Below are 72,089 nucleotides of genomic sequence, written 5' to 3' on the forward strand. Positions count from 1 at the left end.
GAATTGAATTTTGAAGAATTTCAACAATTAATGTCTTAGGAGAAGATGTACATACAAAGATAACAGACAATGAGTTGCCACAGAGATTAGAGGAAAAGAAGAGTTTTGGGTCAAAGGAAATCGAGTTTCAAAGATGGAATCAAATCCTACTTATGGGTCAAAGTAATGAAAAGAATATTTTTCCATTGCATCTATAAATTTGGGAACAACATAAAGTAATTTTTATTGGAGTCATAAAGGATGGATTCTATTTAAACAGCTTCATTGAGGTATAACTGATACACAGAAAACATTACATATTTAATGTATATAATTTGATGAATTTGAACATATGTATACACCCACAAAACCATCAAAACAATCAAAGCAGTAGCTATATCTACCAATTATAAGAGCTTTCTTGTGTTCCTTTCCTCGTATATGTTAAACACTTAATGTGAAATCTACCCTCCTAACTAATTTCTAACTGGACAATACAATATTAACTATAGGCACTCTGTTGTATAGCAGATCCCTAGAACTTCTTTATCATGCATACCTGTTGAACAATAGTTCCCTATTTCTTCATTCCCCTAGCCCCTGGCAACCATCATTCTATTTTCTGCTTCTATAAATCTGATTGTTTTAGAAATGTCATATGAGTGGTATGATGTAGTATCTATCCTTCTGTGCCTGGTTTATTTCACTTAATATGTTTTTCTTCCAGTTTCATTCATGATGCCACAAATAGCAGAATTTCCTTTTTTTAAAGGATGATTAATATTTCTGTAAATATATACATTTTTTAATCCATTCATTTGTCAATGGACATTTGGGGAAATGCTTCTTGACATTAATCTTGGCAATAAGTTCTTAATAAGACACCAAAAGCACAAGATACAAAATCAAAAATAAACAAATAGAACTATATCAAACTAAAAGGATTCTGCACAACAAAGGAAATAACCAACAGAATGGAAAATCAACCACTGGAATGGCAAAAAATATTTGCAGATCATATATCTTATAAAAGAATAATATGTAGAAAGAAACTCATGCAACTTGATAGCAAAAAAATTAGTAACTCAATCAAAAAATGGGCAAAGGACTTGAATAGACACTTCTCCAAAGATACAAAAATGGACAAGTCGGTGCTTTTTTTTATATAAAAGGTATATAAAATGGTGCTCAAAATCACTGATCGCCAGTGAAATACAAATCATGATCACAACAAGGTATCACCTCACACCTGTTAAAATGGCTAGCAGGGGAAAAAAAAAAGAAAGAAAAAAAAAGTAACCCATGTTGGTGAGAATATGGAGAAATGGGAACTCTTGTATACTATTGGTGGGAATGTAAGATGGTATAATCGGTACAGGAAGCAGTATGGAAGTTCCTCAAAAACATTAAAAATAGATTATGAATGATCCAGCCATCAGCCATCCCACTTCCAGGTATATATATCCAAAATAAATTAAAATCAGGATATCAAAGAGATTGTATTCCCATGTTCACTGAAGCATTATTCACAACTGCCAAGAGACAGAAAAACATTTTTAAGAATTATTTTATTTTTTTAAAGATTTTATTTATTTATTTGACAGAGATCACAAGTAGGCAGAGAGGCAGTCAGAAGAAAAGAGAGGGAAGCAGGCTCCCTGCTGAGCAGAGAGCCTGACACTGGGCTTAATCCCAGGACCCTGGGATTATGACCTGAACCAAAGGCAGAGGTTTCAACCCACCGAGCCACCCAGGTGCCCCGAGAATTATTTTAAAGAGTTGGGGGAAATTGGAAGGGGAGGTGAACCATGAGAAACTATGGACTCTGAAAAACAATCTGAGGGGTTTGAAGTGGCGGGGGGAGGGGAGGTTGGTACCAGGTGGTGGGTATTATAGAGGGTACGGATTGCATGGAGCACTGGGTGTGGTGAAAAAATAATGAATACTGTTATGCTGAAAATAAATAAAAAATAAATTTAAAAAAAAGTAAAAAATAAAAAAATAAAAAGTGTGGTTTTGAAGAAGAAAATGGATAGAGTGGTAATTAGTGAAAAAAGGTTGAGGAATGGGTAGAGCAATATTGAGTTTGGTTTTGCTTTTCTTTTTGGTTTTCCTTGTCTTCATTATTTTTTTCCCAGTGTGGTCAATGCTAAAATGTTTAAAATCTAATGGAAAAGACCCAGATAAGAGAAGATATTGATCAATATAAGAATACTGAGGTTTGAAGGTGATGCGATCCAAATCAGTAGTAAGGAAATTGTCCTTAGTAGGAATAGAGCTTCTGTTCTGTTAAATTACCAAAGGAGATAAAGATGGGAGCAGAAGTAGTAATTGTATTACATTCATTAACAGGAAAGTTCCCCTCTCATGTCTTTTATTTTCTTTCCTGTGAATTAGAATATACTAACTCCCAATATTGCAGCAAACAATAGGGACATGACAATTTAAGGATAGTAGAGAAGAACAGAAAAACACATTGTAGAGAGTGGGAGAATGATTGGTCCAGATTAATGTAGCAGAATTACAGGACAATATTTAAGGAACTTTTAGGTTAGTAATCATCAATTCATAAAGGAAACAGTCTGAACTATTATGTACTTTTCTTGGGGAGACTTTGAAAGTTGGAGATCAACTAGAATTTAAATAAAAACTCGAAACAACAACAACAAAAAGACAGATGGAGATCAAGAAAAGAGAAAGCAGTCATCCAGTACTAGGTATAATTAAAAGACACTGAGCTGGGGGTGCCTCGGTGGCACAGTCGGTTGAGCATCCAACTCTTGGTTTTGGCTCACGTAATGACGTTAGGGTCCTGGGATCAAACCCCATGTTGGGCTCTGCACTCAGCATGGAGCTCACCTTCTCCCTTTGCCTTCCCCCTGCACGCTCTCTCTCTCAAAAAAATAAATAAATCATTTTAAAAGAAGATAATGGAGCAAAGGAACTTGGGGTATGGACAAGTACAATATTAGACACTGGACACTGGAATCTAAGAGAATAAGGAGGGATGCAAAAGCAGTATTAGAAAAAAAGCAAAGGAGTAAATAGATCTGTTTCAAAGTACAATCATGGTGAGGGAGTATTTGAACAATTACATTAGAATGTATTTTAGAGGGTTAGCATCATTTTTAATAATTTGAGAAGTGGAACATATGCTATCAGGATTTTTTGACGTTTATAAATGTCTGAGTTTATTTTTTTATTTAAATGCAGTTAGCCAACATATAGCACATCATTAGTTTTTGATGTAGTGTTCAATTATTCATTAGTTGTGTTAACACCCTGTAATGGTCCCTCAGAATAATATACTAGCTTAAAATATAACTAATGAGGAGTTGTACTGATCACGCAAGCATGCTTAAAGATGACCTTGAGAAAAACATGTACTAGCTGCTGGCCTCCGGTGGAGAGGATGATATATGTCCTTGAAGCTGAGCAGCTGGGAAAACCCAGCCGCTCAGGGTGGAACACCGCCTGCTTCCAGTTTTCATGGTCTCCGCTGCCTCAGAGAAAGCCTGCTGCTAGAATAATCCCTTTAAGTGCACTTGCTCAACTATAAATTCTATGAAGCTTGACCACGCACACCCTACTCTTCTTGTTGTTTACCTGTAAGACCTATGACTAACGTATAACCTACTTCTCCTTTGCTGGTTGTTTACCTTGTATCTAATAAATACAAGACTGAGGAGTTGTTCAGGGCAGGAGCCTTCCAGCTGTTGTCCCCAGTTCCCTCTCTCCTACAGCTAAGTTGTTTCTGACTCATTCTTCTCCCCTGCGCCCTTAGGAAGTGGCAACACCCAGTGCTCATCACATCACATGCCCTCCTTAAAGCCCATCACTCAGTTACCCCATCCCCCACCCTCCTCCCTATCCACAATCCTCAGTTTGTTTCCCATCGTCCAGAGTCTCTCATGGTTTGTCTCCCTCTCTGATTTCTTCCCATTCAATTTTCTCTCCCTTTCTCTATGATCCTCTGCACTATTTTTTTATATTCCATATATGAGTGAAACCATATGATAATTGTCTTTCTCTGACTGACTTATTTCACTTAGCATAATCCCCTCCAGTTCCACCCATGTCAATATAAATGGTAAGTATTAATCCTTTCTGGTGGCTGAGTTTGGGGGTTCCTCAAAAACATTAAAAATAGAGCTACCCTATAATCCTGCAATTGGACTATTGGGTATTTAACCCAAAGATACAGATGCAGTGAAAACAAGGGGCACCTGCACCCCAATGTTCCTAGCAGCAATGTCCACAATAGCCAAACTGTGGAACCAGCTGAGATGTCCTTCAACAGATTAATGGATAAAGAGGATGTGGTTCATATAGAGTATGCTGCCAGTTTTTATTTGTTTTTTTTTAACGATTTTATTTATTTTATTTGACAGACAGAGACTACAAGTAGGCAGAGAGGCAGGCAGAGAGAGAGAGGAGGAAGCAGGCTCCCTGCTGAGCAGAGAGCCCGACTCGGGGCTCGATCCCAGGACCCTGGGATCATGACCCAAGCCGAAGGCAGAGACTTTCACCCACTGAGCCACCAAGGCGCCCCCGCTGCCAGTTTTTAAAGACCATTTCTATGTCTTTCTCCTGCTCTGATTTTTACTGTAGAGGACTGACTCCTAAAAACTCTGCTTCCCAGTGTCCACTGATAACTAGCTTCCCAGTAATTCTCAGCAAAGGAAGGACTGGTGAGATATTGGAGGAAGGGAACAGGGGAGAACAGAATGCCCTCTTTGAGTGGTATATATAATTAAGGCTTTGTCTCCTTCATGGGTCCAATTTCTGCTCAAGATTTTCTCTTTCCATGTTCCCAGGATCCTCCGGCAGACTCTACATTCATTCCAGTTCTGCTTAGGAGATTTTCTCTTGCCAAACTGGATCCCTGCCCTATCCTGCTTGACTCTAGCTTTTCTAATTTTTGAAACAAGATCTTTATATTAAAATCTACTTTCTAAACTTCCTGAAGCAGATTTTCTGTTCTCTCCAAACTCTGATTGAATAGTCCCAGGAAGGAAATCTTCAAGATGGAACTCTGGAATTAGGTTTCTCATCTGTTTGAGCTTGAATGTAGTAGGGACTTCATTGCCAATGTAAAAAAGAGAAATGTTTCTTCCAAGAAGTGGCAACATAATTATTTAAATTACCACCAGGGTTTGCCTTGGATAAATTGCTAATTGAAGATAATACTTTATAAGTCAAGTGGCTGCTGCTTTTATCTATTATGGTAGCAATAACTACTAAGCACTATGGAGACCATTAGCTGCTTCTGATAGCACCAGAGAGTTTACAAAATGAAAATGATGTCAGGAGTTTAAAGTCTCAGATTAAGGCATAAGATAAGGAAAGTCACTCCAAGGGCCTTAAAAGTTTCTCATGTTATATGGCCACAAAGCAGCCATGGCTAAGGATCAGCTTCAAATCTAAAGAGGTGGATTGCAGAATTAAAATTCAAGTTCAGTGCACATCTGTGCTGAGTCTTACAAATTAATATCAGGGCACTGATGAAGAAGAATTTGATATTTAAGATTAGAATAAACTGAGTATTTAAGATAAATACAGGTAGGCAGACTCAAATATAAAAACCTTTTTGTTTTGTTTTGGAGTTTTTATTTAAATTCTAGTTAGTTAACATACAGTGTAATAGCAATTTCAATTATATAATATAGTGATTCAACACTTCCATACATCACCCAGTGCTCAGCACAAGTGCCCTCCTTAATCACCGTCACCTATTTCACCCATCTCCTCACCTACCTCCCCTCTGGTAACCATAATTTTTTTCTCTATAGTTTAGAGTCTGTTTCCTGGTTTGCCTCTCTCTCGCTCTATTTTTTCCCCTTACTCATTTGTTTTGTTTCTTATTTCCACATATGAGTGAAAGCATATGCTATTTGTCTTTTTCTGACTTATTTCTCTTAGTATTATACTCTCTCATTCCATCTGTGTCTATGTTACCTGCCCAACTTAAGTAATCTGTTTGGCTTGTGAAAAAGGCAAATGAATCATGAACAATGACCACTGAATATCATAAAATAATGAGGTGGTAACTCTAGTCAAATCTGCTGGGTTTTATGTTTTACTTTTTTCCCTGGTGCAAACCAAAACATCTCTAACTCCTGACAGACAGCTGCGGATCCAGAAAATACCTTTTTGGCTCCACATTAAATAGCAAGGATGATGAGGCAGTTCACTTTTATCCAACAGAGATAGAAGTACACTTAAATTTTGTTTCACTTGAGTGCTATGCCAAATCTCCTGATGTCTGTAACATTATATTCCATAGTCTAGATATAATAAAAACATTATGATAGTCCATTTTATAGATGAGATTATGGTGATTGGATGTGATGAGAAAAAGGTAGGAAAAGCTCAAGTTACATCAATAAGATACACAGAAGTCAAAAAAAAAAAAGATACACAGAAGTCAGAGTAGGAAATAAATTCCATAAAAATTTAGAGTGTCAAACATATCACAGTCTCAGTATGATAACATTAACAAACTGAAACTAGTCTTCAAAAAGCACTGAACATCATGTTGAGTTGCCTTAAAGGTAGGGGAATCACATAGCACACAGCTAGGCTTCCAAAAGATTTTTTACACATTTCCTTTCCTAAATCCTATTCATGATAGTTACTGCTTTTTCCTTTGAACTCTTCTCTCATGTCCTCACACTTTCTTTGTGGTTCCCCATCCTTCTTATTCATCTGCCCTCCCTCATCCTTTATCAGCCTCTCTCTCCTACCTAACCCACTCTCCAATAAAGGTTTTATGCGAGTTAAGAAAACAAATATCTCTACTTCTCAATACGCTGAAAAGGGAAATGTTGTAAGTAAATAGAAAATCTTGACAATTTAAATATTGGAGAATATATGTATCACATATTAAATATTAGAGAATATAGGTACCATATAAATATATATTATAATGAATTCATACATGCAGTAATAGTACAAACTGAAAATATTCACTAGCTACCAGAGTGCCAAATTCAACATGACAAGCCAAATCACATATCCACACTACCTGGCTTTTCCATTTATAATTAAAATAGTTTCTTACCACAGGGTTTTAAAATAGAATTTGGGTAACTATTAAAAAATGATGAACTGCATCAAAATTTAAAATTTTTGCACGTTTATTTTTTTAAAGATTTTTATTTATTTATTTGACAGAGAGAGCACACAAGCAGGCAGAGAGTCAGGCAGAGAGAGAGGTGGAAGCAGGCTCCCTGATGAGCAGAGAGCTTGATGCGGGGCCTAACATGACCCTGGGATCATGACCCGAGCTGAAGGCAGAGGCTTTAACCCACTGAGCTTCCCAGGCACCCCAAAAAGTTTTGCACTTTTAAAGTCACAATTAAAAAACAAAAAGGCAAGTCAAAGACTGAAGAAAATATTCATGAAACATGTATCTGAAAAGACTGGTACCCAGAATATATAAGATACTCTTAGAACTTAATACTTAAATGATATTTGGGAGAAAGTGTATTGATATCAGTAAACAACTTTGAAATATATTAAAAACACAAGAGAGATTGATGGAAGGGGAGAGAGTTGTACAGATGAGTAAATATATGACAAAGACAAGTTAGAAAAATGTTAACTGCAGAATGTAAATAATGAATATAGAGGTGTTCACTATAAAATTATTTCAACAATTGTTTCAAATTTCTCATAATCAATTAGAAAAGTAGCTTTTCATCAAATGCACATGATTAGTTTACAAGCTATACTTCTATGAAGAGAATACTGTCATTGTATTCTTTTTAAAAAATGGGAAAATGGGGGTGCCTGGGTGGCTCAGTCGGTTAACCATGTGCCTTTAGCTCAGCTCATGGTCCTGGATGGAGCTCTACATCCTTAGCAGGGATCCTACTTCTCCCTCTCTCTCTGCCCCTTCCCCTACTCGGGTTCTCTCTTACTCACTCTGCTCCTTCTCTCTCTCTCTCTCTCTCTCTCCCTCTCTCTCAAATAAACAAACAAACAAACAAATAAATAAATAATCCTTTTTAAAAATGGGCAAATGGCTTGTAGAATTTCCGAAACATATAATAAGCACTCTGTGGTATCTGCAGATACAGCAGATGCTAACCTGACCTCTGCTTGGTATAGTCTATCTGACAGTTTGTTACACATTTTCTCATCCTTGAATTAACTCTGGAAGAGATTTTGACTAACAGTTCACCTTTACATCAATCATCTTAAAGCATATTAAAAGGAAATCATCTACCTGTTCTCCTTAGGAAGAGCTCCAAGTAAGTGTCAGACACGGAAATGATATTCCTACAAAGTCTATATCTTCTTCCTTGTAAGGCACAATAAGATAAATTTTTAAAAGAGAGAAATATATGAGTACATCCTTGTTTCCAAAGAAATTAACGTTTTCTTCCTACCTTTTGCAACCCAGATCTACAAAAGTGGGGCTTTAAAAGAATAAATGTTTTTCTTATCAAACTTTCCCTCTTCAGAAATGAAAAAAAGAAAAAGTAGCAAGATTGGATCTGTGAGTAATGTGTTTTTATGTTTGCATTGAAACTCAGTATTTTCAAAGTTTACTGAATGCTGTAGTTCAACCAAATTCTCATGAAAGGAAATAAGAGAAAGAACCAGTGTAAAGTAGAACCAGGGGAAAATATAAATGGAAGAGATGAATTAAATGAACAAAAGGGATAAATAATAGATTTTTAGAATGAGACTGCATATGGCCAGAGTCAGATCAGTGCCCCCTATAAGAGAATAAAAGACAGTTGTTTTGATTCTTCATCCATAGTTGAGGCTGTTTGACAGAAAACTAATCTACCATGACCTTTAAAACCTTTCTATTATATGTTAGTGATGCTGCTTCTAACCCATTGCAAGAAGAGTGGTATTTCCAACAGAGCTGCAAATCAGTAGTTTAGAGAGCACCATGGAAAAAGAAATACATTTCCTGATGTGAGATCATTGTGGTTATGTATAGGGCCAGTGCCTGGTGCTTATTCATAGCTATTTGATGCTGAGGATGCTGACCTTCCTGGATTTTGAGTCCATATTCATATGGATGAAAGTTGGTTAAAATAAACCTCAAGGGAAGTCTTGCTGGGAAAAAAGAATTCATAAAGAGGCAGCCTGTGGTCTGAGATCTAGAAGTTCCACTGGAAAAAATAAATTCTGCCAATTTTTCTTCAGTATTGGGGTAGAGCTTATCACACCAATAAAATTCTGAGAATCTTTCCTTTGATCAAAAATTCCTGATTTGTAGTCTTTATAAAAAGTATTTATACTTTATATTATAAAAAGTATTTTTATATTACAAAAAGTACACTTTATATTATAAAAAGTATTTACACAGAGTAGGATAAAAAAGAAGTAAGTGGCAAAAGCAATCTTCCTTACCTCAAATCTATATGATCTGCTCTAAGTACAGACCTCCAGAATGAATTAAAAAATTCAGAAGTGTTTTCTAGTTAGTGACTATATGTCAAGCATTGTTTTAAGCACTTAAGAAATAAGAAAGCATTTGTTTGAGTCATTGCCAAGTTCATTTGTCATTCATAATATCATCATCTATGTTATTGGTGACCTTTGAGTTGTACAGCACACAAAAATACAGCCATGTATGTATGGTGGCCTTGCAGAGTAGTAGGGAGAGAGTAATGAACAATACAGACAAGATCCCTGTTCTCATGGAATTTACTGTATATTGCCTAGTTTGGATAAAGGGAGGATAAATGAGTAAATTAAATGAAAGTTAGATAATGATGAGTCATAAATCTATAAAAAAGAGAATGTGCACGATACAGTGGCACAGATCAGGGGAAGAGGATACTTACCCTATAGATAATATGATCAGGGAAGATCTCTACAAGGAATGTATTTTTGAACTAAAATCGAATAAGTAGGATCCAGCCATATAGAGATATATATGAAGAACAATCCAGGCAGGGGAAATAACAACTGCAAATGTCCTGAGGCAAGAATAAGGTTGAGATATTAGGTGTGGTGCGTAAATAATGAATCTTGAAACACCAAAAAATTAAAATTAAATTTTAAAAAAAGGGCTGGGATATTCATGTTCTAAGAACTGACAGAAAATCCAAGTGGCTAGAAGAGAGTAAATGGGAGGAAAGTTCCACAAAGTGAGAATAAAACAGTTTTGGAATGAATGTGTCCCCCCCCAAAATTTGTATATCGATATCCTAACCTTCAGTGCGATTGTATTAGGAGATGGGGCCTTAGAGGTCTTTTGTAACTGACTTTGATTTAGCATAATGCTTTGGTTTTTTGTTTTGTTTTGTTTTGTTTTCATCAAATCATTCAGTTTAATGTAGGTAATTATCACTCTAGTCTATCTTGGGTTTGTATTCTCTTAAATCCACCTGCTTTTCTGCTAGAGTTTTAAAATGCAACTGCTGGAGTCTCAAAGTTGATTATGTGACATCATCAGAAAACTACACCCAAAAGTACCTAGCATAGTCCCTTTCATGGTGTACTGAGACAGTTCTTTGTTGAAGAGGAAGCTATCAGGCCAGTAGCAAAGAGCAACAGAATAAAATAGCAAACTATCTATAGAAGAATTAAAGTGGCTATGGTTATATTATTTCTCATAATTTTAAAAGAGAAAGATCTCATGAGAAATCATAGCAAGAATAGTGTGACAAACAAGGAGTTTTGGATGTTTCTGCTACGTAGCATAATGCTTTGAAGGTGCATCTATGTAGTAGGAGGTATCAGTACTTGATATCTTTCTATGGCCAAGTAATACTTCATAGTATGGACATACCACCTTTGTTAATCCATTCATCAGTTTATGGGCATTTGGGTTGTTTTTACCTGCTGGTTATTATGAAAAATGTTGTTATTGTTATTTTTTAAAGAATTTATTTTTTAATTAATTTATTTAGAGAGAGAGTGGGGTTGGGGCAAAGAGGGAGGGAGAGAGAGAATCTCAAGTAGACTCCCTACTGAGCATGGAGCCTGATGTGGTGCTCAATCTCACAAACGTGAGGTCATGTCTTGAGGTGACATCAAGATGCAGACACTCAACTAAGCCTCCCAGGTGCCCTGCTACTAGCATTCTTGTGCAAGTTGGTGTATGTATGTATGTTTTCATTTCTCTTTGAGTGCAATTTCTGTGTCAATTTTATGTTTAATTGTTAGAAAAGTCACTAGATGGTTTTTAAAGCAGCTAGCTATACTATTCTACATTCTCTTAGGCAGTACGAGACTTCTAATTTCTCCTTACCACACTAACACTTTTTGTTAACTGACCTTTTGATTCTAGCCATCTTAGAACATGTAGAATGATATTTCACCGTGATTTTGATATGCATTTCCGTGATGACAAATGATACAGAGCATCTTTTCATGTGCTTATTTTCCATTTTCTATATCTTTCTTGGAGAATCATCTATTCATATCCTTTGTCCATTTTTCATAGGTTACTTTTCTTTTTATTATTGAGTTATAAGAGATCTTTATAAATTTGGATATGTGTCTTATCAAATTTTTGATTTTTAAATATTTTCTCCCATCCTGTGGGTTGTCCTTTCATGGTGTCCTTTAAAGCAAAAACATCTTTAATGTTGATGAAGTCCATATTTTTTTTTTATTTCATTGCTCATACTTTTTGTATATCTAAGAATCCTTTCCCAAATCTAAAGTCATGAGGATTTACTCCTATGTTTTATTCTAAGAGTTTTATATTTTAGCTCTAACATTTAGGTCTGTAATCCATTTTGAGTTAATTTTTGGTTTTGGTGTAAAACAATGGTACAAATTTACTCTTTTACCTGAGGTTACCCAGTTGTCCCAGCACTATTTGCTGATAAGATTTTTCTTTCCATCACTGAATGGCATTGGCACACTTAAGAGAAATCAGTTGACCATAGACCTATGGTTTTCAGGGCTCCTGGGGGGTCAGTGGGTTAAGCCTCTGCCTTCAGCTCAGGTCACAGTCTCAGGGTCCTGGGATTGAGCCCTGCATTAGGCTCTCTGCTCAGCAGGGAGCCTGCTTCCCCCTCTTTCTCTCTGCCTACTTTGATCTCTCTCTCTCTGTCAAATAAATAAATAAAATATTTATTAAAAAAAAAACATATGGTCTATCCTTTGTCAGTAGCATACTGCCTTGATCATTCTCCTATACTAAGTTTTTAAATAGGTAAGCGTGAAGCATCTTGCAAGTTGGAGACTGTTAATACTCCCTATTGTTTATTTCCTGTTTTCCTATGTTTTATTAATTATTCCTTCTTCCATGCCCCAATTTATTTAAGTCTTCTGTTAAAAACTTAGTTCATTAATTTTTAATATATTTCCTTTCAAGTATACATATAGAGATACGGACTGCAGGTATTGATTTACAGGCACCCCCAGAAAATTTTTTTAAAATAAATTTTAAATTTTAGAAAAATCACAATCCTCTAGAAAAATAAAACATCAAAACAGATTCAAAGAAAAAATAGATATGTATAGATACACATATACATTATAGAAATTAAATCAATATTCACTTCTTTTACCATAAAGAGAGTTGAAATCCAAAAGAATTTCACTAGGTGTTCTCATAAACATTCTGTAAAGAAAGAGTTTCAATCCTACATAAACTCTTCTCAGACTAGAGAAAGGGGGAACACTACTGAATTATTTTCTTCATTTCAAGACAAGAAAGAACATTATAAGAAAACATAATTAGAAGCATTCTTAACTTGGAAACTAGATGATAAACCTAATATAACCAAACTGAACCCAGCATGAAAAGCTAAGTTTATGTCACACAAGCCAAGTTATATTGCACAACAAAATTAATAAAATTAACCTTACAAAAAATTAAATAAAGTTTCTTGTAATTTCAAAAGTCATTCATGGTTTTTAAAAAAACCTTCAGCAGGCTGATTCTTTCCTTTGCTGTGCGGAAGCTTTTTATTTTGATGTCATCTCAATAGTTCATTTTTGCTTCTGTTTCCCTTGCCTCAGGAGACATATCTAGAAAGATGCTGTTACGGCCCATGTCAAAGAAGTTACGGCCTGTGCTCTCTTATAGGATATTTATGGTTTCAGGACTCACATATAGATATTTAAGTCATTTTTAATTTATTTTTGTGTGTGGTGTAAGAAAGTGGTCCAGCTTTCTTTCTTTCACATGTTGCTGTCCACTCATACATGGAACTTAAGAAACAAAACAAGCAAAGGGGAAAAAATAAGAGACAAGTCCAGAAACAGACTCTAAAGTCCAGAGAACAACTGGTGGTTACCAGAAGGGAGGTGGGTGGGGCAGTAGATGAAACAGGTGATAGGAATTAGGGAGTATACTTGCAGTAAGCACTGGGTGATATATGGAAGTGTTAAATCACTATTGTACACCTGAAACTAATATTACAGTGTAAGTTAACTAGCTGGAATTAAAATACTTAAAATTTTTTTTAAAAACTCAGCAAATCTTATCAAAGTAGAAGTAGAAATTATTAATTGAAAAGGAGCTATATTATATAGTAACATCATAGATAATGTTGAGGTAATTAATGATTTAATTTTAAGATCAGGTACAAGAACAGGATACCTTTTGTTACCACTTCTATCCATTATTACACTGGAGATCTTAGCCAGGACAGAAATCAAGAAATAGAATTATCAAAATGCCTATGGATTAGAAAGGAAAAAACACAGCTTCTGTTATTCATATATAATATTGTGGCATAAAGCAAAATATAAAATAATATACAGGAAATTGCTAGAATTTATAAGAGAGTTTAATAGGATTTCTAGATAAAAATCAATAAAAATAAATTGTATTTTTATATAATAGCAACAAACATAATTATATTAAAAAGAGATAAATCCTGGGGTGCCTGGGTGGCTCACTGGGTTAAAGCCTCTGCCTTCAGCTCAGGTCATGATCTCAGGGTCCTGGGATCAAGTCCCACATCAGGCTCTCTGCTCAGCAGGGAGCCTGTTTCCCTCTCACTCTCACTCTCACTCTCTCCCTGCCTCTCTGCCTACTTGTATTATGCCTCCTACTTGTGATCTCTCTGTCAAATAAATAAATAAAATCTTTTTAAAAAGAGAGAGATAAATCCTTTCAGATAGCACAAAAAGCTGAAGTAGTAATAAATCTAACAAGATGTGCAGTCTTTCTCTACAGACAATATTATAATACTTTCTCAAATACCTTGAAGAAATAAAAAATGAATAGAGATATATTCTATGTTTATAAATTGGATGCCTTGGGGTGCCTGGGTGGCTCAGTGGGTTAAAGCCTCTGCCTTTGGCTCAGATCATGATCTCAGAGTTCTGGGATCGAGCCCTGCATTGGGCTCTCTGCTCAGCAGGAAGCCTGCTTCCCCCCCTCTCTCTCTGACTGCCTCTCTGCCTACTTATGATCTCTCTCTCTCTAATAAAGAAATAAAATCTTTAAAAAAATTTAAAAATCTAAAAAAATAAATTGGATGCCTTAATACTGAAAAGATGTTAATTCTCTAAAGTTTAATTTACAGAGTAAGCAAAATCTAAGTAAAAACACCGAAGATTTTGTTGTGGACCTGAAGAACATCTTCAAAAATTTATACAGAACCACAAAAGCTCAAGAAAAACCACCACACACTTGAAGAATACGATAAATGTGGGCAGACTCATTCTACTGGATATTTAATTTCTTATAAAGCTTATAAAGCTAGAGTAAATAAGAAAGTGCAGTACTGATATAGAAACCAATGAATGGATCAAAAGTATAGAGACCCAAAAAACAGACCAAAATATATATTAAAATAAAATCATATAATATATAGGTACACACACACACACACACACACACTCACACACTTGCCACACTTTGTATGGCAGAGGTATCACAATGGATTGACAAAGAAATAAACTTTTGGGGCGCCTGGGTGGCTCAGTGGGTTAAAGCCTCTGCCTTCAGCTCAAGTCATGATCTCAGGGTCCTGGGATTGAGCCCCGCATCGGGCTCTCTGCTCAGCGGGGAGCCTGCCTCCACCTATCTCTCTCTGCCTGCCTCTCTGCCTACTTGTGATTTCTGTCTGTCAAATAAATAAATTAAAAAAAAAACCTTTAAGAAATAAACTTTCAATTAAAAAATGCTGGGCAATAGGGTATCCATATAGAAAATAATTAAAATTGGATCATACCATAAACAAAACTATTTCCAAATGTATTAGTGACCTAAATGTGGAATGCTCAAATATATTTTAAAAGACAATATAGGCGGATATCTTTTTACCACGAATTAGGAAAGTATTTTTAGCATAAAGAAAGTATAAGCTTTAAAAGAAAAGATTGATGTATTTACCTATATTAAATTAAGGAATATTTTCCACCAAAAGGAAACATAATTAAAAGACAAGCCATGCGAAAATTGAACCTCTATATGTAGAAGAATGAAACTCAACCATTCTCTTACACCATACAGAAAGATAAACTCGAAATGAATTAAAAGACCTCAACGTGGGACAGGAATCCATCGGAATCCTAGAGGAGAACATAGGCAGTAACCTCGTCAATATCAGCCACAGCAACTTCTTTCAAGATATGTCTCCAAAGGCAAAGGAAACAAAAGCAAAAATGAACTTTTGGGACTTCATCAAGATCAAAAGCTTCCGCAAAGGAAAGCTTTCCGCAAAGGAAACAGTTGACAAAACAAAATGGCAACCCATGGAATGGGAGAAGGTATTTGCAAATGACAGCACAGACAAATTGATATCCAGGATCTATAAAGAACTTCTCAAACTCAACACACACAAAACAGATAATCATATCAAAAAATGGGCAGAAGATATGAACAGACACTTCTCCAATGAAGACATACAAATGGCTATCAGACACATGAAAAAATGTTCATCATCACTAGACATCAGGGAGATTCAAATGAAAACCACATTGAGATACCACCTTACACCAGTTAGAATGGCCAAAATTAGCAAGACAGGAGACAACGTATGTTGGAGAGGATGTGGAGAAAGGGCAACCCTCTTACACTGTTGGTGGGAATACAAATTGGTGCAGCCACTTTGGAGAACAGTGTGGAGATTCCTCAGGAAATTAAAAATAGAGCTTCCCTATGACCCTGCAATTGCACTACTGGGTATTTACCCCAAAGATACAGATGTAGTGAAAAGAAGGGCCATCTGTACTCCAATGTTTATAGCAGCAATGGCCACGGTCGCCAAACTGTGGAAAGAACCAAGATGCCCTTCAATGGAAGAATGGATAAGAAAGATGTGGTCCATATACACTATGGAGTATTATGCCTCCATCAGAAAGGATGAATACCCAACTTTTGTAGCAACATGGACGGGACTGGAAGAGATTATGCTGAGTGAAATAAGTCAAGCAGAGAGAGTCAATTATCATATGGTTTCACTTACTTGTGGAGCATAACAAATAACATGGAGGACATAGGGAGATGGAGAGGAGAAGGGAGTTGAGGGAAATTGGAAGGGGAGGTGAACCATGAGAAACTGTGGACTCTGAAAAACAATCTGAGGGTTTTGAAGGAGTGGGGGGTGGGAGGTTGGGGGAGCCAAGTGGTGGGTATTAAGGAGGGCACATATTGCATGGAGCACTGGGTGTGGTGCAAAAACAATGATTTCTATTATGCTGAAAAGAAATTTAAAAAAAAAAAGACAAGCCATGCTATAGACTTTGAAAATATTGTTGCAATGTGTAAAACTAATAAAGGACTACCATCCAAAAAAATGAAAAGAACTCTTACAAAGCAAAAAGAGGAAAATGAATAACCTGATAGAAAAAATGGGCAAGAACTTCAACATACTCTGAAAAACAGCAAATCTCAAAAGCTGATAACTGTATTTAAGGTGCAATCTCACCAATTATCATGAAAACTTAAATTCACACCATAATGAGGTGCCACTAGGTACCTATTAGATAAATATTTAAATAAGTGATAATAATTAATGTCAAAGAATTTAAATATAAGAGACTCACCACTATTGTTTGAAGTATAAACTAATTTGACCACTTCTATTATCTTGTGTTTTAAAGGTATTTTTTCCCTATGATCCAGCATTTCATACCTGAAGCTTCCCTGTAACCCAGCATGCTAGTCCTTGGAGAAATGTGTTCTCTGTACTGTACCATGAAATAGACAGATAAATAGATAGAAGATAAATAGACAGACAGATGATACACATATACATAGAAGCACTGTTCATGACAACCAAAATTTGAAAATAACACAAATTGAAAATAACACATTCTGCACGGCAAAGGAAACAATCAACAAAACCAAAAGGCAACCTATGGGATGGGAAAGGTATTTTCAAATAACACATCTGATAAAGGGTTGGTATCTAAAATATATAAAGAACTCATACAACTCAAGACCCAAAAAATGAATAACCCTGTTTTAAAATGGGCAGAAGACATAAACATATATTTTCCAAAGAAAACATACAGATGGCTAACAGACCCAAGGAAAGACACTAGCCATCACACATCATCAGGTAAATACAAATCAAAACTACCTCACACCTGTCAGAATGGCTAAAATTAACAATACAGGAAACAAAAAGTGTTCATGAGGATGTGGAAAGGGGACCCCTTTCTACACTGTTGATGGAAAGACAAACTGGTGCTGCCACTCTAGAAAATAGTATGAAAGTTCCTCCAAAAGTTAAAAAATACTGATTTGAAGGGATATATGTACCTTTGCAGCAGTATTATCAAAAATAGCCAAATTATGGAAAGAGCTGATGACTAGATAAAGAAATTGTGTGTGTGTGTGTGTGTGTGTGTGTGTGTGCTGGAGTATTAACCAGCCATTAAAAAGAACAAAATCTTGACATTTGCAAGGACATAGATGGAGCTAGAGAGTATAATGCTACAGTGAAATAAGTCAGAGAAAGACAAATACCGGATGATTTCTCACATATGTAGAATTTAAGAAACAAAATAAATGTGTAAAAGGGAAAAAAGAGAGAGAAGCAAACCAAGAAACAGACTTTCAACTGCAGAAAAGAAACTGAAGGCTACTGGAGGGGAGATGGGTGGGGAGATGATTTTAAATAGGTGATGGGGATTAAGGAGGGCACTGGTGATGAGCACTGGGTATTTTATGTAAGTGATAAATCACTAGATTCTACACCTGAAACTAATATTACACTATATGTTAAGTAACTGGAATTTAAATAAAAAGTTGAAAAAAAGAAAAAGAAAATAACAGAAATATTCGTCAACAGCATTATAGAAATGAACACATAAGTAGGAAATCTACAAAGAAAACAATTAATGGATTAACACAAAAGTTTTGTGAGTGGTTATTGCTTGTGCTAAGAGAGAATTCTGTGATGACATAAGGCATAGAAGAAATTCTTGACTGTTGGCAATATCCTAATTTCTTGACCTTTGTGATTGTAACATTTACTTTTGCTTCATAATTATTCATTCAATGTATATATATATTGCATTCATCTTTTATGTAAACTCAGAAACAGAACAACTATCATACCTAGTGCGTAGGGATCTAAAGCACACAAGAATTCTGCTACAAAAGAATTCTTATTTGTCTGCAGTGATACTTATGAGCTGCAACAGCTAAATTACTAGGATTCTAGCCTTTCCAAATTTACAACTTCCAAATCTCACATGAATGCAATGACTTTGTGGAACTTCTTCCATACCAAGATCCCAAGTGAAAGAGTGTCTGAGATTGTTTTTAAGCTTTCTAGCATCTGCACTTTAAGAAAGCACACAAGAGGGGGAGGAGTCAAGACGGCGGAGAAGTAGCAGGTTGAGACGACTTCAGCTAGCAGGAGATCAGCTAGATAACTTATCTAAAGATTGCAAACACCTGAAAATCCATCGGCAGATCAAAGAGAAGAACAGCAATTATAGAAACAGAAAAACAACCACTTTCTGAAAGGTAGGACTGGTGGAGAAGTGAATCCAAAGCGACGGGAAGATAGACCCCGGGGGGAGGGGCCGGTCCCGGCAAGTGGCTGAGCAATGGAGCACTAAATCAGGACTTTTAAAAGTCTGTTCTGCAGAGGGATATCGCTACAGAGCTAAACCAGGGTGAAGCCCATGCGGGGGCAGCGTGGCCTCAGGTCCCACAGAGTCACAGAATGATCGGGGGTGTCTGAGTGTCGCAGAGCTTGAGGATATTAGAACGGGAAAGCCGGTGACAGAGACAGAGCCGACAGTAAGATCACAGCTCAGGCTTACCTTGAACCAGCCGCAGGCTCGGCGAGCTCAGAGCACGGCCGGAGGTCAGGCAGACGGGAGTTACTGGGCGCTGTTCTCTGAGGGCGCACTGAGGAGTGGGACCCCAGGCTCTCGGCTTCTCCGGGCGGAGACCAGGAGGCCGCCATTTTTATTCCTGTCCTCCGGAAATCTATGGAAAGCGATCAGGGAACAAAAGCTCCTGAAAGCAAACACGAGCGGATTACTCAGCCCGGCCCCTGGTAAGGGCAGTACAATTCCACCTGGGGCAAAGACACTTGAGAATCACTACACCAGGCTCCTCCCCCAGAAGATCAACAAGAAATCGAGCCATGACCAAGTTCACCTACCAAAGAGTGCGGTTTCAATACCAAGGAGAGCAGCAGAATGCCAGAGGAGGAGAAAGCAAAGCAAGGAACTCAGGATTTCTCCTTGTGATTTTTTAGTCTTGCAGTTAATTTAATTTTTTTCTTTTTCATTTTTTTTCTCTTCTTCTGCTAAAATTTTTTTTAACTTTTACCCTTTTCTTTTTTAACGTTTTTTAACTAGTTTATCTAATATATATTTTTTCTTTTTTATACTTTTCTTCATTCGTTTTCTTTTTTCAATTCTTTTCTTTTTTTTTTCTTTCTTTCTTTCTTTTTGAACCTCTTCTTATCCCCTTTCTGGGATCTCTTCTGATTTGGTTAAAGCATATTTTTCTGGGGTTCTTGGCACCCTTTTAGTATTTTACTTGCTCCTTCATATACTCTTATCTGGACAAAATGACAAGGCGGAAAAATTCACCACAAAAAAAAAAAAAAAAAGAACAAGAGGCAGTACTGAAGGCTAGGGACCGAATCAATACAGACATTGGTAATATGTCAGATCTAGAGTTCAGAATGACAATTCTCAAGGTTCTAGCCGGGCCCAAAAAAGGCATGGAAGATATGAGAGAAACCCTCTCGGGAGATACAAAAGCCCTTTCTGGAGAAATAAAAGAACTAAAATCTAACCAAGTTGAAATCAAAAAAGCTATTAATGAGGTGCAATCAAAAATGGAGGCTCTCACTGCTAGGATAAATGAGGCAGAAGAAAGAATTAGTAAGAATTAGTGATATAGAAGACCAAATGACAGAGAATAAAGAAGCTGAGCAAAAGAGGGACAAACAGCTACTGGACCACAAGGGGAGAATTCGAGAGATAAGTGACACCATAAGACGAAACAACATTAGAATAATTGGGATTCCAGAAGAAGAAGAAAGAGAGAGGGGAGCAGAAGGTATACTGGAGAGAATTATTGGGGAGAATTTCCCCAATATGGCAAAGGGAACGAGCATCAAAATTCAGGAGGTTCAGAGAACACCCCTCAAACTAAATAAGAATAGGCCCACACCCCATCACCTAATACTAAAATTTACAAGTCTTAGTGACAAAGAGAAAATCCTGAAAGCAGCCCGGGAAAAGAAGTCTGTAACATACAATGGTAAAAATATTAGATGGGCAGCTGACTTATCCACAGAGACCTGGCAGGCCAGAAAGAGCTGGCATGATATTTTCAGAGCACTAAAAGAGAAAAACATGCAGCCAAGAATACTATATCCAGCTAGGCTATCATTGAAAATAGAAGGAGAGATTAAAAGCTTCCAGGACAAACAAAAACTGAAAGAATTTGCAAACACCAAACCAGCTCTACAGGAAATATTGAAAGGGGTCCTCTAAGCAAAGAGAGAGGCTATAGGTGGTAGATCAGAAAGGAACAGAGACCATATACAGTAACAGTCACCTTACAGGCAATACAATGGCACTAAATTCATATCTCTCAATAGTTACCCTGAATGTTAATGGGCTAAATGCCCCAATCAAAAGACACAGGGTATCAGAATGGATAAAAAATACAAAACCCATCTATATGTTGCCTCCAAGAAACTCATTTTAAGCTCGAAGACACCTCCAGATTTAAAGTGAGGGGGTGGAAAAGAATTTACCATGCTAATGGACATCAGAAGAAAGCAGGAGTGGCAATCCTTAGATCAATTAGATTTTAAGCCAAAGACTATAATAAGAGATGAGGAAGGACACTATATCATACTCAAACGGTCTGTCCAACATGAGGATCTAACAATTTTAAATATCTATGCCCCAAACGTGGGATCAGCCAACTATATAAACCAAATAATAACAAAATCAAAGAAAGATATCAACAATAATACAATAATAGTAGGGGACGTTAACACTCCCCTCACTGAAATGGACAGATCATCCAAGCAAAAGATCAACAAGGAAATAAAGGCCTTAAATGACACACTGGACCAGATGGACATCACAGATATATTCAGAACACTACATCCCAAAGCAGCAGAATACACATTCTTCTCTGGTGCACATGGGAACATTCTCCAGAATATATCACATCCTCAGTCCTAAATCAGGCCTCAGCCAGTATCAAAAGATTGGGATCATTCTCTGCATATTTTCAAGCCACAATGCTCTGAAGTTGGAACTCAATCACAAGAGGAAATTTGGAAAGAACCCAAATATACGGAGACTAAACAGCATCCTTCTAAAGAATGAATGGGTCAACCAGGAAAATTAAAGAATTGAAAAAATTCATGGAAACAAATGATAATGAAAACACAATGGTTCAAAATCTGTGGGACACAACAAAGGCAGTCCTGAGAGGAAAATATATAGTGGTACAAGCCTTTCTCAAGAAACAAGAAAGGTCTCAGGTACACAACCTAACCCTACACCTAAAGGATCTGGAGAAAGAACAAGAAAGAAACCCTAAACCCAGCAGGAGAAATCATAAAGATCAGAGCAGAAATCAATGAAATAGAAACCAAAAAAAGCAATAGAACAAATCAATGAAAATAGGAGCTGGTTCTTTGAAAGAATTAATAAGATTGATAACCCCCTGGCCAGACTTATCAAAAAGAAAAGAGAAAAGACCCAAATAAATAAAATCATGAATGAAAGAGGAGAGATCATAACTAACACCAAAGAAATACAAACAATGATAAGAACATACTATGAGCAACTCTACTCAAACAAATTTGACAATCTGGAAGAAATGGATGCATTCCTAGAGACATATAAACTACCACAACTGAACCAGGAAGAAATAGAAAGCCTGAACAGACCCATAACCAGTAAGGTGATTGAAACAGTCATTAAAAACCTCCAAATAAACAAAAGCCCACGGCCAGATAGCTTCCCGGGGGAATTCTACCAAACATTTAAAGAAGAACTAATTCCTATTCTCCTGAAACTGTTCCAAAAAAATAGAAATGGAAGGAAAACTTCCAAACTCATTTTATGAGGCCAGCATCACCTTGATCCCAAAACCAGACAGGGATCCCATCAAAAAAGAGAGCTATAGACCAATATCCTTGATGAACACAGACGCGAAAATTCTCACCAAAATACTAGCCAATAGGATTCAACAGTACATTAAAAGGATCATTCACCACGACCATATGGGATTTATTCCAGGGCTGCAAGTTTGGTTCAACATCCGCAAATCAGTCAATGTGATACAACACATCAATAAAAGAAAGAACAAAAACCATATGATACTCTAAATAGATGCTGAAAAAGCATTTGACAAAGTACAGCATCCGTTCCTGATCAAAACTCTTCAGTGTAGGGATAGAGGGCACATACCTCAATATCATCAAAGCCATTTATGAAAAACCCACCGCAAATATCATTCTCAATGGAGAAAAACTGAAAGCTTTTTCGCTAAGGTCAGGAGCATGGCAGGAATGTCCATTATCACCACTGCTATTCAACACAGTACTAGAAGTCCTAGCCTCAGGATTCAGACAACAAAAGGAAATTAAAAGCATCCAAATCAGCAAAAAAGAAGTCAAACTATCACTATTCGAAGATGATAAGATACTGTATGTGGAAAACCCAAAAGACTCCACTCCAAAACTGCTAGAACTGGTACAGGAATTCAGTGAAGTGTCAGGATATAAAATCAATGCACAGAAATCAGTTGCATTTATCTACACCAACAACAAGACAGAAGAAAGAGAAATTAAGGATTCCATCCCATTTACAATTGCACCCAAAACCATAAGATACCTAGGAATAAACCTAACCAAAGAGGCACAGAATCTATACTCAGAAAACTATAAAGTACTCATGAAAGAAATTGAGAAAGACACAAAGAAATGGAAAAATGTTCCATGCTCCTGGATTAGAAGAATAAATATTGTGAAAATGTCCATGCTACCTAAAGCAATCTACACATTTAATGCAATTACTATCAAAGTACCATCCATCTTTTTCAAAGAAATGGAACAAACAATCCTAAAATTTATATGGAACCAGAAAAGACCTCGAATAGCCAAAGGAATATTGAAAAAGAAAGCCAAAGTTGGTGGCATCACAATTCCAGACTTCAAGCTCTATTACAAAGCTGTCATCATCAAGACAGCATGGTACTGGCACAAAAACAGACACATAGATCAATGGAACAGAATAGAGAGCCCAGAAATAGACCCTCAACTCTATGGTCAACTAATCTTCGACAAAGCAGGAAAGAATGTCCAATGGAACAAAGACAGCGTCTTCAATAAATGGTGTTGGGAAAATTGGACAGCCACATGCAGATAAATGAAATTGGACCATTTCCTTACACCACACACGAAAATAGACTCAAAATGGATGAAGGACCTCAATGTGAGAAAAGAATCCATCAAAATCCTTGAGAAGAACACAGGCAGCAACCTCTTCGACCTCAGCCACAGCAACATCTTCCTAGGAACATTGCCAAAGGCAAGGGAAGCAAGGGCAAAAATGAACTATTGGGATTTCATCAAGATCAAAAACTTTTGCACAGTAAAGGAAACAGTTAACAAAACCAAAGGACAACTGACAGAATGGGAGAAGATATTTGCAAATGACATATCAGATAAAGGGCTAGTGTCCAAAATCTATAAAGAACTTAGCAAACTCAACACCCAAAGAACAGATAATCTAATCAAGAAATGGGCAGAGGACATGAACAGACATTTCTGCAAAGAAGACATCCAGATGGCCAACAGACACATGAAAAAGTGCTCCATATCCCTCGGCATCAGGGAAATACAAATCAAAACCACAATAAGATATCACCTCACACCAGTCAGAATGGCTAAAATCAACAAGTCAGGAAATGACAGATGCTGGCGAGGATGCAGAGAAAGGGGAACCCTCCTACACTGTTGGTGGGAATGCAAGCTGGTGCAGCCACTCTGGAAAAAAGCATGGAGGTTCCTCAAAATGTTGAAAATAGAACTGCCCTATGACCCAACAATTGCACTTCTGGGTATTTACCCTAAAGATACAAACGTAGTGATCCAAAGGGTCACGTGCACCCGAATGTTTATAGCAGCAATGTCCACAATAGCCAAACTATGGAAAGAACCTAGATGTCCATCAACAGATGAATGGATCAAGAAGATGTGGTATATATGCACAATGGAATACTATGCAGCCATCAAAAGAAATGAAATCTTGCCATTTGCGACAACATGGATGGATCTAGAGCATATCATGCTTAGCGAAATTAGTCAAGCAGAGAAAGACAACTATCATATGATCTCCCTGATATGAGGAAGTGGGGATGCAACATGGGGGCTTAAGGGGGTAGGAGAAGAATAAATGAAACAAGATGGGATTGGGAGGGAGACAAACCATAAGTGACTCTTAATCTCACAAAACAAACTGAGGGTTGCTGGGGGAGGCGGGTTGGGAGAAGGGGGTGGGGTTATGGACATTGGGGAGGGTATGTGCTATGGTGAGTGCTGTGAAGTGCGTAAACCTGGTGATTCACAGACCTGTACCCCTGGGGGTAAAACTAAATTTTATGTTTATAAAAAATTAAAAATTAAAAAAAAAGAAACTGATGAGGATGTCAAGAAACTAGAACTTTTGTGCATTGTTGGTGGGAGTGCAAAGTGGTATAGCTGCTATGGAAATGGTATGGATTATCTTCAAAAAATTAAAAATACAATTACCACACAATCCAGCATCCCAATTCTGGGTATATTTTAAATATTTAAAATCAAGATCTCAAAGAGATATCTGCACTTATGTATTCATTGAACCATTATTCACAATAGCCTGATATGGAAACAACCTAAATATCTATTAATAGATAAATGGATAAAGAAAATGTAGTATACGCAGGAGGAGGAGTTGAGATGGCAGAGTAGTAGGGAGATGCTAAACTTGTCTTGTCCCTTGAACACAACTGGATCAACATCAGAACATTTTGAAAACCTAGAAAACATATCTCAAGATGAAGAGAACAATCTACACAATTAGAAGGACAGAATGTGTCAGCTGTGAGGTTTAGAGACATGAACTGGGGGAGAGAAAAGCCACAGGGACACAGAGGGGGTAGGAGCCCCTCTTAAAGAGAGAAGACGGGGTGGGGTGGGGGACAGTGGTGAGATCAGCATGTAAGTTTGGGGCAAGGGAAACACTTACCCAAGACCACTGACTAGAGAATTAAGTGGAACTGACTATGGCAAGTTTTTCTGCAAACAGTAGAGCTCAAATTCTGAGGTTTTAGAAACCTGCCCTATTCACTGTAGTTAAGCCAGATAGGCAGTGGTGCTCATGGGAAGAGGAAGAATGAAGATTTGGGAGTGGATGGCAGACAGCATGATGTGGGGACCTCCTGGGTCACAGTGGGAGAGAATGTTCCCCTTCCTGGAGTACATTTGGAAGAGTGTATATTGTCTCTCCAAGGATAAGGAACTTGGTGGGTGCCACTGAGTGGCCATTCAACAGGAGAGGACAGAGGCACATGCATAGGGCAGATAACCTGGTCACAGCATTTCACTGTGCTTCACCATAGACTTCAGGCACTTGCAGGAATGTGTGACTCCTTTTCTGGGACAGAATGGCACCAGGTACAGCACTGCAAGGCCCTCCTCTGGGGAAGGGGAGCAGGTCCATACTTTGCCAGGTCCTTTAAGATTTGGAATTTTGAATAATACAATAAAAGCAATGGAATTTAACACCCCACTCACAGCAATGGACAGATCATCAAAGCAGAAAATCAACAAGGAAATGAAGGCTTTGAATGACGCACTGGACCAGATGGACTTAACAGCTATATTCAGAGCATTTCACCCAAAAGCAGCAGAACACACATTCTTTTCAAGTGCACATGGGACATTCTCCAGAAAAGATGACATACTGGGTCACAAATCAGTTCTCAACCTGTACAAAAAGGCAGAGATCATACCATGGATATTTCAGACCACAAAACCATGAAACTTGAAGTCAGCTACAAGAAAAACTTTGGAAAGACCACAAATAAATCAAGTTTAAAGAATATCCTACTAGGGGTGCCTAGGTGGCTCAGTCCTTAGGCATCTGCCTTCAGCTCAGGTCATCATCCCTGAGTCCCAGGTTCAAGCCCTGCATCAGGCTCCCTGCTTGGTGACAGTCCTACTTCTCCCTCTCCCACTCCCCCTGCTTGTGTTCCCTCTCTCACTGTGTCTCTCTCTCTCTCAAATAAATAAATAAAATCTTTTTAGAATTAAGTAAGTAAGTAAAAAAGAACATCCTACTAAACAATGAATGGGTTAATGAGGAAATTAAAAAATACATGGAAACAAGTGAAAATGAAAACATGACTGTCCAAAACCTTTGGGACATAGCAAAGGTGTCATAACAGGTAAGTATATAGCAACAGAGGCCTACATCAAGAAGTAAGAAAAATCTCAAATAAACAACCTCAACTTACACCTAAATGAGCTGAAAAAATAACAGCAAATAAAGCCTAAAACTAACAGAATAAGGGAAATGATAAAGATTAGAACAGAAATAAATGATATAGAAATCAAAAAAACAACCGATCAAAAAAAAAAAAAACAGATCAATGAAACTAAGAGCTCATTCTTTGAAAGAATTAACAAGATTGATAAACCCCTAGCCAGACTTACCAAAAAGAAAAAAGAAATGGGGCATCTGGGTGTCTCAGTTGGTTAAGCGTCTGCCTTCAGCTCAGGTCATGATCTCAGGGTCCTGGGATCAAGTCCCACACTGGGATCCTTGCTAAGCAGGGAGCCTGCTTCTCCCTCTGCCTGCTGCTCCCCCTATTTGTGCTCATGCTCTCTCTCTCTCTCTCTCTGACAAATAAATAATAAAACAAAATCTTTTTTTTTAAGATTTTATTTATTTATTTGACATAGAGAGATGACAAGCAGGCAGAGAGGCAGGCAGAGAGAGAGGAGGAAGCAGGCTCCCTGCTGAGCAGAGAGCCTGATGCGGGGCTCGATCCCAGGACCCTAAGATCATGACATGAGCCGAAGGCAGTGACTTAACCCACTGAGCCACCCAGGCACCCAAAAACAAAATCCTTTTTTTTAAAGAAAGAATCCAAATAAATAAATCACAAGTGTAAGAGGTGAGATCACAACCAATACCAAAGAAACAAAATTATAAGAGAATAGTATCAGCAATCATATGCCAACAAATTGGGCCATCTGGGAGAAATAAGTAAATTCCTAGAAACATAGAAATGACCAAAACTGAAACAGGAAGAAATAGAAAACCTGAGCGGATCCATAACCAGCAAAGAAATTAAATCAGTAATCAAAAACTCCCAACATGGGGCGCCTGGGTGGCTCAGTGGGTTGGGCCACTGCCTTCGGCTCAGGTCATGATCTCAGGGTCCTGGGATCGAGTCCCGCATCGCGCTCTCTGCTCAGCGGGGAGCCTGCTTCCTCCTCTCTCTCTCTGCCTGCCTCTCCATCTGCTTGTGATCTCTCTCTGCCAGGTGAATAAATAAAATCTTTAAAAAAAAAAAAAAATCCCAACAAATAAGAGTCCAGGGCCAGATGGCTTCCCAGGAGAATTCTACTAAACATTTAAAGAAGAATTAATATCTATTGTTCCAAAGATGTTCCAAAAAACAGAAATGGAAGGAAAACTTCCAAACTCATTCTATAAGGCCAGCATTACCTTGATTCCAAAACCAAAACCCCACTAAAAAGGGGACCTACAGGCTAATATCCCTGTGAACATGGATGCAAATTTCTCAACCAGCAAAATTTCTCAACAAATTGAGTCCAACAGTACATTCAAAGGATTATTCACCATAACCAAGCAGGACTTATTTGTGGACTGTAGGAATGGTTCAATATCTGCAATCAGTTTGATACATCACATTAATAAAAGAAAGGACAAGAACAATATGATCCTCTGAACAGATGCACAAAAAGCATTTGGCAAATATAGCATCTTTTCTTGATAAAAACCCTCAAGGAAGTAGGGAAGAAGGAACATACTTCAACATCATAAAGGCCATATATGAAAGACCTACAGCTATTATCATCCTCAGTGGGGGAAAACGGACAGCTTTTCCGTTAAGGTCAGGAATACAACAGGGATGTCCATTCTCACCACTGTTGTTCAACACAGTATTGGAAGTCCTAGCCTCACCAATTAGAAAACAAAAAGAAATAAAAGGTATCCAAATTGGCAAGGAAGAAGTCAAATTTTCACTCTTCACGGAGAACAAGATACTCTGTGTAGAATACCTGAAAGCCTACCAAAAAATTGCCAGAACTGATACAGGAATTCAGCAAAGTCACAGGATATAAAATCAACATACAGAAGCATGCTGCATTTCTATACACCAATAATGAAGCAGCAGAAAGAGAAGTCAAGGAATTGATTGCATTTACAATTGTACCAAAACCCATAAGATACCTAGGAAAAACCTAACCAAAGAGGTGAGAGATCTGTACTCTGAAAACAACAGAATACTTACAAAAGAAATTGAAGAAGACACAAAAAGAATGGAAAACATTTCGTGCTCATGGATTAGAAGAACAAATATTGTTAAAATGTCCATACTACCCAAAGCAATCTATACATTCATTGCAATCCTTATCAAAATACCATTGACATTTTTCACAGAGCTAGAAGAAACAACTATAAAATTTGTATGGAACCTCAAAAGACCCTGAATAACCAAAGTAATGTTGAAAAACCAAACAAAGATAAAGGCATCACAATTCTGGACTTCAAAGCTGTAATCATCAAGATAGTATGGTACTGGCACAAAAACAGATACACAGATCAATGGAACAGAACAGAGAACCCAGAAATGGACCCACAACTCTTTAGTCAACTAATCTTCAACAAAGCAGGAAAGACTACCCAATGGGAAAAAGACAGTCTCTTCAACAAATGGTGTTGGGAAAACGAGACAGCAACATGCAGAAGAATGAAACTGGATGAATACTTACAATTTACAATGATGTGGATGGAACTGGAGGATATCATGCTGAGCAAAATAAGTCAATCAGAGAAAGACAATTATTATATTGTTTCACTCATATGGAGAATATAAGAAATGGCAGAGAGGATCATAGGGAAAGGGAGGGAAAACTGAAAGGGAAGTCACCAGAGAGGGAGAAAAACCATGAGAGACTCTTAACTGTAGGAAACAAACTGAGGGTTGCTGGAGGGGAGGTCGGTGGGGTGATGGAGTAACTGGGTGATAAGCATTAAGGAGGGTACATGACATGATGAGCACTGGGTGTTATACACAACTGATGAATTATAAAAAAAATAAAGAATATTTGAACAAAAAATTCTGCAAAAAAAGGAATTAAACTGGACCACTTTATTATACCATACACAAATATAAATGCAAAATGAATGAAAGACCTAAATGTGAGACAGGAATCCACCAAAATCCTAGAGGAGAACACAGACAGCAACCTCTCTGATCTCAGCCATAGCAACTTTTTAGCAGACAGGTTTCTAGAGGTAAGGGAAGCAAAACCAAAAATAAACTATTGAGATTTCATCAAGATAAAAAGTTTCTACACAGTGAAGGAAACAATCAACAAAACTAAAAGGCAACCTATGGAATGAGAGAAGATAGTAGCAAATAACATATCAGATAAAGGGCCAAAGTACCCAAAATCTATAATTTATCAAACTCAACACCCATAAAACAAAAAGTCTAGTCAAGAGATGGGAAGAAGACATGAACAGAAATTTCTGCAAAGAATATATACAGATGGCTAACAGACATATGGGAAAATGCTCAACATCACCCATCATCAGGAAAATACAAATCAAAACACAGTGAGATACTACCTCACACCTGTCAGAATGGCTAAAATTAACTCAGAAAATAGATGCTGGGGAGGATGAAGAGAAAGGGGTACCATTTTACACTGTTTGTGGGAATGCAAACTGGTGCAGCCACTCTGGAAAACAGTACGGAGTTTCCTCCAAAAGTTAAAAATAAAACTATCCTACAATCCAGCAATTGCACTACTGGGTATTTATCCAATGGATACAAAAATACCGATTGGAAGGGGCATATGCACCCCATTGTTTATAGCAGCACTATCAATAATAGCCAAATTATGGAAAGAGATCAAATGTCCATCAACTGATGAATGGATAAAGTACACACACAACACACACACACACACACACAGAGAGGAATATTACTTAGCCATCAAAAAGAATAAACTCGGGGCGCCTGGGTGGCTCAGTGGGTTAAGCCGCTGCCTTCAGCTCAGGTCATGATCTCAGAGTCCTGGGATCGAGTCCCGCATCGGGCTCTCTGCTTGGCAGAGAGCCTGCTTCCCTCTCTCTCTCTCTGGCTACCTCTCTGTCTACTTGTGATTTCTCTCTGTCAAATTAATAAATAAAATCTTTAAAAAAAAAAAAAGAATAAACTCTTGCCATTTGCAATGATGTGGATGAAACTGTAGTGTGTTATGCTAGAAGAAATAAGTTAGAGAAAAACAAATACCACATGATTTCATTCATATGTGGAATTTAAGAAAAAGAACAGATGGACATATGGGAAGGGAAATAAAGAGAGGGAGGCAAACCATAAATGATTCTTAACTATAGAGAACAAACTGAGGGTTGATAGAGGGAAAGTGGGCAGCAGATGGGCTAAATAGGTGATGGGGATTAAGGAGGGCCTTTATTGTGATAAGCACCGGGTGTTATATGTAACTGATAAATCACAAAATTCTATTTCTGAAACCAGTATTATACCATGTGTTAACTAACTAGAATTTAAATAAAAAGCTGAAACAAAAAACAAATGAAAATCAAATTAAATTGGAACAAAAATTTTAAAAAATAAAGTTGTCTTTTATGTTGTTTTTAAGTTGCTATGTCATTTGGATTCCAAAACAACAGTATGTTCCTTTTGGGACACAGGAAAAAAATGTTTTAATTTGGGTCTATATGATTAATATGCCAAATGTTGGATATTAGATTGGGAACCAAAATTTTAATACTTCTCAATATCTAATATTTAATCATTTATTTTTGATAAATTATTTAGCTCAACAGACCCATATACTTCTCATTTGTAAAATAAAGGCACTAAAATAGCTCATGAATTTGTTAACCTCCATACTTTTAAAAGTACATGACTCTTAGTCATATGGTCATTTGATGATTTGGGGATTCCAAGAATAAGACAGGATAGTTTTAGATCACTTCTTTCATTTAATGATTCCAATGAATTTTTTCTTAAAAATTTCCAGTTAAGATATATATATACATATATATGTATATATACCATATATACCATATATACCATATATATCACCATTCTAGCCATATATATATGGCTAGAATGGTGATACCAGTAAAGTGAAAAGTTTCACTAGGCTTAGAGTTGAAAAGCAAATATATTTTTTTAAGATTTTATTTATTTATTTGACAGAGAGAAATCACAAGTAGTCAGAGAGGCAGGCAGAGAGAGCAGAGGAAGCAGGCTCCCCACTGAGCAGAGAGCCCAAGGTGGGGCTTGATCCCAGGATCCTGGGATCATGACCCGAGCCAAAGGCAGAGGCTTTAACCCACTGAGCCACCTAGGCACCCCGAAAAGCAAATATTAATACCAGTATTATTATTTAGAAAATATACTTTAAATCTCACAGCTTAAGTTCAGAAAATAATGTTTTAAATCATCCACAAATACTCAAAAGACAAATTATTCTGTATATGACAGTTATAATAACACAATTTTTTGATTCCTTAAATATGATTTCCAATTCAAATGTCTCCCTCATTTTTTCTGAAAAAAATATGGGAAAAATGAGGTTTATTCCTTTGATCTATATTAATTTAACAAAAGAGATATAAATTGTCTGTGCTGGATAATCTTTTTTTTTTTTTTTTGGTGGATAATCTTTTAAATTACAACTTTCTTGGGGGCATCTGGGTGGCTCAATTGGTTAAACGACAACCATGACCCCAGGGTCTTGGGATCAAGCCCCACATTGTCCTCTCTGCTCAGCAGTGAGTCTACTTCTTCCTCTCCAGAGCTTTGTGATCTCTCTCACTTTCACTCTCTCTCAAATAAATAAATAAAATCATATGTGTGTGTGTGTGTACATATATGTATGTATATGTATATCTATATACAATGTATATAGATAGATATACAATGTATATAGATATATATGTATGTGTATACATACACATATATGTATCTGTATACATACATATACACACACATGCACACACACATATATACATATATGTATATAGGTACATATATACATACATATATATGTATACATACATATACACACACGCATGCACACACACACATAACTCCCTTGTGCTAGAATACCTCACTTGAGACAGGTAAATAAGTAGATGAATAACTAAAATGCCTGCTGTCTTTACAATCTGATGGTTTTAGATATGATTTATTCAAACTTTCAAGTGTTACTTAGACCAATAATTTTAAATTATAGCACTTGGAATTTGGGGATTGTGTCAAGGAGACATACAGGTTTATCAAAGAGGGGAGGATATAAATAGTCACAGTACCACTGACTTTGTATTTTGTAAATTTATTGGGATTATACATAAAGTTTTGTTTGAAAAATGGGATATGTTATTTTAAATATTTGGATACCAGACTTTTGCATAAAAAATATTTTGAAATGTAGAGATTAACAGGTAATAATAATAACTAATTCATATTGAGCATTTATTAAATACTGGGCACTGTCTGAGTGCTTAAGATCCACTAAATCATTTCACCCTGAAATCAATCCAATTATCATTATCTTCATTTTACAAATGTAGAAATCAAGGCACAGAAAAACTAAATAACTGTCCCAATTAGCAAATTAAGAAACCATAATCAAATTCAGACTACGTAACTCCAGGGTTCTCACTCTTATACAAAACATTAATTCACTTTTTAAAACCTCTTAGGACAGGATAATGGGCAATCTTGAAAGCTACACAAAAGAGAAAAAGTATACTAGATGGAATTCCTAATCAGAAAAGCAGCAATAAAACTGGCATTAAAAAATATTCACCTGGTAATGAATGTAAAATAAGTTAAATAACAGCAGAGTCTAAGTTTGAATATTTGGACTCATTCATTTAACAAATATTCGTTGAGCTAGTCACCATCCTTTGTGTTCAGGCTACATTAATGAACAAAGCATATAGAAGTCTACCCTCTTGAAGGAAAGAGTCCAAATGTATTCTATGATGCCAGCATTACCCTGACACCAAAACTAGATAAAGAAACTACAAATAAAGAAAACTACAGGCCATATCTCTGATGAACATATGTGTAAAAATCTTTAATAATATATTAGTAAACTGAATCCAACAATACATTTAAAAAATCATTAAAGTAAGATCAAGTGGGATTTATTCCTGGGATGCAAGGGTGGTTCATTTTTGCAAATCAATAAACATGATACATCACATTAATAAGAGAAAGCTTAAAAACTATATGATCCTCTCAATAGATGCAGAAAAAGCATTTGACAAAATACAACATCTATTCATGAAAAAAAAAAACCCTCAACAAAGTAGGTTTACAGGGAACTTATCTCAACATGATAAAGGCCATATATGAAAAAGCCACAACTAACATACTCAGTGGTAAAAAACTGAGGACTATTCCTCTAAGATCAGTAACAAGACGAAGATGTCCATTCTCAGGACTTTTACTCAACATAGTACTAGAAGTTCTAACCATGGGAATCAAACAAGAAAAAGAAACAATTTTAAGTAAATACTAAAAAATACAAAATAATTTTGAAAAAAGAAAAAGAAAGAAAAAGAAAAAGAAACAAAAGTTACCCAAATTGGTAAGAAAAAGCAAAACTTTCACTATTTACAGAAGATATGATACTCTACAGAGAAAACCTTAAAGACTCCCCCAAAATTAGAAATGAAAAATGAATTTAGTATAATTACAGGATACAAAATTAATATACAAAAATCTACTGCATTATTATGTACTAATAATGAAGTAGCAGAAAGAAAAATTAAGAAAATAATCCCATCCACAATTGCACAAAAAAAAAATGATAATAAAATACCTGGGGTGGTGAGGGGCCTGGGTGGCTTAGCTGGTTAAGTGTCTAACTCTTGGTTTGGGCTCAGGTCATGATCTCAGGGTCCTGAGATCAAGCCCTGTCTAGGGATCCATGCTCAGCATGAAGTTTGCTTGCCCCTCTCCCTCAGCTCCTCCCCACACCCTCTCTCTCTCTCTCTCCCTCTCATAAATAAATGAAATCATTTTTAAAAAGTTTCTGGGATGCCTGGGTAGCTCAGTAAGTTAAGTGTCTGCCTTTGACTCAGGTCATGATCCCAGGGTTCTGGGAATGAGTCCCATATTTGACTCCTTGTTCTGCAGGGAGCCTAATTCACCCTCTGCCTGCTGCACCTTCTGCTGGCTCTCTCTCTCTCTCTCTCTCTCTTTCTCTCTGACAAATAAATAAAATCTTTAAAAAAATTTTCTAATACCAAGGAATAAACTTAACCAAGAAGGTGAAAGATTTGGACTTCAAAAACTATAAAATATCAATGAAAGCAACCTGAAGATGACACAAACAAATGGAAAGATATCCCATGCTCATGGATTTGAAGAAACAATACTGTTTAAATGTCCATACTACCCAAAGAAATCTGCATACTTAATCCCACCTCTATCAAAATAACAATGGATTTTTCACAGAATTAAAACAATAGTCATAAAATTTGTATGAATACACAAAAGACCTTGAATAGCCACAGATATCTTAAAAAAGAAGATCAAAGCTAGAGGTACAACAATCCCAGATTCCAAGATATACTGCAAAATTGTGGTAATCAAAACAGTATGGTACTGGCACAAAAATAGACATATAGATTATGGAAAAGAATAAAAAATCCAGAAATAAACTCGTGCTTTAAGGTCAATTAGTCTACAACAAAGGAGGCAACAACATCCAAAGGGGAAAAGACAGTCTCTTCAACAAATGGTGCAGGGAAAATTGGACAGCTAACATGCAAAGGAATGACACTGGAATGACACTTATGCACAAACATAAGTTCAGAATGGATTAAACACCTAAATTTGAGGGGCACCTAGGTGGCTCAGTCAGTTAAGCATCTGCCTTCAGCTCAGGCTATGATCTCTGGGTCCTAAGATCGTGTCCTACATTGGGTTCCCTGCTCAGCAGGGTCTGCTTCTCCCTCTCCCTCTGCTGGTCGCCCACTCATGCTCATGCGCTCGCTCTCTCTCTCTCTGTGTCAAATAAATAAAATCTTTAAAATAAATAAATAAATAATACCTAAATCTGAAACTTGAAACCATAAAATTCCTAGAAGAATATAGGCAGTAATTCCTTTGACATTAGCCACAGAAACATTTTTCTAGATTTGTCAACTCTGACAAGAGAAACAAAATAAAAAATAAACTACTAGGGCTACACCAGAAGAAAAAGCTTGTGCACAACAACAACAAAATTAACAAAACAAAAGGGCAACTACTGAATGGGAGAAGGTATTTGCAAATGATACACCCAATAAATAGTTTATATCAAAAATATATAGTTACACAGCTCAACACCAAAAAAACAAATAATCCAATTTAAAAATGGTCAGAAGACGTGAATAGACATTTTTCCAAAGAAGACATATGGATCGACAACAGACACATGAAAAGATGCTCAACATCACTAATCATCAGGAAAATGCAAATCAAAACAATAATTAGATATCACCTTATACCTATAAGAATGACTAAAATCAAAAAGACAAGAAATAACAAATATTGGTGAAGATGTGGAGAAAAAGAAATCCTTGTGGACTACTGATGGGAATACAAACTGATGCAGTCACTGTGGAAAACAGTATGGAGGTTCCTCAAAAAAATTAAAAATAGAATTATCAAACAATCTCATTGAACACTACAACAAAAACTTATGATGTACTATATGTTGGCTAACTGAACATAATGAAAATTTTAAAAAGAGAAGAATCCATACAATTCTACTACTAGGAAGTTACCCAAAGGTTTTCTTTGGGTAGAAACACTAACTCAAAAAGATAAATGCACCATGATTTACAGTAGTCAAATAATGGAAGATGGAAGAAACCCAAGTGTCCATCCATAGATGAATAGATAAAGAGGATATGGTGTATGATATATATATGTGTATGTATGTATACAATGAAATACTACTCAGCCGTAAAAAAAAAGGGGGGGGGGAATCTTACCATTAGCAACAATATTGCTAACAATATTGCCACAGTATTGTTATAGCAATTTTATATATATAGTAACAATAATGCTAAGTGAAATAAATCAGTCATCCATAAATGGAATTTAAGAAGCAAAACCAATGAACAAAGAAAAAAGAGACAAAAAAGCAGACTCTTAAATACAGAGAATAAACTACAGGTTGCCAGAGGGAAGGTTGGTAGGGGGATGGGTAAAGTAGATGAGTACTAAGTACACCATTGTGATAAGAGTATATACTGTGATGAGCACTTACTGTGATGAGGAGATATATTGTATACTTGAAACTAATATAATACTGTATGTTAATTTATACTTAAATATAAAATAGTCTGCCCTCTTGAACATTCTAATAAACTCAGACTAGAGTAGCTACCTGGACTTAAGGGCATGGCCTAGGAGGGTAGCAATGAACCTGCAGAGCAAAGAATAAGTTTAAAAAATATTCAATTAAGTTTTTCTATATAAAGATTACGGCAGAGGTAGAAAGATGAAAAATCAGAAAGGGGGATGGGTTTTGGAGAAAAAAATGATTTTGAATAGCTCTCTTTGAAAGAAAAGCAAAACATCTATTTGTAAATATTTACAAGACAGTGAGCAATATAAAACTGAAGGCTTAGTGAGAGTAAACTATATAAATACCAGAACCATTTGCCATTGACGTAATATCCAATCCAGTGGCAAGTTTTAGTTGGAACCATAAAATTGAGTCAATACTCTGATAGAGAAGGAGAACCAGCAGGCAAAATACAGAGGTTTGCAGAATTCCCAAAATAATATTATGGGAAGAATCAAAAAGAAGCACTCAAGGTAAACTGATTCATCAAATGTGTAAGAATAATAAGGTATTATACAGTCACAGTTCAAGGAAAAAGGCAACTGCGGACAGCAAATTGCCAAAGACAGCTGAGTTTTTAAAATAAAAGAGACAAAAGAAAAACCTGTGAATTGGGCAATTATGTAGTCATCACTGATGAAAATAAAAACAGTGGAATGTAAATGAAAGCAGAGTAAGGAGAAAAGGTAAGCAGTGCATATACACCACTCCTTTAACACATATGATAGCACAAGGGGAGGAACAAACTATTAGGAAAATGGCCAGCCTTCATTTTGGTTGTAAATGGCATCAAGAATAATAAAGGATTTTGAAACCACAAATGAGCTGATAATAGCTTATGGATATCCCAACTAATTCCTGGTCTTTCCACTAATATATGCTACTTCCAGGAGAGTAATAGAAACCTGTCCCTTGTTTCAAGTTTTTTGTTTTGTTTTTGTTGGTTTTTTTTTTTTTACATGCTTGCTCATTTTCCCAGCAGTCTTTTCAATCTCTTATCTTTTACTTCCTTGCCTTAGCCTTACAATGACATCTTAGTGCAGGGGAATATAACAATAATGCTGGATTCATTAATAATTCTACCTCTTCAAACACATTTCCCACATGAAAAGCAATTAGGATTAATTAAAAAGAAAGAGTGGCAAATAAGAAAACTTTCTTTTAAAAAGATTTTTAAAAAAATCTGTATTCTGAAAGGCAGATATGAATCACTGACAGCCCACATTCAGGTTATTGCCTAGGTGTGTTCTCAGTCTTTTATTCAAGACTAAAGTTCTCAGTCTTTCCTGCACGCTTTGTTCCAGTATCATTGTGCCCTCTACAGTCTTATCAAGTGAATGAAGGTGACTTTAGCTTGAAAAGAATTTGATAATTCTCTGATAACTCAGCTGCACACTCTGATTTACACAGGAAAGCAGTATTTTGCTTTTTATAAAAATGTCCTTGACTTATTTAATTTGGAGAACTTTCTAAGATAAAAAATACTGAATTTAGCAAGTGGACACATTACTAGCTTTGTGATGACTACTGGAAAAGGAAAAAAAAAATTTACGTAGATCTAATTTTGCCCTTCGATACTGAAAACATTATCTTTGGTGACAATGTTGAATTTTACCTGAGCCCTGTAACTCTGGAAACCAGCAAAAGTTAAAATATCCCTCTGTCCTATGTGCTCTGGTAACAGCTTATTACAAAGAACCACCCTTCTCTGTTTGACTTATTAATAAGACTCACAGATGCCTCCTCTTGTTTATCTATAGCAAGGCCAGACAGTGATCCTCCAAATTCCTTTTTTTTTTCAGCTCCTAAATTACCAGCTGGACTGTTGTTCCCACTAATCAACAGGAGACAAAATGTTAATCAAACTTTAGTTAAGATTTCACTTATTTCTCCAGGCTCCAGAACTGTGACTCACTGTCAGCTTCAGTCAACACATAATCTCTCCTGTTAACAGGCTGGATAAAATATTCTCTTATCTACTATCCAGTCAAGCCACGCTTTTGTCCCATTTCCTACATCCTATTCTTTCTAAACTTTGTTTATTCCTCCCAATAAAAGAAAACCCCTTTTTGCCTAACCTTTGAGAGACTTGCAGATCTTACCATCACAAGGTTCCAGCTTTGGCAAAGTCTTCTCCCTCTATTGCAATAGACCCCTCCTTGCAATTATCTTTTTAAATAAAGTCTCTCCTTACTAATTGGGATTTTTTTTTTACTTGACATGGGTAAATGGTAGCAAGAAGTAGCTATTGTTGCATTTGGATATATGTGATAATGGGACACTGAAAAGTCAAAAGTATTAAATAATTTGACTCAGGGAATTATGAGTGTTAAAGAATACAACCAAGAGTCCACAAAGGGATAGCCATTTAAACATCTGCAATATGCTAGGGTCTGCTCTACTAGGTCACAATTATACAAGCTCGTTTGCTCAAAGTGCATGCAGGTTAATATAGATGAACATAAATCCATCATGAGATGACTTGATAGAAATGTACACAAAGTGTTATGCGTACATTTGATAAAGGCATTTACTATGAATGCCTACGGTGAGGGGCAGGAAAATGATGTGACAGGAAAAGTTTTACAGCAGAGGTGATATCTGAGAAGAGCATTAAAGGAGGTAGGACTTTGTCAAATGAACAAACTATGAAGAGTCTGCATTTGCAATGAAAAGAAAGTGATCACAAAAAGAATGAGTCATACCACAGCCTGTCTGGATAGTACAAGTAGTTGGAATTGACTCAGTTGTAGAGCATGGATGTAAGACAACTGAAGAAGAGCTGGAAAGAAAAGCCGATACAAGGCAGTCTTTTACAGCTAATAAAGGTAAGGGACTGCACAACTCTAAAAAGTGCCATTCATAATGATATCAATGTGAATGGCACTTCCCAGAGTTGTGTACAGCCTTCAACAATGGCCATGAGCAGGGATCACATTAGTATTTTTATACCAAGTATATATGTGAAGATGCTTCTGGTAGCAAATAATGAATACCAAATCTGTCAGTCCTTGGCTTCAAGGGAACTTGGGGAAGAATATCAGGGTTCATAGTACTGCTGTGGAGCTTGAGAAAAACAAGAACATTTTAGCAGATGACAGAACAAGAAGTTAGAGAGTCTTCCCATGGCTCTTCCTACTTTGGTCTTCCTGCTTTGGCTTCCTACTATGGCCAAAATGTTACTGACCAAAAGGCAAGTTACTACTAACATAACTGCTATGAAATAATCCTAGACATTTTTCATCAGTGCGTGTTTTGCTCTATTTTCAATCTTCTATGTGAGAAGCTTTGATCAAGCATGAGCTGGGGTCTTCTCATTGCAATGACCACGTTAAAGTAGAGATTACCTTCAAAATAGTAAGGAGGAATGATATACTGGACAAATTTAACAAATATTTTTAAAAACAACCTGGGGAGTTTAGAATTTGTTTTCTAAGGCAGATGTTGGCAAACTTTTCTTAAAGGCCAAATAGCAAATGTTTTAGGCTTGCCAGCCTTCTGGTCTCTGTGGCAACTAATCAACTTTGCCTCTGAAATCAGCCATGCACTAATTCAGTGGGCTTGGCTGTACTCCAGTAGTACTGAATTTAGAAAATAGATGTCCATCCTACTGGTCTTAGTTTGCTAAAAACCTCTGTTCTTAGGGAAGGAAAGTCTGGAAGGAGTGCACATCTTTGTCATGTCTAGATAATTGGCCACTTCCTCCGTGACTAGATGAGGTAGCAGCTACAAAGTTATAAATTCATAATCTTTGCCCTCAATGAAGTTAAAATGTAGCAGATAAGGCCAAAATATAGTATAAAATCATTATAACACTTTATAGGACATGAAGAAAATTTTAGTATATGTGCTGCCAAAGCGAGCACGGACATGAAGAAAATTAATCTGGAAGTGTTCCCACTTCCAAACTTGCCCCCAAAATGGTGTCATTTCTGATCCAGTTTATCCTGTTTTTCTTTCTGAAATATAAATGAGATGCTTGGGAGGACAGACATGAAGACTATCTTCGTAAGAAAATACTGTAAGATCTGTAGTAAAGAATAAGGAAAAAGCCAAGGTAACAGTACTGGGTATAACTGGGGATTTCTGTGTGAGAAATTCTGAAATACTGTGGAGAAAAAGAAAATTGGGTAGGAGATGGAGCTTTAAAGAATGTTCATTTTTTTTTAAGATTTTATTTATTTATTTGACAGAGAGAGAGATCACTAGTAGAGAGGCAGGCAGAGAGAGAGAGAGAGAGAGAGAGAGAGAAGCAGGCTCCCTGCTGAGCAAAGAGCCCTATGCAGGACTCGATCCCAGGACCCTGAGATCATGACCTGAGCCTAAGGCAGCGGCTTAACCCACTGAGCCACCCAGGTGCCCAAAAATGTTCATTTTTAAAGGAACTAAGTTCCCTTGAATTTTTTTTTATGAGAAATGGTTAAAATTGGGATTTTTTTGTAAATTGATTTAGACAGCTAACTGTGCTTTTTAAAACACATGTCCATGCTAAAACTGTGCTATAGTCCCTCTTAAATTTATTATGGAGGACTAAATAACTTAATACACCTTGAAGTACCTAGTGGTAAACCACCATAATTAATTTCAGTAGAATCTAAAAGATAAAGAAAAAAGTTAGCTTCAGAAACAATTTCAACAGTGAGAATTTGGCACTTAAGAAAAATGTTAAAGATGAGCAGCTATGGGGATAATAACCATATTTCAGCTGATAAGCTAATGAAAATACACTTCATAAATTTTCAAAATATTTACCAGTCTCTTCCTCTATAGCAATCTTCAAAATATACTAGATTTTAAAAATAATAATCTTAAATCATTGTATCTTTCTAATCACTTTTACCTCCTTTTTTAAAAGCTTTTATTAAAATTCCAATTAGTCAATATACAGTATTAGCTTCAGGTGTCCGATATACTGATTCATCCAGTGCTCACCAGAAGAAGTGCACTACTTACTCCCCAACACCTATTTCACTCACCACCCTCCCCCCGCCCTGCCACCAATCTCCCCTCTGGTAACCATCACTTTGTTCCCTATAGCTAAGAGACTCTTTCTTGTTTTATCTCTCTCTCTCTTTTCCCCTTTGTTCATCTGTTTCTTAAATTCCACATATGAGTGAAATCATATAGTATGTGTCTTTCTCTGAGTGACTTATCTCACTTAGCATAATATTCTATCTCCACCCATGTAGCTGCAAATGGCAAGATTTCATTCTTTTTTATGGCTGAGTAATACTTCATTGCATATACATACCACTTCTTCTTTATCCATTCATCAGACAATGGACACTTGGGCTGTTTCCATAATATGGCTATCGTAGGAAATGCTACTATAAAGATATAGGTGTATGCTTTTGTATTCTTTGGATAAATATCTAGTAGTATAATTGCTGGATCATAGGGTAGTTCTATTTTAACATTTTGAGGAACTCCCATGTTCTTTTTCATAGTGACCTCACCAGTGTGCATTCCCACCAACAATCCAAGAAGGTTCCCCTTTTCCACATCCTTGCCAACACCTATTGTTTCTTGTGTTGTTGATTTTAACCATTCTGACGTGTGTAGTGATATCTCCTTGTAGATTTGATTTGTATGTCCCAGATGATAAGTAATGTTGAGCATCTTTTCATGTATTCCTTAGCCATTTGTTTTCTTTGGAAAAATGTCTATTCATGTCTTCTGCCAATTTTTAAAATTGTTTATTCTTTTTCTTACTTTATCAAAGGTTAGTTGACCACATAGTTAGGGGTTCAGTTCTGGGTTTTCTATTCTGTTCCATTGATCTATGGGTTGATTTTTATGCCAGTACAATACTGTTTTGATCACTACAGCTCTGCAATATAACTTGAAGTCTGGAATTGTGAAGCCTCCAGCTTTGTTTTTCTTTTTCAAGGTTAATCTGACTATTTGGGATCCTTTGTGGTTCCATACAAATTTAGGACTCTTTGTACCAGCTCTGTGAAAAAATCCTGTTGGTAGTTTCATAGGGATTGCATTAAACACGTAGATTGCTTTGGGTAGATAGACATTTTAACAGTATTTGTTCTTCCAATCCATGAGCATGGAAACTTTTTCCATTGCTTTGTGTCATCTTCAATTTCTTTCATTAATTAATGTTTGATAGTTTTCAGAATACAGGTGTTTCACCTCTTTGGTTAAGTTTATCCCTAGGCATCTGATTGCTTTTGTGCAATTATAAATGGGATTGATTCCTTAACTTCTCTTTCTGCTGCTTTATTATTGGTGTATAGAAAAGCAACAGATTTCTGTACATTGGTTTTCTATCTGCAACTTTAATGAATTCATTCATCAGTTCTAGCACTGTTTATGTTGCAGTCTTTTGGGGTTCTCTACATAGAGGATGATGTCATCTGCAATAGTGAAGGTTTTACTTCTTCCTCGCCAATTTGGATGCCTTTTATATCTTTTTGTTGTCTGAATGCTTTGGCTAGGACTTCTGGTACTATGCTGAATTATATATCGTACATAACAAAATTGGAAGTTATTATTTTATCAAAGTTGGATTCCTGATAGTTAGCAGTGCTGAGTACATTTTCAATATTAGAATTCTTTGCAGATATATTCATCATACTTTTATTATTCACCATTTATATTTGCATCCACTAAGAAGCATTTTCACAATACGTGCATATGAATATTTGTGAATTATTTTAATAGTATTTTTCATAACCTAAAAATCTGTTTCAAGTTTTACTTGTTGTTAAGAGGCCTTACCTCGGGGTGCCTGGATGGCTCAGTTGGTTAAACATTGCCTTGGGCTTATTTCATGATCCCAGGATCCTAGGATTGAGCTCCACATCAGGCTCCCTGCTAAGCAGGGAGCTGCTCCTCCCTCTCCCGTGCTTATGCGTGCTCACTCTCTCTCTCTTTCTCAAATAAATAAATAAAATCCTAAAAAAAAAAAAAAGAAGTCTTACCTCTTCACTAATAGAGTATAGATGATTTACTATCATTTTAACAAGCCAAAATGTTTCATGCTTGCAAAGGGTAATTATGACCAGAAGAATCTGTGATGCATGGAAATAACTGCATGTGTGTATGGACATACACACATGTACACATATTCATTTATATACATGTATATTTTATATATATAAATAAATACACACACACACACATTTAAATACATTAAATCTATCTTCCTGGGGCATCTGGGTGGCTCAGTCAGTTAAGTGTCTGCCTTCAGCCCAGGTCATGATCCCAGAGTCCTGGGATTGAGCCCTGCATCTGGCTCCCTGCTCAGCAGGACATTTGCTTCTCCCTCTCCCTCTGTCTGCTGCTTCCCCTACTGTGTTTTCTCTCCATCTCTCTTGGTCAAATGAATAAATAAAATATTTTAAAAAATAAATAAATCTATCTTCCTATATATGGTATCCCTACAATGATAAAATAGGATCAGGGTTATCACAGAAATTTTGTGCCAAAAAGATATTTAGAGATCATTTAAAGACAAAGAATGTTAGTTCCAGAGCTGTAATTCTCCAAGACAGCACCAGTAGTAAGAACTCACCTGGAACCTAATGCACATGTCCATATTACAAGTTCAGTTTTCATTCCATCACATTACACTGTCTTGGCACAGATATCTGGTATAAACTGAACCTTTGGAGACAGTGCCAGTGCTGAAACTAGTTTCTATACTGAACACCCTGCTGTCAACAAGATTCTTGCTTGAGTTTTTAAATTTACTGATGGTTAGTGTCAGTCCCATCTCCTCTCAGGCATTTTGTAATGTAATCAATCTGAGAACTTTCTGCCAGGTGTCAGTTAGTTCTTTCAACCACACTTATCTATTAAACTATTCTTTTTGAATCAAAGAACATGTATGTTAGTGTTAATGGCAGCTTTTGCTTGTGTGTGCACAGACACACACACACACACAAACACACAAATTACAACTACCATTCAACTGTCCTATCTTCAGGCTATTCTGTAACTAGATAAACAATATTCTATCTACCGTACTTTTTTTGTTTTACTATAGGAAAACATAGACACTAGTTGTTTCTTTCAGTACCTGATTAATTCAACAAAATTTGCAATGAAGAGTTAAAAATCACTAGCACAGATAAATATTTTATTTATTTATTTCTAGGATTTTATTTTTAAGTATTCTCTATACCGAGTGTGGGACTGACTTGAACTTTAACCCCAATATCAAGAGTCACATGCTCTACTGACTGAGCCAGCCAGGTGCCCCACAGTTAAACATTTTAAAGAGATTTCTCTTATAGTCAGAAATTTATTTGTTCTCCAAGCAAAGGGTATTTACCCATCCCTTCATCCCCAACTGAATTAGTTCCATGATTTCCTCCCTTTCTTGGTTTTCTGCTTATCTACTTCTCATGGATGAGTTTATCCCTGATGACTTCTCAGTCTATGAATATTAGGTGGTGGGAGGGTGAGGAGGATCTATAGTTGGAATAAAGTTTGTCTACATTCACTTTCTATGTTGCTATGAACTTAAACTCCTGTAATAATAAGCCTAGAAAGAAACCATGGAAAGAGTTCATGGACATAATAAGATAACTATTATCTAGGAAACATCCAGATTTCTTGGAAAACCCTAAAAGGAGACTGACTCACCCAGGATATATGGAAATAAAAGTGAGGAAAGTGGGCTGGAGTGGATGCCATTATCAGTATAAGCTGTAAATATATTTTTGCATAACTGAATGAATCCCTTAAAAATAACAAAAAAAATAATGTTTTAGCTGAATTTAAGAAATGAAGATTAAATTTAATTTTTGGTTAAAATTACTTTGATTTAGACACACTGGACCAGATGGACTTAACAGATACATTCAGAACATTTCATCCTAAAGCAGCAGAAAATACATTCTTTTTTAAGGTACATGGGACATTCTCCAGAACAGATCACATACTGGGTCACAAATCAACCCTCAACAAGTACAAAAAGACTGAAATCATACCACGCATATTCTCAGACCACAGTGCTATCAAATTTGAAGTCAACTACAAGAAAACATTTGGAAAGACCACAAATACATGGAGGTTAAAGAACATCTTACTACAGAATTAATAGGTTAACCAGGAAATTAAAGAAGAAATTTAAAAAGCACATGGAAGCAAACAAAAATGAAAACATGACAGTCTAAAGCCTTTGAGACACAGCAAAGGCTGTCTAAGAGGGAGGAACAGTGCAATACATGTGTACCTCAAGAAGTTAGAAGAGTCTCAAATACACAACCTAACCTTATACCTAAAGGAGATAGAAAAGGAAGAGCAAGCAACACCTAAAGCCAGCAGTAGAAGGGAAATAATAAAGATTAGAGCAGAAATAAACGATACAGAAACAAACAAACAAAAAAAGAACAGATCAAAGAAACTAAGAGCTGGTTCCTAGAAAGAATGAAAATTGAAAACTCCCTGGCGAGACTTATAAAAAAAGAAAAGGACCCAAATAAATAAAATCACAAATGATAGAGGAAAGATCACAACAAACACCACAGAAATACAAGTAATTATAAGAGATGATTATAAAAAACTATATGCCAACAAATTGGGCAATCTGGAAGAAATAGATAAATGCCCAGAAACATACAAACTACAAAAGCTGAAACAGGAAGAAATAGAAAATTTGAGTAGACACATAACCAGCAAAGAAATTGAATTAGTCATCAAAAATCTCTCAATAGGCAAAAGTCCTGGGTCAGGTGGCTTCACAGGGGAATTTTACCAGACATTTAAAGAAAACTTAATACCAATTCTTTTTTTTTTTTTTCAGCATAACAGTATTCCTTGTTTTTGCACCACACCCAGTGCTCCGTGCAATCCGTGCCCTCTCTAATACCCACCACCTGGTTCCCCCAACCTCCCACTCCCCGCCGCTTCAAACCCCTCAGATTGTTTGTCAGAGTCCAGTTCAGAGTTCAGATTGTTTTTCACAGTCTTTCATGGTTCACCTCCCCTTCCAATTTCCCTCAACTCCCTTCCCCTAACTCCCCTTGTCCTCCATGCTATTTGTTATACTCCACAAGTAAGTAAAACCATATGATAATTGACTCTCTCTGCTTGACTTATTTCACTCAGCATAATCTCTTCCAGTCCAGTCCATGTTGCTACAAAAGTTGGGTATTCATCCTTTCTGATGGAGGCATAATACTCCATAGTGTATATGGACCACATCTTCCTTATCCATTCTTCCGTTGAAGGGCATCTTGGTTCCTTCCACAGTTTAGTGACTGTGGCCATTGCTGCTATAAACATTGGGGTAGAGATGGCTCTTCTTTTCATGACATCTGTATCTTTGGGGTAAATACCCAGTAGTGCAATTGCAGGGTCATAGGGAAGCTCTATTTTTAATTTCCTGAGGAATCTCCACACTGCTCTCCAAAGTGGCTGCACCAACTTGCATTCCCACCAACAAGATATGTCCCCAAAGGCAAAGGAAACAAAAGTGAAAATAAACTTTTGGGACTTCAACAAAATCAAAGCTTCTGCACAGCAAAGGAAACAGTCAAGAAAACAAAGAGATAACCCACAGAATGGGAGAAGATATTTGCAAATGACAGTACAGATAAAAGGTTGATATCCAGGATCTATAAAGAACTCTTCAAACTCAACACACACAAAACAGATAATCATATCAAAAAATTGGCAGAAGTTATGAACAGACACTTCTCCAATGAAGACATACAAATGGCTATCAGACACATGAAAAAAATGTTCATCATCACTAGTCATCAGGGAGATTCAAATTAAAACCACATTGAGATATCACCTTATACTAGTTAGAATGGCCAAAATTAACAAGATAGGAAACAATATGTGTTGGAGGATGTGGAGAAAGGGGAACCCTCTTACACTGTTGGTGGGAATGCAAGTTAATACCAATTCTTTTCAACTTGTTTAAAAAATAGAAAAGGGAAGAAAACTTCTAAACTCCTTTTACTTCTATGAGGCCAGCATCACCTTAATTCCAAAACCGGACAAAGAACCCACTAAAAAGGAGAATTACAGGCCAGTATCCCTGATGAACACAGATACAAAAATTCTCAAGATACTAGCAAATCAAATCCAACAGTACATTAAAAGAATTATTCACCACAATCAGGTGAGATTTTTTTCCTGGGCTGCCACTGCCCTGTGCTCATTATCCTCTTCTCTTTTCCCTAATGGGTCTATGTAAAATAGAAGATCACATTGAAACTTGCTTTCAGGGCCTACATGTACAGTTGTACAGGCTATGCACTGCATATATCTAGAAGTATCATTCACTTTATTATTTACATAAATGATGTCCCCTTGATTTTTATAATGCACAACCTATGAATCTGTATATGAAAAACCTGTTTGATTTGGTTTTACTCATATATTGTAAGCCTTTCTGTTGCTTGCTCATTCTTTGTTCTCCCTGTTAATTCATTTTGAGAAAAATTAAGTGAAGCCAAAAAATTCATCTTTAACTATAGCTATACAGGCAACAAGCAAAAAGTTAATTATATATATAATTTTTTTTCTTACAACAATACTAGAAGGTGAGATTTAATAAATAAAAAGATTAATTTTCAGATATATGAAGTAGCATTCTTGGGAATAACAGAGCTAGACCATGACTCAGAGAACAGTGTAAGATAACGCTAAATTGGAGGAAGCCTAGAAGCAAATTATCCACTGATACAATAGTAACAGAAAAGCTAGGGAAGGTCTAAATCTGGACGGAACCAGGAAAAATAAAATCAGAAGTATGAGACCTTGCAAAATACACACATTTTTATTTCCATAATTAGACATAGCATAAGGAAGAGAGGAAAATAATTTCCAACTCTCAAGCCTATATAAATGGAAAATTTTTTATTTCAGTTGATCAGAGTTTCACATTTAGATTCAAAACAAGTATATGTATATGAACCAATTCCAGTGGATGAACCAAGTATATGAACCAATTCCAGTGGATTCCATGAGACATGCATATTTAATCTCCATTTTCTGCATCAATGATTTCAACCTTTTAGCCCATCCTTCTGGTGGGGAAAAAATTTAAATATCTTATCAGACTTTAATTATGTTCAATTCTTGATTAAAAATTATTCCTTTTATTAATGATTAAAACAATATTCTAGACTAACTCCAAAGCAAAACTGAAATGGCACCCAAAATGGCACCTAAAATAGTTTGCTCAAAAATCATCAAACATCATTTAAGCATCTTGGTTCACTGAGTTTTTACTACCTCTCCATAATGATATCTGAAACTATTTTCACTAAACATAACAGAGTATAGTGGGAATAACAAAAGCAACCTTACAAACCTTGTTCAAATCTATTCTTTATTACTATAACTCTGAGAAAATGACTTAATTTGCCTCAGCTTCAATGTCTTCATCTGCAATATGAGAATAATAATACCTATCTTGCACAAGACTTGAGATCAAATAAATAAAGCATGAGCAGTGTCTAGCAATTATAGTTCCTCAGTAAATAGCTATTAATGCTACTATTAGTCTGCTATGGGAAAACTATTACATAATGAAAAAAAAATCCTTAACCCATTACCTTAAAAAAATTAAAGAACTTCAAATTGTATGCCCTCCCTTTTTTATTCTCAGCCAGAGAGAACTGCACCTCAGACAGCAAAAGGAGAGGTTAATTTCTACTTCAATTAAAAAATCATCATCATAAGACTTTTTCATCATGGGCTATATAGCCCATGAACTATAACCATAAAATCTTTGCTATTCCTAGCATTAAAAGGTAAAGTCTGTTGTCCTATTTTTTAATTTGGGCTGACCTAGTGACTTCTTTCATTAAAAGATACAATATAAAAGGTATTTCCACACATCTGAGGCTATATATTAGGAAAACTTAGATAATTCTACCCAAGACTCTTGGAATGTACACTCTAGGTAAAGCCAGTCATTAGGTAAGTATTTCATCTACTTTGAGATATCCAGGTTATGAAAAATCCTAAACTACATGGAATTGCTTCATAAAGACATACACAGAGAAAAAGAGAAAACCAGCCCCAGCTTTTCCAGCTAGTCCAGCCCAGCCCAGATCCCAGATAGTGAATGAAGATGCCATCTTGGGCATTCCAACCCCAAAAGATATGAAATAAACAAAAAACTTAGCCAGAATCAAGGGCCCCAGACATATGACCAGTCAAGTCATCTAATCCCCAACCATTCAAGCCACTACAGACAAGGCCCCAGTTATGATGGAGCAGAAGCAAGCTTTCCCCAGAATGCTTTATTTTTTAAGATAATTGTACTTTTATTTAATTTGATTTAGTTCTGTCTTGATACTTTAAAAGGATTATTTTTTTAATTTATTTTTAGCATAATAGTATTCATTGATTTTGCACCACACCCCGTGCTCCATGCAATATGTGCCCTCTATAATACCCACCACCTGGCTCCTTCGAAACGCTCAGGTTGTTTTTCAGAGTCCATAGTCTCTCATGGTTCACCTCCCCTTCCAATTTCCCTCAACTCCCTTCTCCTCTCTAACTCCCTATGTCCTCCCATGTTATTTGTTAAGCTCCACAAATAAGTGAAACCATATGATAATTGACGCTCTCTGCTTGACTTATTTCACTCAGCATAATCTCTTCCAGTCCCGTCCATGTTGCTACAAAAGTTGGGTATTCATCCTTTCTGATGGAGGCATAATACTCCATAGTGTATGTGGACCACATCTTCCTTATCCATTCATCCGTTGAAGGGCATCTTGGTTCTTTCCACAGTTTGGCGACTGTGGCCATTGCTGCTATAAACATTGGGGTACAAATGCCCCTTCTTTTCACTACATCTGTATCTTCGGGGTAAATACCCAGTAGTGCAATTGCAGGGTCATAGGGAAGCTCTATTTTTAATTTCTTGAGGAATCTTCACACTGATCTCCAAAGTGGCTGCACCAACTTGCATTCCCACCAACAGTGTAAGAGGGTTGCCCTTTCTCCACATCCTCTCCAACATACGTTGTCTCCTGTCTTGCTAATTTTGGCCATTCTAACTCGTGTAAGGTGGTATCTTAATTTGAATCTCCCTGATGGCTAATGATGATGAACATTTTTTCATGTATCTGATAGCCATTTGTATGTCTTCATTGGAGAAGTGTCTGTTCATATCTTCTGCCCATTTTTTGATATGATTATCTGTTTTGTGTGTGGTAGGTTTGAGAAGTTCTTTATACATCCTGGATATCAACCTTTTGTCTGTACTGTCATTTGTGAATATCTTCTCCCATTCCATAGGTTGCTTCTTTGTTTTCTTGACTGTTTCCTTTGCTGTGCAGAAGTTTTTGATCTTGATGAAGTTCCAGAAGTTCATTTTCACTTTTGTTTCCTTTGCCTTTGGAAACGTATCTTGAAAGAAGTTGCTGTGGCTGATATCAACGAGGTTACTGCCTATGTTCTCCTTTTAGGATTCTGATGGATTCCTGTCTCACGTTGAGGTCTTCTATCCATTTCGAGTTTATCTTTGTGTATGGTGTAAGAGAATGGTTGAGTGTCATTCTTCTACATATAGCTGTCCAATTTTCCCAGCACCATTTATTGAAGAGACTGTCTTTTATCCACTGTATATTTATTCCTGCTTTTCGAAGATTATTTCACCATAGAGTTGAGGGTCCATATCTGGGCTCTCTACTCTGTTCTACTGGTATATGTGTCTGTTTTTATGCCAGTACCATGCTGTCTTGGTAGTCACAGCTTTGTAGTAAAGCTTGAAATCAGGTAACATGATGCCGCCAGTTTTATTTTTGTTTTTCAACATTTCCTTAGCAATTCGGGGTCTCTTCTGATTCCATACAAATTTTTGGATTATTTGCTCCACTCTTTGAAAAATACTGGTGGAATTTTGATTGGAATGGCATTAAAAGTGTAGCTTACTCTAGGCAGTATAGACATTTTAACAATGTTTATTCTTCCAATCCAAGAGCATGGAATTGTCTTCCATCTTTTTGTGTCTTCAATTTCTTTCATGAGTGTTCTGTAGTTCCTCGAGTATAGATCCTTTCCGTCTTTGGTTTGGTTTATCCCAGGTATCTTATGGTTATTCATACTATAGTAAATGGAATCGATTCTCTAATTTCCCTTTCTATATATTTTCATTGTTAGTGTATAAGAAAGCAAATGATTTCTGTGCACTGACTTTGTATCCTGCCACGTTACTTACTTGCTGTATGAGTTCTAGTAGTTTGGAGGTGGAGTCTTTTGGGTTTTCCATATAAAGTATCATGTCATCTACAAAGAAAGAGAGTTTGACTTCTTCATTGCCAATTTGGATACATTTTATTTCTCTTTGTTGTCTGATTGCTGTTGCTAGGACTTCTAATACTATGTTGAACAAGAGTGGTGAGAGTGGGCACACATTGTTGTGTTCCTGATCTCAACGGGAAAATTGTGAGCTTTTTCCCATTGAGGATGATATTTGCTGTGGGTCTTTCATAGATAGATTTTATGAAATTCAGGAATGTTCCCTCTATCCCTATACTTTGAAGTGTTTTAATCAGGAACGGATGCTGGATTTTGTCAAATGCTTTTCTGCATCAATTGAGAGGACCATGAAGTTCTTCTCTCTTCTTTTATTGATTTGTTCTATCACATTGATTGATTTGTGAATGTTGAACCATCCTTGTAACCCAGGGATGAATCCCACCTAGTCATGGTGGATAATCTTTTTAATATACTGCTGTATCCTGTTTGCTAGTATCTTGTTGAGAATCATACCACCCATATTCATCAGTGATATTGGTCTGAAATTCTCCTTTTTGGTGTGGTCTTTGCTGGTTTGGGGATCAGGGTAATGCTGGCTTCATTAAAAGAGTCTGGAAGTTTTCCTTCTATTTCAATTTTTTTGAACCAGCTTCAGGAGAATAGGTCTTTTCTTCTTTGAAAGTTTGGAAGAATTCCCCAGGGAATCTGTCAGGTCCTGGGATCTTGTTTGTTGAGAGGTTTTTGAACACTGCTTCAATCGCGTTACTAGATATCAGTCTATTCAGGTTGTCAATTTCTTCCTGGTTCAATTTTGGGAGTTTATAGGTTTCCAGGAATGCATCCATTTCGTCCAAGTTGCTTAGCTTAGTGGCATATAACTGTTGATAATAACTTCTGATGATTGTTTCTACTTCCTTGGTGGTAGTTGTGATCTCTCCCTTTTCATTCATAATTTTATTAATTTTATTAATATGAGCTTTCCCTATTTTCTTTTGGATTAGTGGTGGCCATTGGTTTATCGATCTTATTGATTCTTTCAAAAATCCAGCTTCTAGTTTCATTGATACATTCTACTGTATCTCTAGTTTCTGCCTCATTGATCTCTGCTCTAATCGCAATTATTTCCCTTCTTATGTGTGGAATTGGTTTGATTTGTTGTTGATTCTCCAGTTCTTTAATGTGTAGAGACAGCTGGTGTATTCTGGATTTTACAATTTTTTTGAGGGAGGCTTGGATGGCTATATATCTCCCGCTTAGGACCACCTTTGCTATATCCCATAGGTTTTGGACCAAAGTGTCTTAATTCTCATTGGTTTCCATGAATTGTTTAAGTTCTTCTTTGATCTACTGGTTGATCCAAGCATTCTTAAGCAAGGTGGTCTTAAGCTTCCAGATGTGAGTTCCTTCCAAACTTTTCCTTGTGCCTGAGCTCCAGTTTAAAGCACTGTGGTCTAAGAATACACAGGGAATAATCTCAGTCTTTTGGTATCGGTTGAGTCCTGATTTGTGACCCAGTATGTGGTCTATTCTGGAGAAGGTTCCATGTGCACATGAGAAGAATGAGTATTCTGCTGTTTTATATGAATGTTCTGTATATATCTATGAGTTCCATCTGGTCCAATGTGTCATTCAATGCTCTTGTTTCTTTATTGATTTTCTGCTTCGATGATCTGTCTATTTCTGAGAGAGGCATGTTAAGATTTCCTACTATTAATGTATTCATATCAATATGACTCTTTATCTTGATTTATAGTTTTCTTATGTAATTGGCTGCTCCCATATTGGGGGCATAGATATTCACAATTGTTAGATCATCTCGGTGGATAGTCCCTTTACGAATTATGTAGTGTCCTTCTGTATCTCTGACTACAGTCTTTAATTTAAAATCTAATTTATCTGATATGAGAATCGCTACCCCGGCCTTCTTTTGAGGCCCATTGGCATGAAAGATGCTTCTCCATCCCTTCATTTTCAGTCTGGGTATTTCCTTAGGTTCAAAATGGGTCTCTTGTAGACAACATACAGATAGGTCCTGTCATTTTATCCAATCTGCAACCCTGTCTGGCTTTATGGGCATTTAGGCCATTCACATTGAGAGTGATTATTGATAGATACGTTTTTATTGACATTGTGTTACCTTTGACGTCTTCCTTTCTGTAGATTGTCTCTATATTTCTGTTCAATGATATTCTTGGCATTTTTCCTTTTATAGAACCCCCCTTAATATTTCCTACAGTGTCAGTTTGGTGGTCGCATACTCTTTTAAGCCTTGTCAGTCTTAGAAACTCTTTCTCTCTCCATCCATTTTGAATTTCAGTCTTGCTGGATAATGTATTCTTGGCTGCATACTATTCTCATTTAGTGCCCTGAATACATCTTGCCAGCCCTTTCTGGCTTGCCAGGTTTCTGTGGATAGGTCTGACATTATTCTGATGGGCTTTCCTCTGTACGTAACGGGCTTCTTTGTCCTAGCTGCCTCAAGAGGGCCTGCCTACAATTATAATTCTTCATTCTTGCTATTAGGTGTATTGAGGACTTTTGAGAGTCTATAATCTTGGGGGCAGACTGTTCTACCTCTAGTACATGAACGCTGGTTCCATTGGCGAGATTGGGAAAATTTTCATGGAGAACTTGTTCCACTATATCTTCTAGACTTCCTTCTTTCTCCTCCCCTTCAGGTATTCCAAGAGTTCTGACATTGGAACATTTCATGGCATCATTTATTTCCCTGATTCTGCTTTCATGGCTTCTAAGCTGTTTGCTCCAGGCTTCCTCCTGATTCTTTCTCTCTATATGTTTGTCTTCCAGATCACTAATTCTATCTTCTGTCTCAGTTACCCTAGCTTTTAGAGAATTTAGATTAGATTGGAGCTCATTGAGAGCATTGTGAACATCATCCCTGGTGGCTTTCAGTTTTGCCCTAACATTGTGAACGTCATCCCTCATGGCTTTCAGTTCTGCCCTAATCAATTCTGTTTGATCATCCATGGCTTTCTCCAACCTAGCTATTGCCTGGATAATTGTTAGCCTGAATTCTCTTTCTGATATACTATCTATGTCAATAGCCATTAGCTCTGCTGCAGGACGCCCATCCTCTAAATTTTTTTTCTGTTGGGCATTCCTCCTCCTAGTCATTTTGGTGAGAGATGGCTGAACAGCTGTAGTTGGATGTATCGACCATGGTGCAGTCAAGGTGCACCCTGGAATGCTTCTGAGCAATCAGGAGTCCCCACCCAAATGAGAGAAAAAAGAAAGAAAAAGAAAAAAAGAGAGAGAGAGAGAGAGAGAGGAAAAAAAGGGAAGACAAAAGAGAAAGCTCAGCCCAAATGGGCCCCAAGGTAAGATTTATGAAGTATACAAACAAAAACAGACAAACAAAAAGACTGATAAAAGTATATGACAAGAGAGAGTGCAGAAAGATGGCGGAGAAGTAGCAGGCTGAGACTACTTCAGCTAGCCGGAGATCAGCTAGATAGCTTATCTAAAGATTGCAAACACCTGAAAATCCATCCGCAGATCGAAGAGAAGAAAACAGCAATTCTGGAACCAGAAAAACAACCACTTTCTGAAAGGTAGGACCGGCGGAGAAGTGAATCCAAAGCGACGGGAAGATAGACCCCGGGGGGGAGTGGCCAGCTCCCGGCAAGCAGCGGAGCAACGGCGCACAAAATCGGGACCTTTAAAGGTCTGTTCCACTGAGGGACATTGCTCCAGAGGCTACCTGGGGTGAAGCCCACGCGGGGTCAGCGTGGCCTAGGTACCGCACGGTCACAGAAGGATCGGGGGTGTCTGAGTGTCGCAGAGCTTGCAGGTATTGGAACGGGAAAGCCGGCTACAGAGACAGAGCCGACAGTAAGCTCACAGCTCGGTGTTACCTTGAACCAGTCGCAGGCTCGGTGAGCTCGGAGCGCGGCTGGAGGTCAGGCAGATGGGAGTAACTGGGCGCTGTTCTCTGAGGGCGCACTGAGGAGTGGGGCCTTGGACTCTCGGCTCCTCAGGGCCAGAGACCAGGAGTCCGCCATTTGTATTTCCGACCTCCGGAACTCTACAGAAAGCGCTCAGGGAACAAAAGCTCCTGAAAGCAAACCCGAGCGGATTACTCACCCCAGCCCCTGGTAAGGGCGGTGCAAATCAGCCTGAGGCAAAGACACTTGAGAATCACTACACCAGGCCACTCCCCCAAAAGATCAACAAGAAATCCAGCTGAAACCAAGTTCACCTACCAAGGAGTGAAGTTTCAATACCAAGGAGAGCAGCAGAATTCCAGAGGAAGAGAAAGCAAAGCACAGAACTCCTGGCTTTATCCCTGTGATTTATTTTAGTCTTGCAGGTAAATTAAATTTTTCTTTTTCATTTTTTGTTTTTTTTTTCTCGCCTTCTGGTAAAATTTTTTTAACTTTTACCATTTTCTTTTGTAACGTTTTTTAACTAGTTTATCTAATATATATATATTTTCTTTTTTATATTTTTCTTATTTGTTTTCTTTTTTAATTCTTTTCTTTTATTTCTTTTTTGTTTTTTTTTTTCTTTCTTCCTTTTTGAAACTCTTTTTATCCCTTCTCCCCCCTCACGATTTGGGATCTCTTCTAATTTGGTTAAAGCATATTTTCCTGGGGTTGTTGCCACCCTTTTAGAATTTTACTTGCTCCTTCATATACTCTTATCTGGACAAAATGACAAGACGGAAAAATTCACCACAAAAAAAAGAACAAGAGGCAGTACTGAAGGCTAGGGACCTAATCAATACAGACATTGGTAATATGTCAGATCTAGAGTTCAGAATGACAATTCTCAAGGTTCTAGCCGGGCTCGAAAAAGGCATGGAAGATATTAGAGAAACCCTCTTGAGAGATATAAAAGCCCTCTCTGGAGAAATAAAAGAACTAAAATCTAACCAAGTTGAAATCAAAAAAGCTATTAATGAGGTGCAACCAAAAATGGAGGCTCTCACTGCTAAAATAAATGAGGCAGAAGAAAGAATTAGTGATATAGAAGACCAAATGACAGAGAATAAAGAAGCTGAGAAAAAGAGGGACAAACAGCTACTGGACCACAAGGGGAGAATTCGAGAGATAAGTGACACCATAAGATGAAACAACATTAGAATAATTGGTATTCCAGAAGAAGAAGAAAGAGAGAGGGGAGCAGAAGGTATACTGGAGAGAATTATTGGGGAGAATTTCCCCAATATGGCAAAGGGAACGAGCATCAAAATTCAGGAGGTTCAGAGAACGCCCCTCAAAATCAACAAGAATAGGCCCACACCCTGTCACCTAATAGTAAAATTTACAAGTCTCAGTGACAAAGAGAAAATCCTGAAAGCAGTCCGGGAAAAGAAGTCTGTAACATACAATGGTAAAAATATTAGATGGGCAGCTGACTTATCCACAGAGACCTGGCAGGCCAGAAAGAGCTGGCATGATATTTTCAGAGCACTAAACGAGAAAAACATGCAGCCAAGAATACTATATCCAGCTAGGCTATCATTGAAAATAGAAGGAGAGATTAAAAGCTTCCAGGACAAACAAAAACTGAAAGAATTTGCAAACACCAAACCAGCTCTACAGGAAATATTGAAAGGGGTCCTCTAAGCAAAGAGAGAGCCTACAAGTGGTAGATCAGAAAGGAACAGAGACCATATACAGTAATAGTCACCTTACAGGCAATACAATGGCACTAAATTCATATCTCTCAATAGTTACCCTGAATGTTAATGGGCTAAATGCCCCTGTCAAAAGACACAGGGTATCAGAATGCATAAAAAACCAAAACCCATCTATATGTTGCCTCCAAGAAACTCATTTTAAGCTCGAAGACACCTCCAGATTTAAAGTGAGGGGGTGGAAAAGAATTTACCATGCTAATGGACATCAGAAGAAAGCAGGAGTGGCAATCCTTATATCAGATCAATTAGATTTTAAGCCAAAGACTATAATAAGAGATGAGGAAGGACACTATATCATACTCAAAGGGTCTGTCCAACAAGAAGATCTAACAATTTTAAATATCTATACCCCCAACGTGGGAGCAGCCAACTATATAAACCAATTAATAACAAAATCAAAGAAACACATCAACAATAATACAAAAATAGTAGGCCACTTTAACACTCCCCTCACTGAAATGAACAAATCATCCAAGCAAAAGATCAGCAAGGAAATAAAGGCCTTAAACGACACACTGGACCAGATGGACATCACAGATATATTCAGAACATTTCATCCCAAAGCAACAGAATACACATTCTTCTCTAGTGCACATGGAACATTCTCCAGAATATTTCACATCCTCGGTCCTAAATCAGGACTCAACCAGTATCAAAAGATTGGGATCATTCCCTGCATATTTTCAGACCACAATGCTCTAAAGCTAGAACTCAACCACAAAAGGAAGTTTGAAAAGAACCCAAATACATGGAGACTAAACAGGATCCTTCTAAAGAATGAATGGGTCAACCGGGAAATTAAAGAAGAATTGAAAAAAATCATGGAAACAAATGATAATGAAAATACAACGGTTCAAAATCTGTGGGACACAATAAAGGCAGTCCTGAGAGGAAAATATATAGCGGTATAAGCCTTCCTCAAGAAACAAGAAAGGTCTCAGATACACAACGTAACCCTATACCTAAAGGTCCTGGAGAAAGAACAAGAAAGAAACCCTAAGCCCAGCAGGAGAAGAGAAATCATAAAGATCAGAGAAGAAATCAATTAAATAGAAACCAAAAAAACAATAGAACAAATCAACGAAACTAGGAGCTGGTTCTTTGAAAGAATTAATAAAATTGATAAACCCCTGGCCAGACTTATCAAAAAGAAAAGAGAAAGGACCCAAATAAATAAAATCATGAATGAAAGAGGAGAGATCACAACTAACACCAAAGAAATACAAACTATTATAAGAAGATACTATGAGTAACTCTACGCCAACAAATTTGACAATCTGGAAGAAATGGATGCATTCCTAGAAACATATAAACTACCACAACTGAACCAGGAAGAAATAGAAAGCCTGAACAGACCCATAACCAGTAAGGAGATTGAAACAGTCATTAAAAATCTCCAAACAAACAAAAGCCCAGGGCCAAACGGCTTCCCGGGGAATTCTACCAAACATTTAAAGAAGAACTAATTCCTATTCTCCTGAAACTGTTCCAAAAAATAGAAATGGAAGGAAAACTTCCAAACTCATTTTATGAGGCCAGCATCACCTTGATCCCAAAACCAGGCAAGGATCCCACCAAAAAAGAGAGCTATAGACCAATATCCTTGATGAACACAGATGCGAAAATACTCAACAAAATACTAGCCAATAGGATTCAACAGTACATTAAAAGGATTATTCACCACGACCAAGTGGGATTTATTCCAGGGCTGCAAGGTTGGTTCAACATCCGCAAATCAGTCAATGTGATAACAACACATCAATAAAAGAAAGAACAAGAACCATATGATACTCTCAATCAATGCCCAAAAAGCATTTGACAAAGTACAGTATCCCTTCCTGATCAAAATTCTTTAAAGTGTAGGGATAGAGGGCACATACCTCAATATCATCAAAGCCATCTATGAAAAACCCACTGCAAATATCATTCTCAATGGAGAAAAACTGAAAGCTTTTCCGCTAAGGTCAGGAACACGGCAGGGATGTCCATTATCACCACTGCTATTCAACACAGTACTAGAGGTCCTAGCCTCAGCAATCAGACAACAAAAGGAAATTAAAGGCATCCAAATCGGCAAAGAAGAAGTCAAATTATCCCTCTTCGCAGATGATATGATACTATATGTGGAAAACCCAAAAGACTCCACTCCAAAACTGCTAGAACTTATACAGGAATTCAGTTAAGTGTCAGGATATAAAATCAATGCACAGAAATCAGTTGCATTTCTCTACACCAACAGCAAGACAGAAGAAAGAGAAATTAAGGAGTCCATCCCATTTACAATTGCACCCAAAACCATAAGATACCTAGGAATAAACCTAACTAAAGAGGCACAAAATCTATACTCAGAAAACTATAAAGTACTCATGAAAGAAATTGAGGAAGACACAAAGAAATGGAAAAATGTTCCATGCTCCTGGATTGGAAGAATAAATATTGTGAAAATGTCTATGCTACCTAAAGCAATCTACACATTTAATGCAATTCCTATCAAAGTACCATCCATCTTTTTCAAAGAAATGGAACAAATAATTCTAAAATTTATATGGAACCAGAAAAGACCTCGAATAGCCAAAGGGATATTGAAAAAGAAAGCCAACGTTGGTGGCATCACAATTCCGGACTTCAAGCTCTATCACAAAGCTGTCATCATCAAGACAGCATGGTACTGGCACAAAAACAGACACATAGATCAATGGAACAGAATAGAGAGCCCAGAAATAGACCCTCAACTCTATGGTCAACTAATCTTCGACAAAGCAGGAAAGAATGTCCAATGGAAAAAAGACAGCCTCTTCAATAAATGGTGCTGGGAAAATTGGACAGCCACATGCAGAAAAATGAAATTGGACCATTTCCTTACACCACACACAAAAATAGACTCAAAATGGATGAAGGATCTCAATGTGCGAAAGGAATGCATCAACATCCTTGAGGAGAACACAGGCAGTAACCTCTTTGACCTTAGCCACAGCAACATCTTCCTAGGAACAACGCCAAAGGCAAGGGAAGCAAGGGCAAAAATGAACTAATGGGATTTCATCAAGATCAAAAACTTTTGCATAGCAAAGGAAACAGTTAACAAAATCAAAACACAACTGACAGAATGGGAGAAGATATTTGCAAACGACATATCAGATAAAGGACTAGTGTCCAGAATCTATAAAGAACTTAGCAAACTCAACACCCAAAGAACAGATAATGTAATCAAGAAATGGGCAGAGGACATGAACAGACATTTCTGCAAAGAAGACATCCAGATGGCCAACAGACACATGAAAAAGCGCTCCATATCACTCGGCATCAGGGAAATACAAATCAAAACCACAATGAGATATCACCTCACACCAGTCAGAATGGCTAAAATCAACAAGTCAGGAAATGACAGATGCTGGCGAGGATGCGGAGAAAGGGGAACCCTCCTACACTGTTGGTGGGAATGCAAGCTGGTGCAGCCACTCTGGAAAACAGCATGGAGGTTCCTCAAAATGTTGAAAATAGAACTGCCCTATGACTCAGCAATTGCACTATTGGGTATTTACCCTAAAGATACAAACGTAGTGATCCAAAGGGTCACGTGCACCCAAATGTTTATAGCAGCAATGTCCGCAATAACCAAACTATGGAAAGAACCTAGATGTCCATCAACAGATGAATGGATCAAGAAGAAGTGGTATATATACACAATGGAATACTATGCAGCCATCAAAAGAAATGAAATCTTGCCATTTGCGACAACATGGATGGAACTAGAGCGTATCATGCTTAGCGAAATAAGTCAAGCAGAGAAAGACAACTATCATATGATCTCCCTGATATGAGGAAGTTGTGATGCAGCATGGGGGCTTAAGTGGGTAGGAGAAGAATCAATGAAGCAAGATGGGATTGGGAGGGAGACAAACCATAAGTGACTCTTAATCTCACAAAACAAACTGAGGGTTGCTGAGGTAGGGGGTTTGGGAGATAGGGTGGGATTATGGACATTGGGGAGGGTATGTGCTTTGGTGAGTGCTGTGAAGTATGTAAACCTGGTGATTCACAGACCTGTACCCCTGGGGATAAAAATATATGTTTATAAAAAATAAAAAATTAAAAATATATATATGACAAAAAAAAATTATATATATATATATACACACACACACACATATATAAAATATATATATGTGTGTATATATATATAAAAAAAAAAAAAAAAAAAAAAAAGAAAAAGAACCTCACCAAAAAGAACCCCACGATTCTGAAAAAAACAACCTGAGGGCTTTGAAGGGGCATGGGGTGGGAGGTTGGGGGAACCAGGTGGTGGGTATTAGGGATGGCATGTATTGCATGGAGCACTGGGTGTGGTGCAAAAACAATGAATACTGTTAACGCTGAAAAGAAATTTTAAAAAAATATTTAAAAATTTTTTTTATAATTTTAAAAAAAGAACCCCAATTATAAGATTTATATACTATCAGGACAAACACAAATACACAGAAACACTGGTGGAAGATGGTAGAGTGGTTATAAATTCTCAGTGTGGGTGAGAAAGGTTAATTTGATTCTTCCTGGATGTATCTTGATATCTTTGTTAAAGGACTCAAATTTCCTAAGATAAAGGGAGGTTAAAAATTGGTTTACCTATAGGGTAGCACTGATTGGGGAAAGGGGATTACCTTGAAGATTAACTCTATATGAATATTAAAAAATAAAAATAAAAAAAGAATAAACTAAACTAAAATTTAAAAAAATAAAAAATATAAAGGCAAAAGAAAAACATGGGTATATGTATCAAAAAGTTCAGGTTCAAAGGTTATTATGGAATTTGATGTACTGGACATCTCACTGTGATGGTAAATAGGTTAAAAAATTATCTACATAAAAAAAAAAAAAGAACCAGAATAGTGGGAACGAATTAAACATAAAAGTTGTATCTATGAAGTAGTGGTGGTTGTTCTATTGTCATCTTTTTTTTTCTTTTTTTTCTGGTTGGTTTTCTGGGGGAGGGGTCCACATGTGGGTTTTCAGGCAATGATCCCTGAGTTAAGTCCTCCTATCCTCCTCAAGGGGGTGGGCTCTGAGGAAACCGGTTTTTCAGGCTTTTGTTCTCTGGAGGTTTTTATGTTTGTTTGTTTTGTTTTGTTTTGTTTTCTCTCACCTTGAACAGCTTGATGGTTTTTGAAGGTTTAGAAAAAAGCAAATTGCACCCCGACCTCCCTCTCAGAGAGAAGCCTCAGTCTGTTCCCCTCTGGGTGCTGCAGAGCACATAAGATCCCCGGCTGCTGGCAGAGCATGTTCCAAGTCGTGGTCCCTGGGGACGCAGGAACTCCTGTTTGTACCCAAAACCACGACAGTGGTGGCTGTCTGGGCAGCTCTGGACCGCCAAAGAGGTTCCAAGCAGAGATCACACACTGAGATTTTCCCAATGGCCCAGGCTGGATATGCCTGGTCTTTCCGGGTCCAAGAATGCTGGGCGTGCATGCACCTCTCTCAGGGGAGGGTGTGAGGTGCACGTGTCTCAGGCTCTGATAGCACAGCGCGGCGCTCTCGGCGCTCTCGTGGAGAGTGCAAAAGGGCTGTGTTTCTGCCAGCTGGCGAAGCTCCCAGTCCCTCACAGGAGCTGGACCCCATTCTCTCAGGCGCACTGGCAGCTCAGGGACCAAGACCTGGTTTCTCCACCACACTCTCTCTGGCTCAGCGCCAGGGGTGGCTGTCCTGGGTCCAGGGACTTAAGTCTCTGTCTCTAACCACCCCAATTCCCACATTTCCCCCCAAGATCCTTTGCTCTTTTTGAGTGCTTTCAACCAGACTCCAAGTTAATGCTGGTCCCCAGATGCAGGGCACTCTCATACTGGGGTATTACTTTCCAATGGGTGGCCAATGGTGGATCCCTCCCCCTTTTGTTTATCTTCCAATATCAGTCCGGCGTTCCCACTCCGCTTTACCTGCCCATTGGCATCTTCTGCCCCCATAGAGATCCAGACGTGTATAATTCTGATCTCAGGCAGATTTCATGGGTGATTGGAGTTCTTTAGTAGGTAATCAGCTCACTTTAGGGTACAGGTTGAAACGGCGCTTCCTCCTACTTCCCCACCATCTTGTCTCCCCCCAGATTGCTTTGTTTTTATTCTTAATGTACAAAATCCTGACTATAACAACATGGTTTCTGTTATTTCTACCACTGAGCTCTGGAGTGGTTTGTTACACTGCAACAAATAACTGAAGCATATGCCTTGATCATTTCTTATAGCTCTAAAGCCACAGAAATCATTCTACCCACATTCATGGGGAATACAATCCCTTGTTTACTTTAATTCTCACTTTTGAGTCATAGAATCTGTTTAGAAGCTTCCTTAGACTGAGTCAGTAAAAGAAATTCTTGAACAGCCAAATATGCTCAGACATACCCCATTTGTTTACCAAGTCATAAACAACAGATGGGCCAAACTTTCAAGTGCTTGAATCTAACTCATTAAAAGTAGGCAGCTTTTCATCTTCAACCCCTTCCCCTCCATCTCAGCTTACAGTGAGACTCCAGTCAACCTCCAAACTTTCTAAGGCACTTCCTATCTCCTAAATGAGGAGTGAAGAAGAAACATCTTCAGAAGTCTTCAGATATTAACCAAATAAACGATCAAAGACCAAAGTAGCAAGATTACTATCCAGAGGAAAAAATAATGGGCCTACACCGCAACATTCTAAAGGAAAGCCAAAATGTAAAAGAACTAAGTGTAAAGTAGTTATATTAATGACTCCTATTTGAACCATTCAGACTAATATACAGGTTTCTTTAATGCTGAGACCTATACCATGTTACCTGTTCCAGAGTTGGTACATACATAAGGCCAAAATATTCTAGAAAACTAGAGTCATTGGACACTGAGCCCAAGTCAGGGAACACCAAACTTCTGGGGCAATAGGTTCATGTGTTTCTGTATGTAAATTTATAAAGACTGTGAGACTATCTGAATCCTCAAGTAACTTGCCTACTGTTCTAATCATAAGAAGTCATGCTCCCTCTTAAGATAAGGCCTATGGCTTCAAAATCAGATGTTATTTATTGTTGGTACTTCTGTCCAGTAAGCAAAGAAAGAAACGCAGGCGTAATCCTGACTCCTACCTTTACCTCACATCCCCACACTTCCTACTTCTCCCTTTACCCCATATATCATCAGGTTAGTCAATTCTGTTTCCTAGATAAATCTTGAAGTCCTTCATTTTGATCAAATGCATTGCCTTGATTCAAATCCTTGTCATCATTAATCTAGGTTGCCTTCCATTCATATCTTCCCCTCCCATCTAAATACTCACCCCTCATATTCATTCACAACAATACTACCAATATTATTTCTGAATTTTAAATTTTATCAACAATTATCTACCTAAAAATTTCAGTATCTTTCCATTATTCTGAAGATAAAGTCCAACTCCTGTACGTGTTACAAAAGGTCTCCATTTGGGGGGAGACAAGATGGCGGAGAGGTAGGATGAGGTGCTGTTTCAACCTGTCCCCTAAAGTGAACTGATTACCTACCAAAGAACTCTGATCACCCATGAAATCAGCCTGAGATTAGAATTATACACTTTTGGATCTCTGTGGGGACAGAAGACACCAGTGGACAGAAGCATTTCAGGGTGCACCAGAGTTGATACAGTCAGCTACACATCCATTCAGCCATCTCTCACCAAAATGACTAGAAAAATCCAGAAGAAAAAGTCAGAGACCGGGCCCTCTCCATCAGAGCTACTGGATATGTCAGTATATAGTAGTATATAGACAGTATGTCAGAAAGGGAATTCAGGCTAACAATTATCCAGGCAATAGCTAGGTTGGAGAAAGCTTTCGATGACAAAATGGAATTTATTAGGGCAGAAGTGAAAGCCACCAGGGATGATGTTAACAATGCTCTCAATGAGTTCCAATCTAATCTAAATTATCTAAAAACTAGGGTAACTGAGGCAAAAGATAGAATGAGTGATCTGGAGGACAAACTGATAGAGGAAAAGGATCAGGAGGAAGCCTGGAACAAACAGCTTAGAAGCCATGAAAACAGAATTAGGGAAATAAATGATGCCATGAAATGTATCAGAGTCAGAATTATTGGAAACTCTGGGGGGGATGAGAAAGAAAGAAGACTAGAAGATATAGTTGAACAAATTCTCCATGAAAATTTTCCCAGTCTGGTGAATGGAACTAGTGTTCATGTATTGGAGGCAGAAAGACAAAGCGTCTAATTGACATGAATACATTAATAGTAGGAGATCTTAACACTCCACTCTCAGTAATAGACAGATCATCCAAGCAGAAAATCAATAAATAAACAAGAGCACTGAATGACACACTGTACCAGTTGGGCCTCATAGATATATACAGAACATTCCACCCTAAAACAACAGAATACTCATTCTTCTTAAGTACACATGGAACCTTCTCCAGAACAGACCACATACTGGGTCACAAATCGGGGCTCAACTGATACCAAAAGATTGAGATTATAACCTGCATATTCTCAGATCACAATGCTTTGAAACTGGAGCTCAACCACAAGGAAAAGTTTAGAAAGAATTCAAACACCTGAAAGCTAAAGACCATCTTGCTTAAAAATGCTTGGATCAACCAGGAAATCAAAGAAGAACTTAAACAATTCATGGAAACCAATGAGAATGAAGACACTTTGGTCCAAAACCTATGGGATACAGCAAAGGCGATCCTAAGGGGGAAATACATAGCCATCCAAGCATCCCTCAAAAAAGTTGAAAAATCCAGAATACACCAGCTGTCTCTACACATTAAAGAACTGGAGAATCAAAAACAAATTAAGCCAACTCCACACACAAAAAGGGAATCAAGATTAGAGCAGAGATCAATGAGATAGAAACTAGAGATAGAGTAGAATGTATCAATGAAACTAAAAGCTGTTTTTTTTTTTTAAATCAGGAAGATCTATAAACCATTGGCAAAAACTAATCCAAAAGAAAAGAGAGAAGCCCAAATTAAGAAAATTATGAGTGAAAAGGGAGAGATCACAACTGACAACAAGGAAATAGAAACAATCATCAGAAATTATTATCAAGGGGCACCTGGGTGGCTCAGTGGGTTAAAGCCTCTGCCTTCGGCTCAGGTCATGATCCCAGGGTCCTGGGATCCAGCCCCGCATCTGGCTCTCTGCTCAGCAGGGAGCCTGCTTCCTCCTCTCTCTCTGCCTGCTTCTCTGCCTACTTGTGACCTCTGTCTGTCAAATAAAAAAATAAATATTTTTTTAAAAAAAAGAAATTATTATCAACAGTTATATGCCAATAAGTTATGCAACCTAGATGAAATGGATGCATTCCTGGAAAACTATAAACTTCCAAAATTGAACCAGGAAAAAATTGACAACCTGAATAGACCGATATCTTGTAACGAGATTGAAGCAGTGATCAAAAACCTCCCAAAAGGGGCACCTGGGTGGTTCAGTGGGTTAAAGCCTATGCCTTCAGCTCAGGTCATGATCCCAGCTCAGGTCATGATCCCTGGGATCGAGCCCCACATCAGGCTATCTGCTCAGTGGAGAGCCTGCTTCCCCTTCTCTCTCTCTCTGCCTGCCTCTCTATCTACTTGTGAGTTCTCTCTGTCAAATAAGTAAATAAATCTTTTTAAGGAAAAAAAAAAAAACTTCCAAAAAAACAAGAGCCCAGGACCTTACAGAGTCCCTGGGGAAATCTACCAAATTTTCAAAGAAGAAGTGACACCTAGGGGTGCCTGAGTAGCTCAGTGGGTTAAAGCCTCTGCCTTGGGCTCAGGTCATAATCTCAGGCTCCTGGGATCAAGCCCAGCATTGGGCTCGCTGCTCAGTGGGGAGCCTGCTTCTTCCTCTCTCTCTCTGCCTGTCTCTCTGCCTACTTGTGATATTTTTCTCTGTCAAATAAATAAATAAAATCTTTTAAAAAAGAAAGGAAAGAAAGAACATCTATTCTCCTGCAGCTGTTTCAAAAAATTGAAGCAGAACAAAAACTTCCAGACTATTCTCATGAAGCCAGCATTACCCTGATCCCCCAACCAGGCAAAGACCCCACCAAAAGGGAGAATTTCAGACCAATATCCCCAATGAATATGGATTCTAAGATTCTCAACAAAATTCTAGCTAATAGGATCCAACAGCACATTAAAAAGATCAACCACCGGGGCGCCTGGGTGGCTCAGTGGGTTAAGCCACTGCCTTCAGCTCAGGTCATGATCTCGGGGTCCTGGGATCAAGTCCCACATCGGGCTCTCTGCTCAGCAGGGAGTCTGCTTCCCTCTCTCTCTCTCTCTCTCCTGCCTCTCTGCCTGCTTGTGATCTCTCTCTGTCAAATAAATAAAATCTTTAAAAAAAAAAAATCAACCACCATGACCAGGTGGAATTTATCCCTTAGTTTCAAGGATGGTTCAACATTTGCAAATCAATCAATGTGATAGAACAAATCAATAAAAGAAGAGAAAAGAACTGCATGGTCCTCTCAATTGATGCAGACAGAGCATTTGACAAAATCCAGCATCCGTTCCTGATTAAAATGCTTCAAAGTATAGGAATAGAGGGAACATTCTTCAACTTCATAAAGTTTATCTATGAAAAACCCACAGAGAATATCATCCTGAATGGGAAAAAGCTTACAGCCTTCCCGTTGAGATCAGGAACACGACAAGGATGCCCACTCTCACAACTCTTGTTCAACATAGCATTAGAAGTCCTAGTAACACTACTGGGTATTTACCCCAAAGATACAGATATAGTGAAAAGAAGGGCCATCTGTACCCCAATGTTTATATAAGCAATGGCCACGGTCAGCAAACTGTGGAAGGAACCAAGATGCCCTTCAACAGACGAATGGATAAGGAAGATGTGATCCATATACACTATGGAGTATTATGCCTCCATCAGAAAGGATGAATAACCAACTTTTGTAGCAACATGGACGGGACTGGAAGAGATTATGCTGAGTGAAATAAGTCAAGCAGAGAGAGTCAATTATCATATGGTTTCACTTATTTGTGGAGCATAGCAAAAACATAGAGCACATAGGGAGATGGAGAGGACAAGGGAGTTGAGGGAAATTGGAAGGGGAGATGAACCATGAGAGACTATGGACTCTGAAACACAATCTTAGGGTGTTGAAGGGGTGGGGGTGGGAGGTTGGGGGAACCAGGTGGTGGGTACTGGAGGGCAGGGATTGCATGGAGCACTGGGTGTGGTGCAAAAACAATGAATACTATTATGCTGAAAAGAAAAAAAAATTTAAAAAAAAAAAACTTTCTCCTTTAAACCATAGCTACACATTGCCTCTGTGTAGCTCAATTGTTTCCTATACTCTAATGACACATAGATTCTTTAAAATATATTTATTTTATATCTTCATCATCTATTATATGCCTGACATTTAATAAACACTAAATATTTGCATTGACAATTAAGTTGAACTGATTCGTTGAATTGAATTGACTACTTTCAAGAACACTAATCATTGAGTTTCCTGTACCAAGAGTAAAAATCCATGCTGAATTTTCATAACACTGTTAATTTTGACTGAGGAATGGGGACCATTGAGTTTATAACAGACTTCCCCTAGTGAAAAAAATAAATGCAGTAAAAGATAACAAATACATTCAGAAATCTGTAAAGAAGATGGGGTGGTCTAGTGATTCTGTTCTCATCTAAAGACTTGCTGAGTTTCAATTCTGAGGGAGAAGATTGATTTTCCAACTTAAGTTAAACGAAACATCGAACAAATGTCAAAAGCATGACATGGACTTAGATTCTTCACTGTCACACCAATAAAGTTACCATCCTTCCATCTCCTTTAGAACAAATACAAGAAAGCCTGCTATGGACCCTGAACAAAATAGCAACTGTGAATTTACATGGATTCTTAAACTTCCAAACTCTATGCCAAAGGTGAATTTATACCCCATGATGAAAAAGACATATGTACACAGAGAGTGTTTTCATTGATTTTAATTTTATTTTTTAAGGAAAGTATCATTTTTTATTCTAGAATTTAGATACAATGCCTTATACCTGAAAGAATTTTAAGTATTAACATTTCATTATTAAGAATGATATTAAGAAAGATGTCTGGGTGGCTCAGTCAGTTAAGCATCTGCCTTCGCCTCAGGTCATGATCCCAGAGTCCTAGGATTGAACCCCACATCAGGCTCCTTGCTCGTGGGGACCCTGCTTCTCCCTCTGCCTGCCACTCCCCCTGCTTGTGTACTCTCTCTCTCTGACAAATGAGTAAAATCTTTTTTTAAAAAAAAGAATGATGTTAGAAAACCTTAAATTACCGTATTAAGGTAACTCTTTTTGTAAAGCTAAAAGGATACATTATTATCACTCCACACTAAGTTTCTAGGCCTTCAAAGGTAAAAATGCAAATTATGGCACAAAATTTAAAAAGCATGTGAAATCTTTATTAAAAAAAAACCACTTTATTTTTTTTAAGATTTTATTTATTTTATTTGACAGACAGAGACCACAAGTAGGCAGAGAGGCAGGCAGAGAGAGAGAGAGAGAGAGAGAGAGAGGAGGAAGCAGGCTCCCCACTGAGCAGAGAGCCCGATGTGGGACTCGATCCCAGGACCCTGATATCATGACCTGAGCTGAAGGCAGCGGCTTAACCCATGAGCCACCCAGGCGCCCCAAAAAAAACACTTTATTGACTGGCCTAGAGGTAGTGAGTTATGTCAACTGATAGTTCACATCAGTTATAGATCAAACTCCTTGTTCTACTCTTCCCCCATCTCACTAGTCTAGTGATATTTGACTAGTCTTTAAAAAATACTTAATTGATGTATAGTTGACATTAAAAAGCTATACATATGTAATATATAAAACTCAATGAGTATAGGGATAGGTATCAACCCATGAAACCATCACTACCATCAAAGCCACAAATGTAAACATTTATCACCTCCCAAAGTTTCCTTCTACCCCTCTTATTATAGAACTTTGTATGTGGTAAGAACATTCAACACAAAATCTACCCTCTTCACAAATTTTAAGTATACAATATAGTGTTGTTAGCAGACACTATACTGTATAGATTTCCAGAACTTATTTATCTTACATAACTGAAACTTTGTACCCTTTACCATCACCTTCCCATGTCCTCCTCCCCTCACCCCTGCCTCAGTCCTTCGTGATCACCATTATGCTCTGCTTATATAAGAATAACTCTTTTTATTTTCCACATATAACTGAGATCACACAGTATTTGTCTTTCTGTGAAATCTTTATTCTAGCTCTACATCAGTGAATGTAACAGTCTACTGTACATAATTTAAGACTGAAATAAGAAGAGCAACGAAAGGACAAAACTTTCTAAAGAACACAACAAACTTGCTACTTTTCCAGTTAAAACCCATTACAAACCCTACTATGCATTTCAGCTGGATGAACCAAAGAAGCATTTGGGGCTAAAACAATCTGATGCAGTTACAAAGGTATCTGATCTTCTAGAAGTACCTAAAATATTGCCACTTTCTCCTTTGAATCCATTGTGCCCAAAGACCTCTGTTAACCTATTGAAATTGCTCAAATTGGTCTCATAGCAATCTACCCATATTCCTGGGAATTTGACTTGATCTAAGCTAACCTTTCATATGTGAAAATTAAAAAAGCCAGTAGAATCACAATCCTGCTTTCTCACCTATTTTCATCATTTCGTCATGGCTTTAGGCTTCTCTGCCTTATAAGAAAAACTCTTACACAGAGGAACCATGACATAATTTAATATGATTTTACCATCCCAGCAATCTCCATTCTAATCCCAAGAAATCCATGAGTGCCTTGGAATTAGTGCAATGACTATGTTAGCCCATTGCTGCTCCTATCATTATTCTGATAAATTCTATATCTACACAAATAAAGTGTTGATATATTTGCAGATGACTCTGTGACTAATAAAATAACTATATTTGATATGTTCCACTTTGCCCACAGTAGGAAAAAAATAAAAGCCCATAGTCATTTAAATTCTTAGTAAACAACTCAACATCCCTTCTTTTTATCATGAGAATGTTGTTGCTTCCCCCTCAATATCAGGATAAAGCCAAGAAGTTTCCAGAGAGATTTGATTCATGTCAAAGGGCAAATATTGGTGGCTCTCACCCATTACTGGAGTAAAAACTCAGATATGACAGGAAACACTGTGACCACCACTGGCAGCTGGTTGGCCAGAGAGAGGACTTACATTCT

This window comes from Mustela putorius, unplaced genomic scaffold, assembly GCF_011764305.1.
Source record: "Mustela putorius furo isolate JIRA1106 unplaced genomic scaffold, ASM1176430v1.1 tig00003836_pilon_pilon_pilon, whole genome shotgun sequence".
Taxonomy (NCBI): domain Eukaryota; kingdom Metazoa; phylum Chordata; class Mammalia; order Carnivora; family Mustelidae; genus Mustela; species Mustela putorius.